We start from the raw sequence: 72,089 nt of genomic DNA, 5'->3' as shown, positions 1-72,089 counted from the left end.
AGACACAAAACGTGTGTGCTCGACTGGCTTGCCTGTAGTCAACATCTGTCTAGTATTTGAAAATGCAAATGGCCCCAAAATATAAACACTAGATAAAATAAGCTAACAGAAACATAATACCTACATAATATATGTCTTGCCATTAAATGACACATATGTGTTAAGACATGGCGTTAAAAACCAAATAAATAAATAAATATTGTCTTGCATCAAGCAAGAATGACAAAAAATCCACTTGCAAAACTGCAACAATTAGTGCCCTCAGTTCCCAAACCAATAAAAGAGTCCTTTTGTAACAAGGGTGTGTAGACTTTTTCTATCCACTGTACATGTTTGAACAGCAGTATGAGAACAATATTGATGCTCTTTCTCTCTCTTACTCTCTGTCTATTTCTCTTTCCCCCTTTCAGCAAACAGAGGGATTCAAGAAGCGCTGGTTTACCTTAGACCACAGGAGGCTAATGTACTTCAAAGATCCTCTGGTAGGAATCCTCTTGATACCTTTCTCAATTCAATGCAGACAGAAATGCAGAATAAGGAATTCTCGAAATGAGCTGTGCAGGAAAGGTTTCTTGACAAGAAGGAAGTGTGTGCTGGTATGCTGTTTCTAAAATCATCAGCTGGTATGCTGTTTCTAAAATCAAGTCATCTTTGATGATAAAATTACACTGCAGCTAGACAGATAAACCAAAGAGAAAATGTTAGAGCAGTTTCTTTACTGTGTGAATTTTCCTACCTGAATTTCTTGTGCCAACATGTCTTACTGGTTCAAGTCAACACTTGAGGCTGTCCTGGAACTTTCCTCAATGCAAATCCATATCAGGTTAACTTTTACTATTTGTTTGAGTACAGTATTACAGGATTGTGTACCTTCTATAATAGTGTCTCTTTGTATAAAAAGCCAAAGCCAAATAAACAGCGTCAATGACAGACAAAGGACCAAACAACAAGCAATGCAACAAACACCCAAAGCCATTATAGTTAGGGCCCTACTAAATTCACAGAAAAAAATGTGCTTAATTTCATGGACCTTGTTTTTCAGAAATCACAGATTTCATGGATTTTTGAAGAAAAGTGCCAGATTTTACAGCAGTCATTAAATTACACTCATAAATTGAATGAAGCTACAATACACAGCACAGCCTACCTTAAGGGTTAAATGTAAACCTAGAACATCCAGCGATGGTGTGAGGCTTTATGTTCAAAAATTCTTGTCTGTGTTTTGACACTGCCCCTCCCCCCCCCCCTAACTAACCGACTAACCGACTAACCGATTGCTAACTAAATTGTGGTAAAATTGCCAGAACCGCCTCATAGTCCAAATTACCCAATAAACATGAGGCACTTGAATGCAATGCGATTAAAAAATCTCAACTCGCTAAACACAAACCTTACATTTTGAGGGAAACTGCTCATATCGCGGTTCGTGATTCGATTTTCACAGCCGTGAATTAGGTAGGGCCTTAAGTGTGTGAGAAGACTTCAGCTCAATATGAAGACAACAAAAGTCATGACAAAAGGAAAGGCCACTATCTTAACCATTGAGGTGGTGGACAGCTTTTGCCCAAAGGATCCAGAAGGTATGACAGACTGGCACTTTGCACTCCTGCTAGAAGGGATGGGAACCTGGCATGTTTGCACCAAAAATGTCCAGAACTTACAACGGACTTAATCACATACTGGACTGAACAATGAATGAACTCCAATTATTTTTTTGCTAGTTATAACTTTCAGTTCAATTTAATTTTGTGTTCGTATGATTTGTGTAAATCCTATTTATTTAAAGTATCCTCCAGGCCACCCAAAGATGATGGGTCCCTGCTAAATCTGGTTCTTCTTAAGGTTTCTTCTTGTAATTTTAGGGGAGTTTCTGCTTGCCACTGTCACCCTCGGCTTGCTCAATAGGGTTTTTTTGGTCTGTTGGTCCTGGATTCTGTAAAGTTGCTTTGAGACAATGTCCATTGTAAAAAGCGCTATATACATACATTTGACCTGACTTGGCAAAACAAAAATGAAATGGAAACTGGAAAAGATCTTTAATAATCATTTGTCTCTCCAAGAAAAGATCAGTCCATACAATGTCCAGACTAAGCTAACAGTTGGAGTTAAGCTAATGCATTGTAAAATATGTAAAACAAGTTCCCACTTTTATTTCTTTGAATGTAAGTATTTTTACTAGTAGCTCTTAAACAGTAAACACTAAGTGTAACACTATATACTATAATTTTATAACATATTTTGTGTTTGTGTGTCTCCAGGATGCATTTGCTAAGGGCGAGGTGTTCCTGGGTCACAAAGATCTGGGTTACAGTGTCAGTCCTGGCTTACCCACTGGCACTCAAAAAAATGGCACTTGGCAACACTGCATCACCATAGGAACACCAGAACGCAGTTTCCTGTTTACCTGTGAAACAGAGGCGGAGCAACAGGATTGGTTAAAGCACTTTAATTATGCCATCAACCTGCAGATGTCACCACAGGAGTACAGCAGTAAATGATTTATCATGCATATCTGATTACTGATTTAAAGTGGGAATTAATATAATTATATTTGTCAATTGTATGTTTTTCATTTTTATAATGAACTTTTATGGAGGGTTCAAGACTTCTATGATATACTGTAAATGCTTTTTACAAGTGTCTGTTTGGACGTCAGCTGTATTTACCATGTCCACTGAAATCCCCGTTTTAATTTCCACCTTATACAGTTATGCATGCGCTTACAAGATAACTAATGTTCCTTCTATTTGATATGTGTTTTGCAGTGGAGGCCCTCTTCAAGCATAAACACTGATGGATTTGTTCATCACTGACCCTGAACTGACCATGCCTCTTCATCCTCTGCAGTTCAAAGCCTTATCAAGTCTTAATGAATGAAACACTACTTCTTTAATGCATATTAATATTTTAAAAAGCGTCTGTCTATAGTCTAAATCAAAATGTTTGTAAACAAAGAGATGGTGTAAATTTTTTTTGTCAGATTCTTTCAACTTGACTGTCAGTAGTCAATGGCTTACTGTTAACTGACAACCTTATATCAAACAAAATATTAAACATTTTACAAAATCAGTTTTTTATTTGTTGAAAAAAAATGGAACACATTTTGTTTAAATGTGTGTGTGTGTTTATTTAAAATATATAAATAGATACTTGGTTATAAGCCTGGTGGTGTTCTAAAGTGGTATCATTAAACAATGTGGCATTGCCTCAGTATAGTTTATGACAGCAGTTTAGTGTGCCTGCATAACTAGGGCTAGTTTGACTATCAAGTAAAAGTACACAAAAGTCTTTTTCTTGCCCAAGTGGGAAAAACTGTCACCAAGAAATTAAGAGTCCATGTCACAAAAGTATTATTATTATCACTAGCATCATCATCATCATGTATACAGCCTTTACAAGTGCACATAAACCTTTGAGATGACTTTTTTGATTCCCCGGCCAGGCAGCCAGGGTCCCTTCAGTGTGGATTTTGCATGTTCTCCCTGTGTCTGATTCCTGCAGGTGCACTGGTCCAAAGACATGCAGCAGGTTAACTGGATTAACAGGTTAACAAAATTGCCCAAAGTGTGCTTGTGTGCCCTGAGATGGACTGACGATCTGCCCACGGTGTTTCCTGCCTTTCGCCTAATGAGTCAGACCCGTCGCGACCCTGACTAGGATAAAGCAGTGGTAAAAAATAATAACAGTGAATACATGATTTTCATTATTTAAATTATAGTTTGCTTATTTGCGCCTTTACACCGATGAGCCAAAACATTAGCACGACTTGTGTAGCAGAGGGGGATTATACCCTCCAAAGGAAACACTGGTTGAGGTGGCGATCAATGGAATGTCGTATTCCGATTAGAGAACACAAGGCAGAGAGGTTCCTTATTACATTTCTCCTTTATTACAGTGTTCAAATGTCTGTGCAAGCTGTGGAAAATAGGCTGGGTTACATGAGCTATTCACAGATGCTGGGGTTGAAAGCTGTGTTAAATATGCTGGGTTGCCAAGCTGTGCTAAACATGCTGGTTTTACAAGCAAGATGGTGAGCTGTGGTCTACAAGGAAACAGCAAGATAAACATTAACAGAAAAAGCATTTCTATCTATCTAATACAGTAGACCCTTAAGTTACAAATGGTTTATTATACGAACATTTTGGGTTACGAACGATCTTTTTCAACTTAATGTATGAACAAATTTCGGATTGCGAACCAAAATTTGCGAAACACGTGACGTCACGAACAAGTTGACTCTCTCTCTCTCTCTCCCTCTCTATATATATATATATATATATATATATATATATAACATTCGGACAATATAAAATTCTATATTAAAATGTTTCCAGAAAAACTGCAGAGAAAGCGCAGTTTTTTGTTGTTGTATAATTACTTCTGCCAGTAGCTGTCACTGTGAATCAGACAGAGAAGGAAGTTATTCTTTCGTGAAATCACACCAACAAAATACAACGCTATTGAAATAAAGAAGGAAATAATAGAAAAATGACAGTTGTTGTTTCTGGTAGATACAATGTTTTATGGTGTATGGCACAGCACACGTACTGTACTGAAATGTGATGTGTGTTTATGTACAGTACAGTGTATTGTTGTTTATTATTGTTTATTACAGGAATGTCTATTCTATAATTTAAAAGCAAATAAACTAGTATTTATAACAAAAAAAAGACTATTTAAGACATTAGAAAGGTTAGGTAAGGGGGTGGTTTGTAGGGTTGCCAACCGCAGGCATATCAGCATTACAACCTGTAAAGTACTCAGATGTTTGAGTAGTGCAGAGGGCGCAGTGGGCGCATATCTTTCCGCCCTAGGTTCGAATCCGGCTTAGGGCGAAACTAAAGTAAAAGCAGGGTCATCGCTAAGGGGGTGCTATGAGGGCTCAATTGTTGCCATCATCGCAACAATCCGCTTGTTAAGTGGTGACGTGTCGACCTTATGATACGTCACATCCGGGTCCAAGTTGGCCGAGTCCCTCGTATTTTCAATATGCCACAGTGCTGTGTGCCGTACTGCTTCAACAGGTCCGAGTCGAAAAAAAACTACCCAACTGTCTTTTTACCGCTTTCCTTGCGATTAGATGTCATGAAGTAATATTTTTGTTCATAATTCAATGTAAAAAGGTAAACTGTCATTGTATATTCATTACACGTGTTTCAAGCTTTTTTTTTTTATTTCATATAATAATGTGAGATTCTGGATTTTTACTATATAAGCTATAAGCTATACTGATTAAAAGTAAAACCAGAGTTAGAAATGTCAGTTTTCATGTAATGAATTAAAAATATGACCGCTTACCTCTTGATGAGGCGACATGAAATGAATTAATGAAATGAACTTTTCATGATATTCAGATTACCTGAAGTGCACTAGTGTACTGCACATCTTGTCTTATTTGTATCTTAATGTATGTTTCTAATATATATATATATATATATACATACAGTATATATATATATATACAGTATATATATATATATATATATATATATATATATATATATATATATATAAAATATATGTATATAATAAGACCTTTTCTCGTCCAGACCGCTATTGAGAAGGACTAGACATTTATGACTCGGGTAATGTTTGTAAATCCAATTTCCAACGACAGCAACACGAGTTCCTTAAGTTTTCCACAAACAGAATTTATTTTAACTTTCTTCTTACATTGACTTATCCGTTAATCCAAGTTTCTTATAAAAACTCACTATGTTCGCAATTGGCGTATAACAAACAAAACTACGATCCTAAATCTGTTGCTCCACGTCCTCTTTCTTTCCGTATATTTGATAAATATTGTCAGTATATAGAGTCAGTACAATTCTGCCCCCCGCAGGCTCCACCGAAGAGGACTAATGAATAACAGCATACACTGATTACCAGGAAAAATCATCAATAGCTGAAATACCAAGTCACCTCAAATAAGTATTCTTTAACCAAACAGAAAATATTTATGACAATAAACATAGATCATTACAATTAGTGCAATATGGATCTTACAATATATATATAAAAAGGTTCACAGGTTTAGGGTGTTTAGCCATAGTTGTTTGCGTTTGCGATTAGGTTCGTTTGGCCCCGGAAATGACGCGTGACGTCACACTTAACAAGCGAATTTCCCCTGAATAATAATCCTGAAGTGTGCATTGGCCCACCACAGTATCCTCACTGCATGTCCATTGGCCAATCACAGAAATGTCCCTCCCCCAGGATCAACCGTAATCACAACCACCAGTACAAAAACTATGAATGAGTGCGAGATGGAGAAATGGTCGAAAAAGCGTAAAGGAGGTGCAGAAAAAGCCCGTGATAAAAAACAGAAAAAGCTGCAAGCAGATGCAGAAAAGTGCAGGAAACTGGACAACCTGTTTGTCAGTGAGGAACTACAGCATATCCAGAGAGCAGAAAAGGAAAAGTTGGTGTTCAGTGACTCTGCTTCGTTAGTAACGCCGTTTAAGAAGAGACTGTGGGCCCATCTCAAATGTCGCCTACGCCCTACTTATGGAACTTCCTAACAGTACAAAACATTTCTTTTAACAGTCACTGAATGATTAATAAGTAGTTATCTAAGCTACTGTTGGATATCAGGGGCTTTAAACCAGCCGTTTTAAGGACGATTTTTCTATGATGTTCTATGATGTCATGTCCAACATAGTGCACTACATAGGGCGGTGGATATAATTTGAGATGGTACCATTAGTCTCTGCTCCTCAGAAAAAGTAAACACTATATTGTCCTCTATAATACAGAAAGGAAAATGCAGTTGTTCAGGACATTGTTTAGAGTGATTATGTGCATAGCTCACATGGCTAATTTCCCTTGTCAACTTATAAAGTATTTATTTCTTTGCTCATCGGAGCAATGCACTAATTTGGAACAAACATGAATCACGTGTGAATAAAAGTGCGAAAAAAGCATATTTACCAGTGTTAAAGGTTTAATGAAAGAAAGGTTTCATTTTATTTCTTGCGGTTTAATGAGACAGGATGGGGAAATCCAATAGAAACATTTAAGAAATTGTAAATTTTATGTGTGTGATAGATGGATAGAACTATTAATCCCAAAGGAAAGTGTTGGAAATATATATATTTGTTTGTTATTTTTTTATTATTTTAATTTTTATTATAGTGAGTTATTAACTTTTGTGGTAAGATAGATGAAAACTATTAATATCAATCATCTAACATTTCATTAGGGGGTGATATGTGTGGCTCGATGTGCTTGTAGTGGGCTGGTCAAGAAAAAAGTCCAGGGCTGAATTTTGTTCCCAGTCCAGCCCTGAAATAGGCTGTCCAACAGATAATAATAACACCAAAATATACCAGAACATAAACAATACACACTCTTATATCCGCGATATTCACTCATATAACAGTCTATATACATTAAGAAAGTGTTGCACAGCATTTTTACTCACTGTATGTTAGATACGCAGAGCAAACATCAGGGTAAACAACAAACTTCTCGGAGCACTTTCATAGCACCTGTTTGCTCTCTTTTTTGCGCTTTAATAAATATGGCAAAGCCAAGTGACGTCACGATTGCGTGTGTTCAGGTAAAACCCATGAACTTTCGTACAACTAGCCGAGTATCTTGTCAATACAACTCCGACTCACAAACACACAACTTTAGATATTTTATTTTCCAGAAAGAATGCTGGTGATGGTGCCGGACCTGCTCCGGGTTCCTGTTACTACCGAACCTTTTAAGAACAGACCTGGTTTACTCTGGTTTGATTGCCCAACGAACGAACCAACGATCGTGAATGTGGCCGTTCAATCATCCGGAAACATTAATCAGAAGAAAGCAAGTGCTTTGTTTGTTTTACCTTACATGGCTGTGTACAGTTATTACATTTACATTTTCAGCATGTAGCAGACGCTTTTATCCAAAGCGACTTACACAATGAGCGGAACACGATGAGCAATTGAGGGTTAAGGGCCTTGCTCAGGAACCCGACATTATTACGCAGCGTGTTGCACTGACATCTGTAGCCGTCAAATTATGTTACCTGTTACCTCATTGGGCACTTTTTGCAATTTCTATTTATGTGCACCGGAATACAAGTTTTTTATTCATAAAGTAAAGTTTTTAGGCTCCAGACCTACGTTACCTTTGTTTTTACTGGATTTTAATTCACTTCTGCAATCTTTAAAACTGACCCAAAAAAAAAAAAAAAAGCATTAGATATGAATATATATTACTTTGAACGTTATTTTGGGGAGGGTTGTGATGAAGGTTGAATGGCTTTTCTTGTTGTTTGTCTTTCTCTCTCTCTCTCTCTCTCTCTCTCTCTCTCTCTCTCTCTGTGTGTGTGTGTGTGTGTGTGTTAAGTTTGTTTAAAAACAGAATGTGATGTTTGTAGTTTATTAGGCTGATACTATATCCTGATCAATATTGTATATATAATGTTTCCTTTTCCTTTGTTATTTTTCTAAAATGCAATAAAAAAAAAAGAAAAGAAAAAAAAAACATAATGTGCACCAGAGGCGTTACTATGGCTAGATGTTAAGGGAAGACGTTTGAATTATTTGGTTGGACCATTAATAATAATAATAATAATAATAATTAATAATAATAATAATAATAATAATAATAATTAATAATAATAATAATAATAAAACAATAATAATAATACAGTTTTCCTAAACACAGTGGTAGCCTAGTGGGTAGAGCTTTGGACTATTAACCAGAAGATTGGCGGTTCAAATCCAGGCTCTGCTATGCAGCCACTGTTGGGTCCTTGAGCAAGGTCCTTAACCCTGTCTGCTCCAGGGCCGCCGTACCAAACAAGCTGGGATATGCGAAGAAATAATTTTATTGTACTGTACATCTGTATATGTGTATATGACAAATAAAGTGTATCTTCTTCAAAATGTAAACAAGGGCTTGGCTTAATTTTGAGAGGGGGGGTATAAATACAATACAGCATTAATTTTTTAGGGGTTCAGAGCCAACCAACTATGCTAGAAGGTTTACCGGGCTAACTAAATAAAACTAATTGTGTGAGACTATAAAACTATAAAAGGAGCTGACTATAAACCAGTGGCCACCAAATTAACTTTAAAGAAACATGCAGCTTGCAAAACATGCAACCTCAACTGTGAAACTATACAGGACGTAGTTTAAGTTTAGTCTTATAATAACTGTCCAGGTGTTTACATGACACACCACACTTCAGATTTACTGTTTTAAACTCTATTTTGTGTGTCATGTGTCATAAATATCATATTATGGCAATCAGAGTTGGCAGGTCCAGTGAACTACTCCAAAATCTAAGTTGTCACAGACATTTAACTCCGTTACATACAGAAGATGAGTGCACGGACGACAAGAGATATCTGGATGCATTTTCATGCAGTAAATCAATTGCAATCAAGATGTCAGTACAAGTGACTCAAGTGAACCGGATCAGATTACTGAGTGACTCAGATTAACCCGAGTCCATAAAATGAACCGAATTTACCACCACTAATAGTATTTGTAAATGTATTGAGCTGTCCTCTAGTGGTGATAGTGTGACCTATAATACTGAGACTGGGCGATAATGATTGGATGACATGAATTTTTATGATAAATTACACCACAGTAGGGTATTACTGGTAAATACATTTGAAATCAGGGGCATTTGGGAGTGTATGGGTTTGAATCTCAGAGCTGCTGACAGCTGACTGGTTCAGCTGGCTTTATTCCTTAATTTCCTCTCGGCATATGGTAACAGTGGTCTCTTGCCACTGTTTTATTACTTATTAAATTACTTAATGTGCAGTCAAATTCCTACACCACTGAATTATTAATCTAAACCAAGACTTTATCATATGCACTTTGCTAGTAAACCTACATACATGTTACATGACATGTGAATATTGCAATTTACACTGATCAGCCATAACATAAAAACCACCTTCTTGTTTCTACACTCACTGATCATTTTATCAGCTCCACTTACCATGTAGAAGCACTTTGTAGTTCTACAATTACTGACTGTAGTCCATGTGTTTCTCTACATACTGTTTTAGCCTGCTTTCACCCTGTTCTTTAATGGTCAGGACTCTCCCAGGACCACTACAGAGCAGGTATTATTTGGGTGATGGATCATTCTCAGCACTGCAGTGACACTGACATGGTGGACTACAGTCAGTAATTGTAGAACTACAAAGTGCTTCTATATGGTAAGTGGAGCTGATAAAATGGACAGTGAGTGTAGAAACAAGGAGGTGGTTTTAATGTTATGGCTGATCGGTGTATATGGATGAAAGGGCCAGGCTCACAATCGCCGTTCTAGTTCATCCCAAAGATATATTAAGAAAATGACTGCATGGTAAATTGTGGGGTTGATTAAGGAGGACCTGAATGTCAAGAGAGGACCTAACCTGGACAATCTACCTTGTAGAGGTACAAAATGCAGTTCTGCCAATAATTGTGACACGAGGTCTTAATAATTAATAATAATTATTACTTTATTTATTTATTGTAATCCTCCACAAATATATATTTTATGACCTTTTTACCAAGGGTTCCAATAATTTGGGGACTTCCGAAATGCGGAACATGTAAACGTGTCCAATATTGCAGTGTGTGTATGTGTGTGTTATAATTATGATGGCCTGACGAAGGTAGTTAATCCTAGGTGTCACATATTGTTCATCATGATTGTATGTGAGTGTGAAGGAAAATGTGTGGCACCGTGTGTGTTTGTTACTGACGTTAGAATTGGCACCCTGGTGTTCAAAGTCGAATCAGTTGGCCCAGCGTGATCGTCTCCTAAATCTAACGTGTCATGTGCGGTTGCACCTATGTGGGAGTCAGAGTTTTAAAAGGCTGGTTGCTGAGAGAAAGAGAGACAAAGAGAAGGAGACGAAGGAACGGGACAGGAGCAAGAAAGTTGATTGTATCTTTTTGACTGGAGGACCCAACATTTGAATTCTGGATGGAAGCATTAGATATTGGCATCACGGATGAAATGAGACGAGAAGTCTCAGTATCAGGGACGCAAACAATCGGGTCTTGGGAAAAGGTTTTTGCACTGCTGGTTGAGACCATGACTTTGTTTAAGACTTGTGAACTGAAATCTCTAAGGACTAGTCAACCAAGTCAGAAATTCTTTGGACATCATATTTATGCATGATTGCTGGATCCTAACTCACAAACTACCTTTCAGACGGTATCTGTTGGGATATGGTATTCACCACTGTTGACTAAAACCTTGAATCATTTGATTTGGCCTTCCAAGTTGACCTTCATTCTGTGGATCATGAGCTTGGTGCCCAACTCCAACATCTCTGCCTTTTCTAGCTCCAACTCCAGCACAAGTGGAACTGGAAGCACTGGAAGTGGAGGTAATTTGGGCACAGTATGGATAACCCCTCTTCTTGGAGCCACACTTCTCACCATGTGCATCCTTGGCATGGCAGGCAACATCTACACTCTGGGTGTGATGCGCTCTGCGGTCCTTCGACGCTCTGGCTCTATGTACGTTTTCATCATCAATCTGGCGGCAGCTGACCTGCTCTACCTGGGCACCATACCATTCGTAGTATGCACCTACTTCGTCCATGACTGGTTTTTCGGCGAGACGGGCTGCCGTGTTTTGCTTAGCCTTGACTTGCTTACCATGCATGCCAGCGTATTTGCTTTAGTAGCCATGAGCCTAGAACGCTACCGAGCTGTGGCCATGCCATTCCACGCACGCAGATCTGCCAAAGACTCTGCAAGACGACACTGGCTGGCAGCTCTGGGCATCTGGGGTGCAGCATTGATACTGACGATGCCGATGATGGTCATGATCCGGTTGCGTGAGGGCCGTCCGGGAGCCTCTGGCCTCGTTAAGCGCATCTGCTTCCCAACATGGACCCCTGAGGCATTCAAAGCCTACCTTACAGTTCTCTTCTTTACCAGCATGTTAGTGCCAGGATTGATAATGGTGGTGCTTTATATAGGACTGGCACAACGGTACTGGACAGCACAATCCAACCTAGCCAGTGGAGGAGCAAGGAGCAGAGTAAGCATTCGTATTTCTAATTCTTCTACCCCGTCTAGACGGAAAAGACTCAAGCACAAGGTGGTATGCATGATCTTCAGTATTGTAGTGGCGTACTGGGTGTGCTTCCTGCCCTTCTGGGGGTGGCAGATGGCTAAGCTGTTTTCACCTGAATCTATGCGCTCGCTGACACCCGCCGCACACACCTATGTCAACTTTTTTGTCACGTGCCTCACTTACGGCAACAGCTGTGTGAACCCTTTGCTTTACACACTACTTACTCGGAACTACAAGGACTACCTGGTGCAAAGGTCTCAGACCTCTGCCTCCAGTCGAATTGACCTGGGCTCAGGGTCAGGGGTAAATGCTGTACAGGATCTGTAAACCAAATCATGTTGGGAAATGCTTGATCTGTAGTAAATTTGTCTTTTGGTGGCACCACTGTAGTGAAACAGTTATTGGGGATGCTGCACAGCTTCACAGTCTGGGAGACTTTATTAGTCGTCCAGTCACTGTCTATGTATCTGTTTTCTTTCAAATATGCTGTTTACTTCTAGTACTTAAACTTTTCAAAGGTAAATCAGCTAATTTACATCATCCAAGGATAAAATAATAATAATATTAATAAACTGGTTAATTTGTTGCCCAGTAAAATGTGCATTCCTGCTACACACCAACACAAGCTATTTTTGAGTTTCATAAGGGCTACTAGCAGTCCAATTTTGGTGCCCTGGTTTACACATCAAATGCAATGGATACCTGAAAGAGTAACATGAATTGCTATGCAAAATTTTTTAATTTTGTGATGATGTGTGTATGAGTTGCTTGCTACAACATAAACTTGCCTTCTGGTTACCATGGAATGCATCTAATTTCATTTGGCATTACATGTCCCTCTGCAGTGCTTTGCTTTCCAATTATGCTAGTTTGTGTCTCCTGTAGTTGTTTTTAATTTTATGTCCAGATATATCAGAGTAAAGGTCTGTGCAATGTGACATTTAAAGATAATAAAGACTGTATTATGTGAACTGTATTATTATTATTATGCGATCAGTTAATTTCTTCCAGTAAACCACTGATGTGGAAACAGCCATATCCAACATTAAGACACATGACTGTGAAATGACTATGTGTGTGTGTGTGTGTGTGTGTGTTATTGCATGTGTAGTCATGGATAGCTCCTGGTTAGACATGCCTAAACTTCTCCCATCATCTCTGGAATGTTTCTCCAGGCTGCTAAATTCCTCACACTTGGTAGTGGGCCTTTTCGAGCAGCAGTGCAAATTATCCCTTCTCAGCAGATAATAATGCTGACAAAACTGATTACCTGAGGAATGACCATGAAACATGCTGCTTAAAATTAGGGACGGTCACCAAGTAAGATATTCTGAAGTAGAATAATTGGAGGAGGAATTAACCCATTGACTTAATTGAGAATGCTCTTTTGTAAATTATTTCTTTCATCGAAGCTGCTTTGTTTATGTACACAACAATTAGACATAGAGGGCCGAGGCTGAAAGTATCTACATCCTTTATATTTTTTTCTCAACAAAAATGTGTTTCGTGCCACCCATATATACCGTAGTATGCATTCTCCAAGAATCCAGGGTACACAATTATTTAGGATCCACTTTTTAGGGAAACACTACCATGTCTGATGGTTTTATAGTGGTCCTTTCTACTAATAGTTGATTAAGAAGGTGACCAAAATGTATCCAGCAACAAATGGGCTATATGCAGCACAGAAGTAGTTTAGTGGTAAAGTACTGGGCTATTGTTTGTGGAATTTAACAGCCCAGTTGTCTTTGTTGGGCTCGTAAGCAAGGCTCTGACTTCCATTTGCTTATATTCTTTTACTACAGTACTTCAGTGTCAGATGAATAATTCTTAGAATTCTTAGCTTTTCAAGAAATCTGACCTGTTAATTGATGGGTCTGAGGTCGATTAGCTTTTGTCTTTCACAGCTACCAGTATCACAAGTCTTTTTTTTCCCCAGTTTTCTCTGGAAATTCAGCAGCTGACCTCTTACAGTTTATAACCTTTAATCTCTTACATTTTTCAACCTGTGTGTCCAAAAATTTGCCAAAGTTATGGGCAGAGGCACAGAGGTCCCTTTTTTGCTCACGCCTCTTCCGACACGTGTAGAGCCCTCCTCTTCTCGCCCCTGCATTCTGCACAGGCATCTCTTCCGCCAATCAGGGTCCTTACACAGCGTATGAAGATTCCCCCCACATATGGTCCGGTCGTCCTGCTCTAGCAGATACGGTGGCCAATGAGTATGACCCAGCCGACCTGTGGCAACACCGATTTTCGAGCCAAGGAGTTTAGAATCTCGGCACTGGAGTGCTAAGGGAATATCCCACTGTGCCACCTGGGCGCCCCTTCATAATATTTTTCAAATCGTTTTTTTTTTTTTTTTTTTTGCATCACTAGAGGAATTTGTTTTAACTTTTCTTATTTCAGGTTTTCCAACAGCATTTTTATTGAATTCAAGTCCGAACTTTAAATAGGATACTGTGCCATATGTGCACTTGATAGCACTGCCTATATTGGCTATAAGTGATTACCATCATGTTATTTATTGTTAAATTCTATTGTTTTATATCCTTTGTCATACTGAGATAAACTAATGCCTGGATGTTTTGGGGAGAAGGACAATTTAACAGAGTACAAGTATAACACATTTTAATTGACATGACAAAAGTAACTGATAATGTAGCAAAAGAGGACAGTTGTACAAAATCATTGTTCTTATGCAAAAGCATGCTATTTGTTATGAGAAATTTAATAATAATCTGAAAAAAGGAACTAAAGTGACTGAAAAAAAACTTTTAAATTGAATAAAAACGCAAATGTAGACATCTCTTTAAATGAGTTTTATTGGCAAATCTCAGCTCTAGACCAGCACTTTCACTCCAGCCTCAGTGTTGTGTAACCATACTGATGCGTATGAGCAAAATCACTTTTCACAATTACTTGATCTTGATGCCCTGAACCTTCACATCACCCTGCACATCAATGTACTTAAAGCTGTCGTCTCCAAAGCGGTTCGGGAAGCTCATCATTGTGCCGTTGGGAAGCTTAATATAAAACTGGTCATTATTGAAGCTGATCACCACCTGTTAGATAGAAGATGGGCAACCAAAAATATTGAGATTACTGCTTCTGACAAAAGAAAACATTATTTTATTTTTCCTAGTGATTTGAGTAATATGTGAAATGTGTGAAACAAAGTTAGGGAACCAGTGTGATGTGGACCATGTGAATTTTCTAGAAAAGTGACCCACCCTGATGGCATAAGTTACCCATGGGCTTTCTCTCTCTTGCCTTTGGTATTGCAATTTTGTCACATTGTAATGTTTTATTTAATGATATTTAATCATTTAAAGGACACGTCACAGTAAACAAAACACACTTTGTAAAATACAATTCTATAAATCAAAGAAATAAAATGCAATGAATTTGACATAACTGGTTATACCTTGACCTTTATTGCTGTGGTGTAATTGCTGTGGTGTAATTGCTGACCACAGCATATGTATTGTATTTAAATGAGAATTTTAAATAGGCCAGTCCAGAACTTAAATTTTATATAACAGGATGGATTGTGCTGGGTGTTGCCCTGCATCTTCAAGAATTAAAAGTGAACCCAGTTTGCAGGATGTTTAACCCAAGGTAGAACAATACTGTGGATAAAAAGCCACAAAGAGCAATGGAAAACTAAAACAGTGGCCAAAATAACAAAAACAAAGTAACAAATGAAAGACACAAAATCATCTGCAGCCCACAACAGAGAAAGTGGATAGCAAAGGGATAGAGCAAAAATAAAAACTGGTTGTCACAATATGGCAAGCTGCTCAGTGCACCTGGGATAACACAGTTCTTGGAAAAGGGGCAAGAAAGAAACCCAGAGCAAGTCAAGGACAGCAATGCATGAGCAGAACCCCACCATGTGGCACATCTGGTGCCTAGCGTGGGTCCAAACGTGGGCCTGCTCTGGAAATGGGCCATCACACCAACTCTGGGGCAGCTTGCTCATCCAGGGTGGTCTACTTGAGGTGCCTGAAAAGTGCTATGACACTGGCATGGGCTGATTTCTCAGAAAGAGATAAAATTGTGCAGAAAACTGGACCAAGTCTGGCATCAAGGTTTCAGAAAAAGCAAGTTGTCAACAGAGGAGCTGGAAAATCTGTGAGCAAGAAACTCTGAGAAATATAAATACTTCCACCTGGACACAGACACAGGTGGCTGAAGTAATTGTGTTTACTGTAATACTATGTGCCAAATGTAATAAAATCATAACCCAAATATATATATATATTTTTTTAGTTTATAACTAATTACAAATGATACAATTCTTTCAGTGAACGTTAATAACCAGTATAAGATAACAAGAATATAAGTGCATGACTTGTTTTATACGCTGTCATAAATCAAATTGCTAATGTAAATTTTAAACCCTGATACAAAGGTCAAACTGTTTAACGTCATTTATAGCTTTATAGATAACAAAGGAGTAGTAACAGTATGGTCATATAGGTGCACACAAAACGTCTCAGTTAAAAATGTATTTCAATTTACACCTAGTTTAGCACAGTAAAATGTGAATAAAGTAAAAACAAAAAATGTAAGAAATAATTAGTGCCTTTGTTACTTAGTCAATCAGTTTACCCTATTAAATTGGGAAGACACTTGGAAAGAAACACACCCTGGATTAATTTCAGTCAGCCCTGGATAATATTAATCTCACTCAACTAGAACCTTACCATCAGGGTTAAAAAGCAATTTGAAGGCCTGAATTAAAGTAAGAAATATTATTTTGAAATACAGCCAATTTGGAACATTGGTAAATCTACCCAGGAGTGGGTCACCAGCTTATTGTTGTTAACAACAATATCAAAATACAAGGCAGCACAGTGGCCAGCACTGTCGCCTCACAGCAAGAAGGTCCTGGGTTTGATCGTGTGGAGTTGTGTGGAGTTTGCATGTTCTCCCCGTGTTTGTGTGGGTTTCCTCCGGGTGCTCCGGTTTCCTCACACAGTCCAAAGACGTGAGGTGAATTGGAGACGCTAAATTGTCCAAGACTGTGTTGGATATAACCTTGTGAACTGATGAATCTTGTGTAATGAGTAACCACCGTCTCTGTCATGAATGTAACCAAAGTGTAAATCATGAAAAACCTTGTAGCCTAGTGGTTAAGGTACTGGACTAGTAAGCAGAAGGTTGCTGGTTCAAACCCCACAACTGCCAGGTTGCCACTGTTGGGCCCTTGAGCAAGACCCTTAACCCTCACTTGCTTAGACTGTATAATGTAAGTCGCTTTGGATAAAAGCGTCTGCTAAATGCTGAAAATGTAAATGTAAAAATCCCAACAAACAAACAAACAATCCCAAAATACAGAAATACATGTTGTTTTTACTATTACAAGTAAATTTACATTGTTACAATCAAACTTAATTATTAAAACAAATAAATCAAAGTACTGTCCATCTGAGAAACCTGACAGATTAACCTTCCTGTCTTGATGCAAGCTCAGTCTAAATAGTCTCCTTTTTGGCAAATACAATGGCAAGCGTGTGTATAATTATGTATGTATGTAAACAAAAAATAGACAGTGTTTCTTACATTGACTGTCAAATGCAGATTTGCATATTTCTTCCTCTACAGTGCATAATGTCATTAAAAGATTTAAGGAATCTGGAGGAATTTCAGTGCATAAAAGTCAAGGGCGCAAGCTTAAGCTGAACACCCGTGATCTTTGATCCCTCAGATGGCACTGTATTAAGAACCGTCATTCATTAATAGATGATATATATAACCACAAGGGATTACTTTTACAATCGCAGGACACCGAAACACCCAAAACACTTTATCACTTGGTATTCCCAAAGCCAAAATGTCTTTTAAGTGTTGTGAGAAGGAATGGCAACATTACAAAGTAGGGATGTAAGGATTCACCACAAGACGATTCAAATTGATTTAACATGTAAAATGAATCGATATTCACTTTAAACAGCAAAGGGCACTGGCGCAATACACCTCGCCTGGTTAACGTCACTGGCGCTATACGCCTGGTTGCCAAATTCGGGGGTTTTCAGCCAAATTGGGATAATTCAAAATTAAATAAATTCAAATTTATTTATAAATATAAATATAAATATATATAAATATAAATATATAATAATAAATATAATAAATATATAAATATAATTAAAAAAGGGCATTCATTATTTAGATAAGTAAAAGATAATCAAGGAAACTTTGTCATAATTTGTCTTCAATTTCAGATTTAAAAATCAAGAAAAATTTTATCATGAACCCAGTATCGTGAATCGCATCGCATCGTAGGTAGAGTGTATCGTTACATCCCTATTACAAAGTGGTAAATGCTTGACTATTCCAACCTTTTGGAATGTGTTGCAGGCCTGAAGTTGATCAGACAAAACATGAAGCGTAATAAAAGTCAAAGTACATGTAAGAAACACTACATTTTGATATTTATGCTATTTAATTCTATTAGTATTTTTCATACTGTCCCAACTTTTTCTGATTTGGAGTTGTACATATGCTGTAGTAATTATGTACAAGTGATGCTAACGATGGTGCAAAAGTGCGTTATCTAATAGACCAGTGGTTGGTTGAACGCATTTGCTGATGAAATCTTTTAAATGTATTGTGTTTATGGATTATTATAAAATTGTTAGAACACATTTATTGATGTGAAACAATCAACATCCTGCTGCTGTTCAAAAGTTAGTTTATAGTAATAAATGATTCAGTAGTAATTTTAGGTGAGTTCTGATTACCTTAAAGGATTCACCCTCGTCAAAAGGGAAGCTGTTCTCAAGCTGCTCTTCACCCCATCCTCCTCTATTAGAGTTACACACAATCACTTTGCTGCCAGCGTCATGAACAAATCTGGGGTTGAAATGGAGCGCTATGTTGTCAGAGTCATGACCAATGTTAACAGAGAACCTAAAAGAGAGAGGTTAGAATAAAGAGGTTATTATTCAGCTGTTTAATACAATAGACATACATACAAACTGTCAGGCAGACAGACAAGCAACATTAGAACTTTGTGGACTTATCTTCTGACCTCTGACTTAACAAATCTGACTCAATATTAGATGTATGTACACACACCTTCTGATTCACTAGTTTTGCTATTTTAATCAAACATATTGCTAACAGGTGCACAGTAAGATCCAATGCCATTTCCAAAAAAGCACTTTTCCACTAGCATAGTGCCAGTGCTGGTGCCAAAATTACAAATGGTTTGGTGCTTTTACACAGCATAATAACATTAAAATGGCAAACTGGACAGAAAAATGGGTCTTTCAGGCCCCATAATTCTGCTGGTCTGGACCCAGTGAACTTTTGACGCAGGCGGTCGATGGTAGGGAAGGGGGGTTCTAGTGTCACCATAGTAAAAATTTTTACCCATCTTTCCACCATTCACAACTAAAAGCAAGAAAACAGCAGCAAAAAAAACAGCAGTTATGAATCATCATTGTTCTCTGGAAAAAACAAACACATTACTTGAGATATGGTCCTCACAAAAAATAGTTAAACTAAGAACCAGTGCCAGTGCCGCCACGTAACCTGATGTGTATGACCACATGTAATATGCATATTATGATCATGCACATAAATAGAAATCATAAACAATAAGTGCCCACTAAGGTAACATAATTTCACAGTCAAACATGTTGGTGCAACATGCTGTGTAATAACTGTATACAGTCATAACAGATAAAGCAAACAAAGCACTTGGCTTTTGTCTTTGACAGAATTTTTGTCTATGGCAATGTCTTTGTGCCGCACACTGATGCTAACATATTGAAAAGATAAGTCTTCTGACTCCAGTTTCTGGATGATGAAATACCCACATTTACAGACATAAGAGTTTTTAAAAGATTCACTAGATTGTAAGAACTGGCACTTGGTTGGTGGAAGAGTGATGCCAGTCACCAGCTCAGATTCTGGCTATTAAAGCAATGTCAGGGCATTTGTAGCCCAGCAGTTAAGGTGCTGGACTAGTAACCAAAAGGTTGCTCGTTCAAGCCCCACCACTGCCAGGTTGCCACTGTTGGGCCCTTAAGCAAGGCCCTTAAACCCACAATTTACTGTCACAGTACTGTAAGTAGCTTTGAATAAAAGCATTTACTAAGTGCTGAAAATGTAAATGTCAGCTCAAGAACTGTTCATCAAAACTTAATGGATTGGGTTTCCATAGCCAAGTAGCCAAGGGAATGGAATGTCCACAAGCTTAAGATCAAGTGTCCACATACTTTTGGTCATACAGCATATACCATTCAGGTATACACATACTTTTTCAAATTAGCTTCATACGAAGGTTAATCAAACATTCCTTATTTGTAAGTACTTACACTTTCGAGCTGGATTTGGTTTTTCCAGAGATGGTCAACTCCTGACCAGCCTTAAAGGACATGTCCTTAACAGTGAACACCTGAAGAAAACACGCTGAGGTTAAGACCAGCCATCTATGTCTTATTCATTGCAAATATATACACATACCTGTATATATTTTTTTTCATTGCATCAAGTTGGTAAACACTACAGCAATTTTTGAACAGGTCTTAGTGTTGTAAATCGAAAACATACATGAAGTTCAAGCTTTCAGGCAAAAGGGGAAAAAATTCACTAATTCTTTCTGAACAGATTAACAGTTCCTGCTAAAAAAGCATATCAATTAAACAAAAACACCACCACCATATTTCGCAGCTTGCCTAACGTGTCTTCACAGATTTATTTCTTATACACAGCTCATATATCAAAGCTGGGCGGCACGGTGGCTAAGTGGGTAGCAATGTTGCCTCACAGCAAGAGCGTCCTGGGTTCGTTCCCCAGGTGGGGCGGTCCGGGTCCTTTCTGTGCGGAGTTTGCATGTTCTCCCCATGTCCGTGTGGGTTTCCTCCGGGTGCTCCGGTTCCCTCCCACAGTCCAAAGACATGCAAGTGTCCCGACTCATGTGTTGACACAGTGTCATGAAGACTTTTTTTGGTTTAACACCTTGGATTGGTTGACACATAACCATTACATTCAGTTGCAGCAACTGGCTTATGCATGCTAGTTTGTTTCCAAGACGGCCTGATCGAGATGAGCAAGTTATCATTTTTTAGCAAATAAAACACCTGATCTATAAATTTCCTGCTTTACTCATGGCCATGTGGGTTTCCTCCATGTTTTCTAGTTTCCTTATGATGGAGTGGGCGATGTATATACAAGGGGTTGGACAATGAAACTGAAACACCTGTCATTTTAGTGTGGGAAGTTTCATGGCTAAATTGGACCAGTCTGGTGGCCAATCTTCATTAATTGCACATTGCACCAGTAAGAGCAGAGTGTGAAGGTTCAATTAGCAGGGTAAGAGCACAGTTTTGCTCAAAATATTGCAATGCACACAACATTATGGGTGACATACCAGAGTTCAAAAGAGGACAAATTGTTGGTGCACGTCTTGCTGGCGCATCTGTGACCAAGACAGCAAGTCTTTGTGATGTATCAAGAGCCACGGTATCCAGGGTAATGTCAGCATACCACCAAGAAGGACAAACCACATCCAACAGGATTAACTGTGGACGCAAGAGGAAGCTGTCTGAAAGGGATGTTCGGGTGCTAACCCGGATTGTATCCAAAAAACATAAAACCTCGGCTGCCCAAATCACGGCAGAATTAAATGTGCACCTCAACTCTCCTGTTTCCACCAGAACTGTCCGTCGGGAGCTCCACAGGGTCAATATACACGGCCGGGCTGCTATAGCCAAACCTTTGGTCACTCGTGCCAATGCCAAACGTCGGTTTCAATGGTGCAAGGAGCGCAAATATTGGGCTGTGGACAATGTGAAACATGTATTGTTCTCTGATGAGTCCACCTTTACTGTTTTCCCCACATCCGGGAGAGTTAAGGTGTGGAGAAGCCCCAAAGAAGCGTACCACCCAGACTGTTGCATGCCCAGAGTGAAGCATGGGGGTGGATCAGTGATGGTTTGGGCTGCCATATCATGGCATTCCCTTGGCCCAATACTTGTGCTAGATGGGCGCGTCACTGCCAAGGACTACCGAACCATTCTGGAGGACCATGTGCATCCAATGGTTCAAACATTGTATCCTGAAGGCGGTGCCGTGTATCAGGATGACAATGCACCAATACACACAGCAAGACTGGTGAAAGATTGGTTTGATGAACATGAAAGTGAAGTTGAACATCTCCCATGGCCTGCACAGTCACCAGATCTAAATATTATTGAGCCACTTTGGGGTGTTTTGGAGAAGCGAGTCAGGAAACGTTTTCCTCCACCAGCATCACGTAGTGACCTGGCCACTATCCTGCAAGAAGAATGGCTTAAAATCCCTCTGACCACTGTGCAGGACTTGTATATGTCATTTCCAAGACGAATTGACGCTGTATTGGCCGCAAAAGGAGGCCCTACACCATACTAATAAATTATTGTGGTCTAAAACCAGGTGTTTCAGTTTCATTGTCCAACCCCTGTATATCAGAGAATGAGAAAAAAAGAACTGTAAATGGGCAGTTTTAAAGCACCCAGTTTGCATGTTCTCCCTCAGTCTGTTTGGGTTTCCTCTAGGCTCTCCAGTTTCATCTCAGACCTCAAAAGACATGCAGTCAGGTTAATTGGAGCTAGTGAAAATTGCCCTATGTGTGTGTGTGTGTGTGTGTGTGTGTGTGTGTTTGCCCTGTGATTGACCTGTCCAGGGTGTTTCCAAACTTAAGGTGGTGGTAAAACAGACAATGCATGAATAAACCAGCCAACACACTGATAATCATCACATGAACAAAAGGGAAGTGATCCTGCACCAGCATATTTTCTTATCATTTCAGGTGTGGAAGGTAAATGTGTACTGTATTAGTGGAAGTTTCAGGACAAGGTTTATTGAGGGTAAACTATGGTGTCAGTGGTGTGAGGAGTGTTATCTGTATTTATTATCTCTATATCTATATGTTATCTACCCTGCCAAGCCCAGTGTTAATAATCAACATATTTTACTGCATCAATTCACTGGCACCTGGAGGAAAAGGTGTAGTTCAAATACTCGACTAATCAAAGCGGTGTCTAACATTAAAATGCATCTATTTTGTGTATAATCACATGAATTAATGCAAAAAACATAAGGAACTACAGTGCAGTACCCTAATAGTGTGATCTTTAAGTATAGTTCAACCTTTAAGGCACTTATGAAAAATTAAATATTTCATTCATTTATTCATTTCATTCAAACCATAGCCCAATCATTGTCCTCTCTTAGACTGCTGTTCTTTAAGTCCTTTAAGTCCTTCCACATGAACTGCATTATGAGTTTCAACTTCAAGCCTTTTTACAATCTCAAATCAACATAACCTGATCATTCGGTTTATTTTGAGCTAAACAATACTATCCAGGTCTAATGACAAATTGCTAAATCGACTCTGATGCTTACTACTCCATCCCATTTCTGTTCCATTACTGTCATGTTAGACATTCATACATTATTAAATATTAGCTGTATATTATAAATGATTAGCTTTGTAAGTCATTTCTAACAAGACATAAAAATAATGTAATAATGAAAGAGTAAAAAGATTTAAACGCAAAGCACTCACCATGTTGTCAGTAATGTGGTGGAGGTTCAAGCAGAAATGTTAGTGAATGTGTAACTATCTTTATAATGGTATGAGGAACCTGGAGGTGTGATCTACTCATCCAGCATCCAATGAAAATGTAAAGAGAAAGAACATTCACACCAATTATAATCTACCAATCACTGTCTTTAAAAAATAGCAGTAATCACTCACTCACTTTGTTAACCGCTTATCCAATCAGGGTCGCGGGGGGTGCTGGAGTCTATCCCAGCTTTTCAATGGGCGCAAGGCACACAGTAACACCCTGGACGGGGCACCAGTCCATCGCAGGGCAGACACATATACACACAACGATTTACCTATAGGTGTCTGTTTTCAGTTAACCTGCATGTTTTTGGACTGTGGGACGAAACCGGAGCTCCCGAAGGAAACCCACACAGACACAGGGAGAACATGCAAAATCCACACAGAAAGGACCAGGACCGCCCCACCTGGAAATCGAACCCAGGACCTTCTTGCTGTGAGGCGTCAGGGCTACCCACCGAGCTACTGTGCCACCCTAGCAGTAATCAATACGTTTTAAATAAATGAAGTCTTGTTTTATTAAGTTATGATTAATATAAATACATCTGACTTGTAATGGTATAGTGCAAAGCATGCAGTTGAGATAATAATATTAATAATAATAGTAATATATTTTAATTTATAAAATACTGTTCACTAAATAAAACAATACTACACTATTATACACTAAATTAAAACATGTTTAATCAGGTTTTTTCATGTACTGACCACACACACACACACACACATAATTAATAAATAGTAGTGGCATCCCACCCATTTTTGTAACATTTATTAAAATTAGATATCACCATTTATTAATGTTACAAAAAATACTGGGTGGAAATGAAGTGTCATTACTTTGCAAATAAATTCAACATAGCACAATGGATGATACAGACAAATGTATATGGTCACTTGACCATAGGCTTGGCGGACATCTCACTCCGAATCCATGGGCCTTATACTGCAGGTATCTGGCCTTGCACCTGTCACTAAGCATAATAGGAACCTTATTATTTAAAAATAAGAGGCGTCCAGGTGGCGCAGTGCGATATTCCACTATCACATCAGTGCCGAGATTCTTAACTCCTCGGTTTAAAACACGGCGTTGCCACCAGTCAGCTTGGTGCCATCTAGCGGGCATCACTGGCAGTGCCTGCAGCAGACACGGTTCTGCTAAAGCGGGATAACCGGACTATGTGGGTGGGGTCTTCAAACGCTGTGTGAGGACCCTAATTGGCAGATAGAGAGGCGCCTGTGCAGAGTGCATAGGTAAAAAGGGTTCCGCTAAGGACTGCGCATGGGTCGGAGGAGGCGTGACCAGCAATATACCCACCTCGACTGCAATCAGGGATCCCCCAGCAGCGGAAGACAAATTGACTATGCTAAATTGGGAGAAAATGCGTAAATAAAATAGAAAAAAAAAATGAGTAGGCAAAGTTTGGCAATAACCCTGGTACTTTTTTGCAGACATCAGAGAAGCACTTTTTTTTACCTTTTGTCAAGCAATGGTTTCCTTCTTTCTACCCGCCTAAAGAGTAAATTGTCACCTAATCTTTTTTATGTCAGTATCATGAACACTGACTTGAGGGTAGAAATGTCTGTGGGTATTTAGACATTTTCTAATGTCTTTGTGACTTTCTGTATAGGTTTGTGTTAAGCCTTTAAAAATAACTGTTTAGCCAGCCCACATTGTTCCAAGTTTTCCTTTCTTTTACCATGTGCCTGTTGCTGACAAACATTCAACAACAGGCACAAGCCAATAGGGAGCAATTACTGTTTTACACCATTGTAGTATATTGTTTAAAGTCTTGAGTAAACTTAATATGTCTTACATACTGTATGTCTATGCATTGTTTTATAACGTGTTCCTAAAACATACAGATGGTGGACTGAATGATTAAAATTGTGAGTGAGTGTTGCTTTGTAATGGATTGGTGCTGTGTTCAGGGTGTGGTCCAGTGTTGCTCCAGTGTTTCCCAGATGAATAAAGAGCAAAGGTGGAGCCAAAAGGTGGAACCAGGGTGACAGTATCTACCAACAGCATTTGACTTGGCACTGTTGGATCCACCTAAATTTTTCTTAAAGTGCACCAACCTCACTTTCTTAACCACTTACTGTATGTTTCTGGAAGGTGAAAGGAAACCGTACCAGTTTTACACTAGTTTTATAGCTCAGAGTCATAAAACATATTGACTCATTCCACACTCCTGTGTATTTAGTAAAGGACAAAGGTTGCATAAGTCATCAAAAACAGATCTGCTGTCTCTGAGGACAACGGTATGTAAAACTGAGTGGCAGGTATGGACACACTAAACACCCTCTACTATAATCAATAATGCACAGAGACTAATGAATCATACTGGAGTGAATCAGATTGAAAAGATGTGCAGTTAAGAGAAACGAGTATTGAGTTAGACATATAACTGCTTCAAATTTTACAGATTACTTCTAATTACTGTATTTAGAAACACACTACAGTACATGCACAAAAGTATGTGAACACTCTTCTTATTGTCAGAATACACACATACATACACAAAATTTAAATACGTCTCAGGAGATCAATAAAATAAAATAAAAGTATATAAATACATAATTCTGCCTGAATACAGTTTTGGGATTTATAGTGAATGTTTAATATTGGTAATAAAATTGGTGACACTTTTACTGAATAAAGACTAAACAAATATTAACAAAATCTCACTGAACTGAAGTGTTCAAGCTGAAGTTTAAAGTTCCACTGTCACACAGTAGCTACAGATTGTAGACAACCATGCCAGATATGAAAATAATCATTTGTCCTAGAGGCTTTTAATCAAATACAATGTGAAGCAAATGTGCTGAATTATTTTTATTTAATAAACAGCACTTCTAGTTCTTCTACTTCACATTACTAAGTATGTTTGTATGTTTATTAGAAATCTAAACAAAATGTATACATTTGTAAACATAATTGGGTACCCTTGAGGAATTATTTTGGTCTTAAAATTAACTCTTAGTACTGATATGGACAACCTTGTTGTTTTACCGAGATGCCCTGGCTGAATCTAAACATGCCATTATTTAAACTAACTCTTTATATTTTTCTATTTTATTAAAGAATAGTAGAAATAATCATATATTTCTCTTCAATAAAGTGTCCAAACTCACTAGAAATGTCACAAAGTCTGAATCTAAAATATCGTCTGACTGTACTAGCAATGATTTGCTGATCTACTTTATTATTAATATTATTTTGGATACATGTGCTAATTACACCCTGATATCAAACCTGCCTGTTGTCTGTAAGATAAAAATAAGCACAGTAACAGTATTTTATGTGTAACTTTTGTGAAATTTTATACAGTTTTAATCAGTACTTAGACTCAGCTAAGTTAATTATCTATTAATGTCCTTTTTGGTCCTGTGTTCTGTTTTTGATACTACAGTGGGGCCAAAAAGTATTTAGTCAGCCACCATTGTGCAAGTTCTCCTACTTAGAAAGATGAGAGAGGTCTGTAATTTTCATCATAGGTACACTTCAACTATGAGAGATAAAATGAGAAAAAAAATCCAGGAAATCACATTGTAGGATTTTTTAAGAATTTATTTGTAAATTATGGTGGAAAATAAGTATTTGGTCAATAACAAAAGTTCAACTCAATACTTTGTAACATAACCTTTGTTGGCAATGACAGAGGTCAAACGTTTCCTGTAAGCCTTCACCAGGTTTGCACACACTGTAGCTGGTATTTTGGCCCATTCCTCCATGCAGATCTCCTCTAGAGCAGTGATGTTTTGGGGCTGTCGCTAGACAACACGGACTTTCAACTCCCTCCACAAATTTTTTTTTAATGGGGTTGAGGTCTGGAGACTGGCTAGGCCACTCCAGGACCTTGAAATGCTTTTTAAGGAGCCACTCCTTCGTTGCCCAAGCGGTGTGTTTGGGATCATTGTCATGCTGGAAGACCCAGCCACGTTCCATCTTCAATGCTCTCACTGATGGAAGGAGGTTTTGGCTTAAAATCTCACGATACATGGCCCCGTTCATTCTTCCCTTAACACGGATCAGTCGTCCTGTCCCCTTTACAGAAAAAAAGACCCAAAGCATGATGTTTCCACCCCCATGCTTCACAGTAGGTATGGTGTTCTTGGGATGCAAAAAGTTCCATTTTGGTTTCATCTGACCACATGATATTCTCCCAATCCTCCTCTGGATCATCCATATGCTCTCTGGCAAACTTCAGATGGACCTGGACATGTACTGGCTTAAGCAGGGGGACACGCCTGGCACTGCAGGATTTGAGTCCCTCTCGGCGTAGTGTGTTACTGATGGTAGCCTTTGTTACTTTGGTCCCAGCTCTCTGCAGGTCATTCATCAGGTCCCTCCGTGTGGAAACTTCACTCCTGTGAATGTACACATTCATCCATTGAATTCCATGCTATTACTGTTACTTTTCCAATTACTCTTCATATCGTTGTCATCTACAGACCACCAGGCTCATTGGGAGACTTCATAGAAGAGCTGGAGTTTCTTCCCTTCAGATGGAACTCCTCTGACTCTTCTTGGTGACTTTAATCTCCCTACACTTCAGTCCTCCTGTCTTCTTCCTCTTCTTTCATCTTTCGATCTCCTCTTTAACCATAGCCCTCCGACACACAAAGGAGGCAATCTTCTGGACCTGGTCTTCAGCCGTCCAGCTTCTGTTCTGGACCTCACCGTCACCCCACTTCACCTCTCCGACCATCACTTTGTGTCCTTCTCTCTCCATCTCCCAACTCTTTCTACCTCCAACCACACTTACACCCTTAAAACACGCCCTAATCTTCACTCTTTATCTTCCTCCTTGCTGCTCTCCAACATCCTAACTTCACTACCTAACCCTGACATGCTTGCTACCCTTCCACTCAACTCCGCAACTAATACTCTACTCTCTTCTCTTTCAACATCCCTCGATCAGCTCAGTCCTCTTACCCTCAAACGAGGAAAACCTTCTCACCATGCTCTTTGGCTTTCAGATGCATTGCGCAGCAGCAGAAGAGAATTAAGGGCAGCTGAGAGAAAGTGGAGGAAATCTAAGCTCAGTGTGGATCTCCACTCCTACCACGATCTGCTGTCCAGGTTCTCATCTGGCGTGACTGCTGCAAAAACATCTTTTTACAAAGCCAAGCTTGAACAATCTGCTGCTGACCCACGTAAGCTTCATGCTATCTTTTCCTCTCTTCTTCTGCCTCTCTCACTGCTACTGACTTTGCAACATTCTTTCAGGACAAGATTGACAAAATCAATCAGTCCTTCTCTCCGACTGACCCACTTTCAACTGACCCTCAACCCACCAACACACTCACCAGCTTCACCCCACTCACCATGGATGAGGTTGCACAGCTCCTCTCATCCAGCAATCCCACCACATGCACACTCGACCCTATACCATCCACCATCCTTAAAGACATCTCACAGGACCTAATCCCCTTCATCACACCCATCATCAACAACTCCCTGACATCAGGTGTTGTCCCTACTGCTTTTAAAAAGGCATTCCCCTTCTTAAAAAACCTACACTAGACACTACAGACATTAACAACTACAGACCTGTCTCACTCCTCTCTTTTCTATCCAAAATTCTTGAACGTGCTGTCTATAACCAACTATCTGCCTTTCTTACTCAGAATGACCTCAACGATCCGTACCAGTCTGGCTTCAAGGCAGCGCATTCTACGGAAACAGCACTTGTAGCTGTTACTGAGAAGCTTCATGCAGCCAAAGCAGCCAAACTGTCATTGGTCCTCATTCTTCTTGACCTCTCTGCAGCCTTCAACACAGTGAATCACGGCATTCTCTTGTCCACTCTCTCCAACCTTGGAGTAACAGGTTCAGCATGGCAATGGATGACCTCCTACCTTGAAGGGCGCTCCTACCAAGTGTCATGGAGGGGATCCATAACTCCCCCATGCACTCTCTCAACCGGTATTCCTCAGGGCTCTGTACTTGGCCCACTTCTTTTCTCTATCTACACCCGCTCTCTGGGTAAGGTCATAGCCTCCCATGGCTTCTCCTACCACTCCTATGCAGATGACACTCAGCTCGTTCTGTCATTTCCTCCTCCAGACAGACAAGTCTCAGCTCGCATCTCAGCATGTCTGCGAGATATCTCACAATGGATGTCAGCTCATCATCTGAAACTTAATCCCAGCAAGACAGAGATGTTGCTCATTCCCGGAGATCAGTCTCCAACCCAGGACCTTCTCATTTCTCTTGATGACTCCCAGATCAGACCATCTGATAATGTAAGAAGCCTTGGTGTTGTCCTGGATAACCAGCTGACCTTCTCTCCTTACATAGCCCACATGACAAGATCGTGCCGGTTCCTCCTGTACAACATCAGGAAGATCCGACCATTTCTCTCCAGGGAAGCTACCCAGATTCTGGTCCAATCACTTGTAATCTCACGGTTGGACTACTGCAACTCCATCCTGGCAGGAGCTCCCATGTCCACCATTAAACCCTGCAGCTCATTCAAAATGCAGCTGCCCGTCTGTTTTTTAACCACACTGCCACATCACCCCACTGCTGCGTTCTCTTCACTGGCTTCCTGTAGCTGCACGCATTCAGTTTAAAACACTGATGCTCGCCTACAAAGCCAAAAATGGACCAGCCCCAAGCTACCTTCGAGGCCTAATCAAACCCCGCTCTGTACCACGCAACCTCCGAGCCACTAGTCTCGCTCGACTTGAGCCTCCACCCAGGACTAAAGGAAGACAAGCATCAAGGCTCTTCTCTGTTCTAGCACCCAAGTGGTGGAATGAACTTCCTCTGTCTGTCCGAACATCTGAGTCTCTTGCTGTCTTTAAAAAAACGATTAAAAACCCACCTTTTTACTAAACACTTAAGCTGACTTGTACCTATTTACTAACATTTTTTTCAATTTCCAAAAAAAAAAAAAAAAAACACTTTGGTTCTAACAGGTTTCAGGAGATTTGTGTTATTTTACTGTTGTTTACTAAAACTTGAGAAATGAAATGTTTACTATGGAAGCACTTCTGTAAGTCACTCTGGATAAGAGCGTCTGCTAAATGCAGAAAATGTAAATGTAAAAATGTAGTTCTGGAATTTTTGCTCACCGTTCTCATGATCATTTTGACCCCACGGGATGAGACCTTGCGTGGGGCCCCAGATCGAGGGAGATTATCAATGGTCTTGTATGTCTTCCATTTTCTTACAATTGCTCCCACAGTTGATTTATTCACACCAACCTGCTTGCCTATTGTAGATTCACTCTTCCCAGCCTGGTGCAGGTCTACAGTTTTCTTCCTGGTGTCCTTCGACAGCTCTTTGGTCTTGGCCATGGTTGAGTTTGGAGTCTGACTGTTTGAGGCTGTGGACAGGTGTCTTTTATACAGATAACGAGGTCAAACAGGTGCCATTAATACAGGTAACGAGTGGAGGACAGAAGAGCTTCTTAAAGAAGAAGTTACAGGTCTGTGAGAACCAGAAATCTTGCTTGTTTGTGGGTGACCAAATACTTATTTTCCACCATAATTTACAAATAAATTCTTTAAAAATCCTACAATGTGATTTCCTGGATTTTTTTTCTCATTTTGTCTCTCATAGTGGAAGTGTACCTATGATGAAAATTACAGACCTCTCTCATCTTTCTAAGTAGGAGAACTTGTACAATTAGTGGCTGACTAAATACTTTTTGGCCCCACTGTATATATCATAATATTTTACTGGATAGGCTAGAAAACGCAGTAGACTTGCTCTCTTGTTTTAAAACCTATCTGACTGACTGCTACAAATTTGTCCATGTAAATAATAAATGCTCTAAAACTACAAAGGTATGGTGTTCCACAGGGGTCGGAATTGGGACCTCTATTATCTACACTGTAAATGCTTCCATTAGGAAAAATATATATAAACATGGCATTTATTTCCATTGCTATGCATAAACTCAGTTACCTTCATTTTTTTTGCGGAAGTTTTGTGTGTGGAATTTCTGCTTATTCTTGTTTTATTCAAAACGTCAGCTGCTGACTCTCCTCAGACAGATCTGGACTACAGGCAGGCCAGTAAATCACACACACTCCGTGTCTACAAAGCCACACTGTTGTGGCACACAGAATAAGTCCTGGCATTGTCTTGGACATCAACTTGATGACAGCAATGATGGCTCAGTTTATTTTTTTGCCCCTAGTAAAATGTTCGCTGTTACTATGCACATGGGTCCTGCTTTCTCTGTCCACCCAGCGTCACTTTGGTACTAACACAGATGCCCTCAAAAGCCATGCTGGCAATCATTAGCTTACCTTGAGTGATGTTTACACATGGGATGAAAGGTTACTTTCAGTAATGTACTATCCAGCCTATGCAAGTTTTACTCTTTCTTCATGAAGCACAGTCTGTGAACAAGAACAGAGTTTGTTAAGGTGAGGGTTTTCAGGCTTCTTAATGACTTGTTAATTATTACTCTGATTCTACCCATCCATTTTGTTGCTGGACGTCTTTATCTTAAATTGTTTCTAATATAGCTTCAGTTTGGTAATTTGGGTTTAGGGTGAAAATAAAGTAAACTTTCTTTTTTACTGGTAATTAATGGTTTGTTCTCCAGGTCGTATTGTGGAAGCCTAATGGTTAGATTGTTTTCTCTTAGCTTCACTTATTTACTTATTTGCTATCAAAACTGAACTTGTTTATCTATTGGTACATAGAATTTAGATGATTTGGTTTTGGTGATGTCCATGTGTTAAATCAGGTTGAGTTCAGTAAACTTTAGATTACAGGGCTGCACGGTGGTTCGGTGTGTAGCACTGTCACCTCACAACAAGAAGGTCCTGGGTCCTTTCTCTGTGGAGTTTGCATGTTCTCCCCGTGTCTGCGTGGGTTTTCTCCGGGTGCTCCGGTTTTCTCCCACAGTCCAAAGACATGCAAGTGAGGTGAATTGGAGATACAAAATTGTCCATGACTGTGTTTGATATAACCTTGTGAACTGATGAATCTTGTGTAATGAGTAACTACCGTCTCTGTCATGAATGTAACCAAAGTGACATGAAAACATGACGGTAAAATTACAACAAACAAAAAAAGTTTAGGTTACACTTTAGTATTTGGACCACATATTAATAATTCATTCATAGCTAATAATTGATTTGAAAAAATCAAATAAGTTCTTTCTGATTGCCTCTATTGTTACACTTTTATCACACTGAATGATTAATCAATGCAACAAAACAGATATTTTTTGTATATTTTGAATAAAAGGCCATTTATTTAAATGGTACATCAATCACGATTGAATCAACTGAATTTGTACATTAATTACAAGCCAGGCCTTCTGTCTCAACATCAGTGGCAGACCTCAGAAATGCTCTTCTGACTAAATGGGTATAAATTCCCACAAATATGCTTTTTTAAAATTTTGTGAAAAGCCTAGGAATTGGATACAAAACAAGCCCATTGATTAGTCTACATACTTTTGGTCATTTAGTGTACATCAGTTGACCATTGTATAAGACGGTGGCTCAGTGGGTAGCACTGTCGCAAGAAGGTCCTGGGTTTGATCCCCCAGATGGAGCGGTCCGGGTCTTTTCTGTGTGTAGTTTGCATGTTCTCTCTTTGTTTTTGTGGGTTTTCTCCGGGTGCTCCGGTTTCCTTCACAGTCCAAAGAAGTGCAAGTGAGGTGAATTGAAGATACAACATTGGCCATGACTGTGTTTGATATTGAACTTGAACTGATGAATCTTGTGTAACCAGTGACTACTTGTCCTGTCACGATGTGTGTGAAATATGATATATAATAATATAAGTATTATAAAATGTACATGGCAGAATTTGCAAGTTGTGCATCTGGCAGTATGGCTTGGACTAAAACTAGGGCTAAAAATAGTAATAGAAGTAATTACATAGATTCTTATGAACAGAATATACAACTATGTAAGTAAAAAAAATATGTCGGAAGAATGAATGGAATGAAAAGGATAATATTGGTGTAGATTTAAATGTGTTAAATTTGTGTGTGAAATATTACGTTTAAATCGTAATAAATAAATAAAACCTTTGTATAAGCTATTTGATTCTGTGCATATTTATTCTGTATAATGAATACATTTATTAAAAGATCCAGTCAAAAGTTTAATCCTAATTCTGAATCAATGCACCTAACCAAACAAAACATGTTGGGGTGTAATCGTTATAACTAATGTGACATTATATCCATATTTACATTTGCCATGAGAATTATGTTTATCATTTTAACAATTGTACACTCAGATTTTCTTTTTCTCAGTTTAATAACACACAAATTGGGAGAAATTAAAAAAATTTTAATTGCTTGACCATGCTGGCTGAAAAGTGACCATGTTCACAGAAATATACAATGATTTTTCAGCATTCGTGAAAATGTGTTCATTTTATAAATGAATGTGTACAATTGTTTTTAAGATTTAGAGTACTTAACATGGATTAGGCAAAAACATTAATTAACTCTTTTAATATTCATATAATTAGGAATAATTGGATGAATACAGCCATGGCTGATTTGGCAGTGGGCTCTGCACAAGAAGTTATAGAGAGAGTATCCAATCAGCTAGCCTGCAGCACTACATCACTTAAAGTAGCTGAATTCTTTGACAAGCATGATGAGCTGCAGCATTTGCGGCAAGAATTCCTGATCCCTAAAGTAGCTGATCTTCCTCCATGTGAGTGTACCAGTACCTATCTATCTGTCTGTCTGTCTGTCTGTCTGTCTGTCTGTCTGTCTGTCTGTCTGTCTGTCTGTCTGTCTGTCTGTCCGTTCGCCCATCCATCCAGTATAAACATACATTCATTCATCATTTTATAAGCTACACCTACCATGTAAATGCACTATGTGGGTATATTTGTACTTTCTGTTGTCCATTTGTTGCTTTGTAGACTTTGTCACCCCTCTTTATGCCATATAGAAATGAAAGGACCCCCAATGACTAAACATTATTTGGGTGGTGGATTAATCTTATAATCTTATAATATAAGTATTATAAAATGTACATGGCAGAATTTGCAAGTTGTGCATCTGGCAGTATGGCTTGGACTAAAACTAGGGCTAAAAATAGTAATAGAAGTAATTACATAGATTCTTATGAACAGTATATACAACTATATAAGTAAAAAAAATATGTCAGGGAAGAATGAATAGAATGAAAAGGATAATATTGGTGTAGATTTAAATGTGTTTTTAAATGTTGTTTACATTTGAGTCTGATTAATCGTCCCTGCCGCTGTGTGGCATTAAAACAGTTTGACTGCTTGGGGGTCAAAAGACTTTAGTGTATAAGTAATGGAAATTTGAGTGGTTTAAAATACTACCCTTCTTTTCAACAGCTGACCTGACACTTGTGGATGGCTCTGAAGATTGTATTTACTTTGTTGGCAACTCTCTTGGACTACAGCCCAAAAATGTTAAAAAGTACCTAGATGAGGAGTTGGAAAAATGGGCCAAAACGTAAGCATCCTTTCCTGACTCGTCCTGACACCTTTTTTTTGCGAGGTTTTATTTTTTATTATAGGTTTTAGAGGTTTTATTTATTTTTTTATTTGTTTGAGTGTAAATGCTAAGGCTGATGCCATCAATAAAACTATTTGTTTATTTATTTATTTATTACAGTACTGATGTGTAAAAATTACAAACCTGGATCCATGATTTAAAATGATGTCAACACCCTCCAACACCAGGACTCTTAAACTTATAAGCTTATGACTTAAGCTTGGACTTAATATGTAATGACTTTTGTCTCAGCCTACACTTGAAAGCTTTGAGTTAAGCTCAATTTGAAGTTGAGAGCTATTGAGATATAACAGCTGCACTTGCAGCAACCTGTTTTGGATTTAAAAGCTGCTGACTTAGTTTGGATTGGTGAGCTGTTGGGTTGAGACCTAACTTGGACTTAAGTGCCTTTAAGTTATGACTTAAAAGCTGCAGACTTCAAGTGTAATCCCAAATTGAGAGCTGTTGAGTTGTGATTGAATCTTGACGTCAAAGCTTCAGCTGTTAAATTAATCTTAGATTTAAGAGCTGTTGAGACTGAGCTTAAGACCTTATTAAGTGTTAAGAGTTGCTGAGATGAAACTGCAGAGTTTAAACACTATTAAATACTATCAAAATTTTAAATACTTTTAATCTTGAGTCTGTGTGGCCCATTGAAAATAAATACAGTAAGAGATATACTATACTTGGTTGGTTCTTTACTCATTGCCCACTGGTGACCATCTAATTTATCAATATAGTACTTAACAAATTCTAAACCCAAAATGTATTTGTTTACAGTGGAGCCCATGGTCATTTGATGGGGTTGCGACCCTGGGCTTGGGCTGAGAACAATCTTGAGGATGTCATGGCAAAGGTCGTAGGTAATAAGCTTAATAGCTTTGTAAAGCCATTTATCATCTATTTTTTTAGTTGTTCAAGAGTACAACATAAATAATTTGAATTATTAGACACTAACAGTCCATGTTTATTAATGGATTCCTGCATTATATGTTAAGATGTATATGAGACACACGTGTGTGTGTGTGTGCGTGTGTGTGTAATAGGTGCTAAACCAGAGGAAGTTGCCTTGATGAATGGTTTGACTGTCAACTTGCATCTTTTAATGGTAAACATGATTATTTAAGTGTATAGGCCTCCTGAAAAATAAGTAAATAAAAATTAATTAATTAATTAATTACAGTGGTACCTTGAAACTCAATGTCAGTTGGTTCCGGGACTGGCGTTGATTTTAAAAGGCGTTGAGTTTCAGGTATTTTTTCCCATAAGGATGTATGGTAACCCTGTTAATGCGTTCCATGGTCCCGTGGAACTGCATATATTTTAGGTTTATGTAAAATAATGAGGTTGTTTTTGACACTTATACACTGAAAATAACACAAATATAATATTAACAACACTGAAATAAAAAGCTGATTCTTACAATTTCTCAGAACCCCAAGGTGAAACACAAGTTTAAAAGTGAAACAGTGAGGAAAATCCAGATAAACACAGATTCATGTGGAGTCGTCTCATATGTACACTTTGATGATGTTTATACCGCTCAAGCCGACTGTTCATTGTTAATCTGAAATTAAATGAATACATTTTTAAAAAACAAACGGAACACGTTGAGTTTAAGGGAAACATTGAGTTTAAGGGTACCACTGTAATTAATTGAAAAAAAAAAGTACACAAATCAGATGTTGTACAATTACTTATTTATATAGTCATCTATTTAATGTATTTCTCTGGGTGAAGTGGGGTGTGTTGCAACATTCTATCACAAAAAAACATCAATACCACAAAGTCTAATACAAGATTTTTATCTTATTTCCTTACAGCTTGCGTTTTACAAGCCCACTGCAAAACGCCACAAAATCATTCTGGAAGACAAGGCCTTTCCATCTGACCATGTAGGTAAAACTGCCATGTTTATGTTACCTTGTAATAGTGTCTAGTTACACATTATTCCACTTTAACCTTTAATCATATAGTGACTGTATGTGCATAGTTAAGGATTTCTGACACTGCAGTTTTAGTATGTGGCATGATTTAAAATATAATAGTACATTTTATCTAATGAAGTTCATATAAATTAGGGCTGTCACACAATTACATTTATTAATCGGAATTAATCGCGATTAAAGAACCAAATGAATAGTGATTAATTGACTGCAAAAATAACCAAGCAAAATTCTAACAGTTATGCACATTTTTATTGCAAGAACATGTTTACCAGTAAAAAAAAATAAAAATTTATGATAAAACTATTAAATCTAAATTATTTTTAGAGAGCCAGCCAACAGCTACCCATCTTTCAGCCAGTTATTTAAAATGACAAGTCTGTTCACATTATCTGGCAAAAGTGAGGATCTTTTCCTGTTCATAACCCTGCCACTGAAAACAGGCGCTCAGGGTTCATAATATGAACCATTTCTAGATGCAACATGTATAACGTCATGTAAACCCACATCATTAACTATGTTAAAGCATCTGCAGTCCATTGCGATCCATTTAACACCAGTGTTTGTAATGTTCCCGTGACGTGTACAGTTCATGGGCTTTCCATCCAAATGAAATAAAGTTGTCTTGAGTTCATTTAGCCTGTAACGCGTATTTGTGCGCACAGATGCCTGACGAGACAAACTCTGACCAAAGATGATATTAATAACGAAGCATCAATTAATAACTGTAATTTTGTCTAGTGATGATTTCTCACGCTTTTTGAAAAGAAAATTTTTTGCAATATGTAGCAGCAGCAGCTCGAGTAATTTTTAACTCACAACTGCAAACTGGAAAAAGACCAGTGTTATCGCTATACAGTATAAATACAATGTTACTGTGTTAAAGCAGCGCAAACAACCACACCCTGTACCCACTGAAAATTGCAGTGGATATCAACAGTCTATAAATTGTTCTCAACTTCATTTCTTAATTATTTCAATCTCTACGTAGCAAAATAACTCAAAGGGTCAAACCCACTTGTAATCATGATGAGGTAATGAACTAGCTTCTGTGTGTGCTTTATAGTATGCTGTTGAATCTCTGATAAGTCTCAAAGGCTTCGATCCCACTGAAAGCATGCTCCTTCTTAAACCCAGAGCGGTGAGTTCACAATATTCTTAACTACATTTAATTCAATCTATCTGCTTTATGTAAGGGTGGTTGTGTCCCTGTAAATGGATTGATTTAATTTAGCAAACCTACTGTTTTGAACAGATTAGTCCTTATTTTTTCCTTTTATGTAGCTAATATTTGTCTCTGACCTGTCAGTTTGAATGTCATGGCATGTATTGGTATTATAATGAAAATATAGAATTGTACCAACAGTAAAAAAAAAAATAATAAAATGTTTTATTAAGAATTGTATTTAACCCTTGTGTGGTGTTTGAGTCTGTGGGACCCGTTTTCAGTGTTTACCAAAAGAAAAATAATGCTATTTTTTATTATTTTATCCTCAGACTCCTTGCCTTTGGCTCATTTTGTGTGAAGAACATATAAAATAACACGTTTTTAACACGAGTTCACACTGTACACCCTCCCCTACAAATTTATATTACACATGTGGTGTTTGGGTCCACTGGACCCGCAGGTATAAAAGTGTGTCCCTTTACTCTGTCCTACTACATTTTGTCCTGCTGTGAGTGTGGGTGTTTCTGTGTGTGAGAGAGAGAGACAGACAGGCAGAGAGGCAGACAGTAAGAAAGACAGACAGAGAGAAACAGACAGAGACACACATAGAGAGAAAGACAGACAGACAGAGAGAGAGAAACAGATGAACAGACAGAGAGAAACAGAAAGACAAACAGAGAGACAAAGAGAGAAAGGGACAAATAGGCAGAGACAGACAGACAAATATATAAAAACAGACAGACAGGCAGAGACAGACAGAGGAAGACAGACACATAGACGGAACAAAACAGACAGACAGGAAGGCAGGCAGTCAGAGAGAAAGACAGACATACAGCAACATGAAGGCAACACACACAGCAAAGCTGAGCTTTATGTGCACAAGGGTTAAATAATATTACTAGTTATAAAATCATAACTATCATATTTTATTAACAAAATTAAATTAAATTAACTATTGTGTAAAAAATTGCCACCTGGTGTATAAAACACTGTTAAAATCCTTATGTGTATACATGTGTTTCACAGTCACATAACAGTACAAATGACAGTAAGAGGGTTGACATCTGAATGTAACTAAATAAATATTTGTTTGGATTTGTACTTTTTATTCATTTATGTATTAATAAATTAATTTATTTTGTCTGAAGGTCAAGTATTAATACTTGATACATGTTTTTATGTCCTCATTAGGGTGAGGAAACTTTGAGGACAGAGGACATCATTTCCACAATTGAAAAAGAGGGAGAATCAGTCGCTGTGGTTCTGCTGGGTGGAGTACAATATTACACGGGTCAGCTGTTCAACATGGAGGTCATCACCAAAGCGGGACAGGCTCAGGTTAGATGCACAACATGAACCCACTGTCTACAATTCAGATATTTTGTAACATACAGTGTATAACAAAAGTGAGTACACCCCTCACATTTCTGCAGATATTTAAGTATATCTTTTCATGGGACAACACTGACAAAATGACACTTTGACACAATGAAAAGTAGTCTGTGTGCAGCTTATATAACAGTGTAAATTTATTCTTCCCTCAAAATAACTCAATATACAGCCATTAATGTCTAAACCACCAGCAACAAAAGTGAGTACACCCCTTAGTGAAAGTTCCTGAAGTGTCAATATTTTGTGTGGCCACCATTATTTCCCAGAACTGCCTTAACTCTCCTGGGCATGGAGTTTACCAGAGCTTCACAGGTTGCCACTGGAATGCTTTTCCACTCCTCCATGACGACATCACGGAGCTGGCGGATATTCGAGACTTTGCGCTCCTCCACCTTCCGCTTGAGGATGCCCCAAAGATGTTCTGTTGGGTTTAGGTCTGGAGACATGCTTGGCCAGTCCATCACCTTTACCCTCAGCCTCTTCAATAAAGCAGTGTTCGTCTTAGAGGTGTGTTTGGGGTCATTATCATGCTGGAACACTGCCCTGCGACCCAGTTTCCGGAGGGAGGGGATCATGCTCTGCTTCAGTATTTCACAGTACATATTGGAGTTCATGTGTCCCTCAATGAAATGTAACTCCCCAACACCTGCTGCACTCATGCAGCCCCAGACCATGGCATTCCCACCACCATGCTTGACTGTAGGCATGACACACTTATCTTTGTACTCCTCACCTGATTGCCGCCACACATGCTTGAGACCATCTGAACCAAACAAATTAATCTTGGTCTCATCAGACCATAGGACATGGTTCCTGTAATCCATGTCCTTTGTTGACATGTCTTCAGCAAACTATTTGCGGGCTTTCTTGTGTAGAGACTTCAGAAGAGGCTTCCTTCTGGGGTGACAGCCATGCAGACCAATTTGATGTAGTGTGCGGCGTATGGTCTGAGCACTGACAGGCTGACCCCCCACCTTTTCAATCTCTGCAGCAATGCTGACAGCACTCCTGCGCCTATCTTTCAAAGACAGCAGTTGGATGTGACGCTGTGCACTCAGCTTCTTTGGACGACCAACGCGAGGTCTGTTCTGAGTGGACCCTGCTCTTTTAAAACGCTGGGTGATCTTGGCCACTGTGCTGCAGCTCAGTTTCAGGGTGTTGGCAATCTTCTTGTAGCCTTGGCAATCTTCATGTAGCGCAACAATTCGTCTTTTAAGATCCTCAGAGAGTTCTTTGCCATGAGGTGCCATGTTGGAACTTTCAGTGACCAGTATGAGAGAGTGTGAGAGCTGTACTACTAAATTGAACACACCTGCTCCCTATGCACACCTGAGACCTAGTAACACTAACAAATCACATGACATTTTGGAGGGAAAATGACAAGCAGTGCTCAATTTGGACATTTAGGGGTGTAGTCTCTTAGGGGTGTACTCACTTTTGTTGCCGGTGGTTTAGACATTAATGGCTGTATATTGAGTTATTTTGAGGGAAGAATAAATTTACACTGTTATATAAGCTGCACACAGACTACTTTTCATTGTGTCAAAGTGTAATTTTGTCAGTGTTGTCCCATGAAAAGCTATACTTAAATATCTGCAGAAATGTGAGGGGTGTACTCACTTTTGTGATACACTGTATATGTTTGACTATATTAAACTGCATATATTCAAAGGTTACATAACTAAGAACAAATGTTAAACAACAACAACAACAACAACAACAAAAAAAACTATTTGTTGTCTATTCTGTATTCTGTACTTACTTTGCTTCCCTGTTTCCACTGTATGGCATGCATATATGTGTTTAGGGCTGCTTTGTGGGGTTTGACTGTGCACACGCCGTGGGTAATGCAGAACTACAACTGCATGACTGGGGGGTCGACTTTGCCTGCTGGTGCACCTACAAAGTGAGTTCACTAAATGTTTCTGTGCATTGTAAATCATATGATTACATTTATTATAGTTAATTAACGATTGCTGTTTAATCTCTGCTAGGTTTAGTAAATATTTAACATGATTTTTAGCTACATGCATGTTGTTTTTTTTCTGTTCTGTGTTCAGTATTTGAATTCTGGAGCTGGTGGGTTAGCAGGAGCGTTTGTACACGAGAAACACACTGATAAAATTAAACCTGCGTGAGTATTAAATTTTATATCTTCTCTGCACTTGTACCTATTTTAAAAGGTTTTTGAATGGAAGACAGTAAGTAATATTAATCATTTTATCTCACCTTTTAGGCTGCTGGGTTGGTGGGGGCACAAACTAGACACCAGATTCCAGATGACAAATGGTATTGCAATTTCTTCCAGGGTTACTGTTGTTTAAAATATATAATAATAATAATAATAATAATAATAATAATAATAATATATAAATAATATATAAATAATATATAAATAATATAATGCTACTGAGGCCTTAATTTCCTTCGGGATTAATAAGGTGTCTGTCTGTCTATCTATCTATCTATCTATCTATCTATCTATCTATCTATCTATCTATCTATCTATGTTTAGTTCCTGTAGGCCTTTAATACTTAAGATATAACCTTTTTATTAATGTATTTATGTTTTTATTTATTTACTGACTGACTGATTTTTACTTGTTCAACATCATTCTTTTGAACACTAGGGGCCGCTGAATAGGCACCTGAAACATTGGGCAATTAAAAGCTTCATTGCCTGAATGCAATAAATTACCTTCATAGCCTCAAAGCTTTTATGTCTAGATAGATAGAGGTAGGGACAGTAAGTTAGACAGATGTAAAAGTCATTAAAAAACACGGCAAGGGCCATTATCCACAAATAAAGAAAGGTTGGAACAGTTGTAAACCTTCCCAAGAGTGGCTGGCCTATTAAATGTCACCAAAAATATAACAATAACTCATCCACAAAGTCATGATAAAACCAAAATGCAGGCCTTACTTGCCTCAATTAAGGTCAATGTGCATGATTTTACATTAAGAAAGACGTTTCATTTGTTTAATAGGATTTTAACATCATGTTTTACACTCTTTGGTTACATTCATGACAGAAACGGTATTACTCATTACGCAAGATTCATCAGTTCACAAGGTTATATCAAACACAGTCATGGACAATTTGGTATCTCCAATTCACCTCACTTGCATGTCTTTGGACTGTGGGAGGAAACCGGAGCACCCGGAGGAATCCCAGGCAGACACGGGGAGAACATGCAAATTCCACACAGAAAGGACCCGACCCACCCCACCTGGGGATCGAACCCAGGACCTTCTTGCTGTGAGGTGACAGTGCTACCCACTTAGCCCACTACCTATGGCATCCATGGATGAGTTACATGGTGCAAATCACTGCTGTCCAAAAAATAACACAAAGGCTTTTGTCACATTTGAGTAAAACATCTAGACGAGCCCTGAGATGATATTCTGTTGACTAATGATTTAAAGATTAATTCTGCAATAAAGCTATAACTGCGTTCCACCTAAAAGAAACATCATACCAACAAATCTTTGTTTTTCACAGTATTCAAAATTAACAGCTTTAACATTTAGTCTGTATACTTCATATAGTATGATCCACCCTGTTTTTGCAGTGATGAGTCTGCAGCCTGGTGTCAATGGATTCAGACTCTCCAATCAACCCATTTTATTGGTTTGCCCTTTACAGGCCAGTTTAGAGGTGAGAAAATACATGTAATACTTTTTTTTAAATATTTAATTGTGTACTCATAGTATGTGTTTATTTAACATGAATGTGATGGATCTATTCATCAATAGCAGTGGGTCATTTAAAAGTGGAAGTGTTGCCTGAACAGTGTGCACTTGAATATTATTACTATAAAATGCACGTGTGTCCCACAAGACCAGCCAAAAGATGATTCTTAAAAAAAAAAGAACAGAATGGCTGTGCAAGCGACAGTTTTGATGAAAAAGGGGAAATCATCAAAATTTATGACTAATAAAGAGAACCTGACATATGTGTTATCTCATTATGCTAATTCTGAAGAAGATAAGGTCAATCTAAGGAAGTAAATCACAAACTATTTCTATTTTTCTATAAATGTATACTAAAATGACAGCTTTTGCTAATATTTTTAGTGTGTGATTGAGCTAATCACAAAAAAAAAACTTTAAACTTGACATATTATTTCTATTTTAAACTTTTTATTATTTATTTAATAATTGATTGATTTGCCGCTCAGGTGGCGCAGCGGTAAAAACACATGCTGGAACACCAGGAAAAGAGTGCTGTCAGGGTGTGTCTTTCTGTAAACAGTGCTGATTGGCATTGCACTCGTCAAAGTGTAGGTGCCAAAATGCATATGGCTGCTGCCCACGTATCGGAGGGGGCTTGAGTTAGCTTCGTTCTCCTCAATCAGAGCGGGGATCGGCATTGGTGGAGAGAAAGCGTGATGCAACTGGGCAATTGGATGGACTAAAAAGGGAGAAAAACAGGAGAAAATGCATAAACAAAAAATATAAAAATAAATAAATAAATAAAATAATTGTTTTTGTGCCACAGATTTGACTTTTTGGTTAAGCCCAAACATTCTAAAAATATCCAAAGCTTAATATGACCCTATTTTTGGCTATTTCAAGGCCAGTTTTTATTTATTTTGCGTCATTGTCCTGCAGCAACACCCAAATTGTGTGTAAGATATGAGAAGAAGAACTCTTCTTCTGTATTTTGTGTACTTTTTAAAATGCACCAAGTTCATTGGCAGCAAAACATACACAAAACATATTTGGGTTTATGTTTAAAAAATGAGAAATACATCATCTATATGTAAATAAAAAATACTCATTATAAGTATAAACATTCATAAATAAATATTCATCTAAAGTGAATGATAGTTTAGTTAAAGAAATTATAAACATTTAGGGTCTAGGCTGAATTTCTATTAATACTACTACAGTGAAAACTATTACAGTTTCAATAATAAATGAAAAACAAACGTTTTTCCTTTATTAGATTTTCAATAAAACCACAATGAGGGATCTGAGGAAGAAGTCCGTACTGTTAACTGGATATCTGGAATATCTCCTGAAACATTACTACAGTGAGAACAAGTCTGAACCGCAGAAGCCTCACGTCAGTATCATAACACCTAGTAACCCAACAGAGAGGGGCTGCCAGCTCTCACTGTCCTTCTCTGTACCCATCCTAGCTGTGTTTAAAGAGCTTGAGAAAAGAGGAGTCGCAGTAAGTGGCTTTTATTTTCAATGTCACTTCTATTTTCAGTGAAAAATGTGGTACTTCATAACCTAAAGAAGATATACTTTATTTGTCATATATACATATACAGGTGTACAGTACAATGAAATTATTTCTTCGCATATCCCAGTTTGTTTGGGAACTGGGGTCAGAGCGCAGGGTCAGCCATCGTACAGCGCCCCTGGAGCAGACAGGGTTAAGGGCCTTGCTCAAGGACCCAACAGTGGCTGCATAGCAGAGCCTGGATTTGAACCGCCAATCTTCCGGTTGATAGCCCAAAGCTCTACCCACTAGGCTACCACTGTCCCTAAAACTGTCCCTAAAACTGTCCCTAAAGCATTAATACCTATAAAGCCAGACAGGCCTGGTAACACTTCAGAATCTGCAATCCAAATACACACCTCACATATAAATGTTGACATAACCTAAATGACTGTAAAGTAAATTTAATACAAATAACTAAATAAAACTATAAACTGTGGAGCAGCTCAGGTCTTGTATCAAGCAATAATAAGCAACATTTTACTTTTAAAACTGCAACACATCAGTTAAGTGTCCTCAGTTCCTAACCGATTAAACTTGAATTAAACTGTAATTAAAAATTAATGAATACAATTAAGTTGGTCATTGAAAACTTTAGAAATCTTTGTTCTTTTGTCAGTAAAATAAAAGTTCAACAGGGAGGGTTGCATCAGAAAGACCATCCGGTGTAAAAACTGTCTGGTATGAAGACCAGATCCTCTGTGGCAACCCCAAAATACAAGAGCAGCCGAAAGAGAAAATGAAACTTAACAATAATCAAGTCCTTCTTTCTTAAGAGTTACACTTTACTGCCATCTGGTGGCTGTATACTTGCTGTATCTGACACTGGTGAGATTTTGCTAGATAGATAAATCACGTAAAAATAGATAAATAGAAAATAAAATAAAATAAAAAGTAATAAAATAAAAAAATAAAAACAATAATTAATTAAAAACAATAACTGAATAAATATATAAATAAATAATAATTACAGATGTTAAATAAAATATAATAAAGAAACAGTAAAAATGCAATGTGCATAAACAATTACTCACTCACTTTCTAAACTGCTTATCTAATTAGGGTTGGGGGGAATACCTATTTAGTAAGAATTATAGTGATTATAAGGCAGTTTCTAATTTTCTTTAACAGCACTTACTGTTAATAGTGAGTCAAGTAAAAATCACACTTATATATTAAAGTGTTCATGCTAATACATATTTATTACCTGGTTTTACTGGATTTCTTAATCTGATACCTTACTTTGATTGTAATGACCAGATTTTGTAAATTTCCTTTATCTTAACTCTCCACATACTTTTTGTCTTGCAGTGTGACATGAGGGAACCAAACGTACTCCGTGTAGCTCCAGTTCCTCTCTACAACTCCTTCACTGATGTATATCGCTTTATTGCTGTACTTGGAGCAGCACTTAATGCCAGCAATGAAGTCAAGCAAGACATCAAAGCAACCCAATGACACAAAAGCTGTGTGTTTGTACAAAATAGCTTCTAATAATAGTTATAACTACTTGAAGACCATGAAAATACTTATGGTAACTGTTATACACATGGTTTAGGAAAACCCAAGTAACCCTAATCTGTTGTTGCTTTGTATTGAGACAAATGTTGGTCATGTGAGCTGTCAAAAAGTGTTTGTCCCTTTCAAAGTTCTTCCATTTTTACATATGTTACATATTCAGTGTTTCACACCACCAAGTTGCCACTGTTGGGTCCCTGAGCAAGACCCTTAACCCTCAATTGCTCATTGTGTTCCGCTCAATGTGTAAGTCGCTTTGGATAAAAGCGTCTGCTTAATGCTGAAAATGTAAATGTAAATGTAAAATGTAAATCAAACCACCATTTTTAATGATAATTTCATCAACAAAAAATGTAATATTAAAGAAATAATGCTATACTGACCCTATATTAAAACGTAATTGCCTCGTTAGCTACTAATTTAGCCAGTTAACCTAATCCAATTGACGACTCGACTAGCCACATCCAGACATGATTACTGTCAAAGTGTAGGTGACAAAATGCATACGTCTGCTGCCCACATGTCGGAGGGGGTGTGGGCTACTTTCGTTCTCCTTGGATTGGCATTGGTGGAGAGGAAGCATGATGCAATCGGGCAATTGGGTATGCTAAAAGGCAGAAAAAGGGGAGAAAATTATAAAAAAAAAAAATCTAAAAAAAATCGAAGCATCACTTAAATATTAACTATCTGGCAATGCGCAAAAGGCTAAAATGTCTCAAAAATGTGGCAGCACATGATGTAAATATAGATGTCATTAAAATCTAGTAGTCTGGAAAGGGTTACAAAGCCATTGCTTAGACTCTGGGACTCCAGCGAACCACAGTGAGAGCTGTTATCCACAGATTCTTTCACAGGTATGGCTTAACAAATTTTCCACAAGAATGCATAGACTCATCCAGGAGGTCACACAAGAACCCAGATGAACATCTAAAGAACTGCAGACCTCACTTACCTTAGTTAAGCTTAATGTTTATATTTACAAACTACAATGAAGTTGAGTAAAAACATCACTGTTATTGTTCTGTCTACTTTTATGGGTTAAATAAAGACCCAGGATAATGAACAACTCACAAATTCTTTCTTTTAATTGCTTTTTATAAAACATCCTAACATTTGTGGAAGTGGAAAATGCAGTGTTTCTTACATTGACTTTGGTTTTTATTTGATTTCAGACAGGATGAACACAATATATTTAATGTTTTGTCTGGTCAACCTCATTTAATTTGTGAATTTACATCCACTCCTGCATTTCAGACCTGCAACACATTAAATATATAAAATAAATAAATAAATAGTGCAATAGTAATAATTAATAATAATGTTTCAACATCAGCAATACTACTACTACTACTACTAATAATAATAATAATAATACTAGTAATAATAATAATAATAATGATAATACTATTAATAAAAGTAGTAGTAATAATAATAATAATAATAATAATAATAATAGTAATGATAATACTACTACTACTACTACTAATAATAATACTAGTAATAATAATAATAATAGTAATAATAATAATAATAATAATAATAATAATGATAGTACTGGTAATAATAATAATAATAATAACAATAATAATAGTAATAATAATTATAGTAATAATAATAATAATAGTAATAATAATAATAATAATAATAATAATAACAATAATAGTGATAATAATAATAATAATAATAATAATAATAATAATAAATGTTTTTTTTATGTTATTTTAGCCAGCCTGCATGCAATATGTTTAAGGTTTTTGTTTTAATTGTTTTATTTAATTTTACTTTATTTATTTTTATGTTTTGCATTAGTAGTTTTAGTCCTCATTATAATTAACCTCATTTCCAGATGGGTCACATGATACATGATTTACCTTCCCCTCTACTCCATTGCTTATCCCTCCTGTCATTTCTGGACAGACTCCGACACCGCCCAGCATGGGGCACAGCGTAGCATTGTGGGTAGCTCCGATGACTGATTCGTTGCTGTTGGTAATGTACACCTCACTGCCCCGAGTTCCTCTCTCCCAATTAACACGGGTGCTGTGACCCACCATGCACTGCTCTTAATGCATCCCTGTATTTATGCACTATTACCTTGACTGATGCTGTCTCTACAATTAAATCTAATTGGCATATTGATATGCAGTAGCTAAATGGATTAACCTTTTTTTTATTAATGAGGACCTTGGTGCTCAGCTGGGGGAAAAATTTACATTTATAGAGCTGAGGGGGGCAGACAAATAAATAAATAATTTACTTAGTCAGAAATTAAATCTGAGCTTAATTACTATTAGTTCTAATGAATTATAGGAACACACAGACATTCTTTGGACAAAACGTGTTTATCTTTACATTTAAATAACATAAAATTGTACTTAATATTCATTCATTTCATTTCATGTTTTACCACCACTTCATCCTGGTTAGGGTCACAGTGGGTCTGTTTTCTTTGGAATCACTGGGTACAATGCACTAACCTATCCATTGCGGAGCCTCGGCCACCCTTTAACAACAAAGCCAGTCATTTCTGTATGTAGATGTCCAGCTAGGTGATAGCACAGCTGGGGATTTGATCCCTGCCGTAGTGGGCTAACATTTGATAAAATTTGATGTTTGGGGAAAGTTATCCACAAAACCTGGCTTTAAAAAGAGCTTTAAGTCACGACCACCATTATTATCAGATTCAGAAATCCAACCCAATTTTCAAAATGTTAATTAAAACCCAACTAGACTTCTTGCAGTCTGCAGTTTAAACCTTATACAAAGTATGCATATGTTTCCAGCTACATTTTATCACTTACACATGTTATCACAACACTTAAAAGACAATTGGCACCAAAAAATGTAAAAAAGAAGAAGAATAAATAAATAAACAAATAAATACCATTCAAAGTGCACCAATTAGTCATAGTTCTTAGAGTAGTGTGATACTGTAATGTGCAACACAACTGCTTTGAATGCCATTGTAACTTGTACCTTTACAAGCCTTAGATTGACTTAAACAATAAAAAATAAAAAAAACATGAAGTCTTGGTTTCCGCCCACCGGACAGATTTTCCAGACTCAGTTTTGGCTAAAGAAATGATAAACACATTTTCTTGCAACAGTCAGTTATACATTTCAAAACAGAGCACAAACTATTTTATTTATTTAGTCATTTTTTTATTTGTTGGGAAAGTTGTTACATTTACATTTTAAATTTTTTTATCAGGATGATTCAGTTCGCTATACACTTTGGCCAATGTATATTAAATATACATTTAGCTCTGGTTTTCTTCCACAGTCAAAAGACATGTAAGTTAGGTGAACTGGGGATTTTAAAAATGCAATTAAGGTAAATGTCTATATATAAAGATCTTGTGTTAAATATGACAGACGGAGGACAGATGTATTTGCCAGTTTGTTTTGTATGAAAGAGTAGGAGTGCTGCTGCATATCTACCTCACACTTATTAAATGCTTCATGAATAAAAGAGAGAAGAAGAAACAGCTAATGTGAAAATGAACTGTATGATCAAATAAAAGTGGCAAACAAATGAAAATTGACAAGTCCTGCAACAAAACAAAAAAAAGATGAATGTCCTCCACTCTGTCTTTCTCAAATCAGATACTTTAACCTTGTTAGCGTATGTGCTGATTTTCTTATCAAAGTTAAGAATAATGAACAAATGAAATGTGTTGATTGTTGTAGGCACAAAGCATTTTTAATGTTCCATATGTTGCATCCTGGCTAATTTAGTCTGGAATTAAGAATTCAGGCTGGGGTATCCACATATACAGTTAAGGATACACCTGTAAGGAACATGTACATACTACTTAATTTTACTATCAAATGTTTTTTTATGCTTGACTTAAGCTGGTGATATTTTTGTACCTGCTGTATATAAACAGGGCTATTTGCACACACCTTCCACATAAAATACTGTTGTCCTTTAGCCAAGGTCAGAAAGAAAAGCCAAACTGGTACTCAGGTGGCATAGCGGTAAAACACGCTAACACATTATTGCTGCCATCACAGACGTGTAAATGACCTTTGCCAAGGGCACTGACACAGCCCCATACCATGACAGACCCTGGCTTTTGGACTTGTTGCTGAGAACAGTCTGGATGTTTTTTTTTTTGTGTTTTTTTTGTCTCTGGTTCAGAGCACACAGCGTCCATTTTTTTCCAAAAAAGACCTGGAATGCTGATTCATCTGACCACAATACACGTTTCCATTGTGTGATGGTCCATCCTAGATGCCTCCGAGCCCAGAGAACTCAACGCTGCTTCTGGACATGGCCAAAGTAATCCTTTGCCTATGTGATTATATCAGCTATATATGTTGTTGAGTGGTGGTTCCTGATGCAGTGCCGCCTGAGGGATCGAAGATCACAGGCGTTCAGCTTAAGCTTGCGCCCTTTGGCCTTTACGCACTGAAATTACTCCTGATTCCTTGAAATGTTTAATGATATTATGCACTGTAGAGGGAGAAATATGCAAATTCCGTCCAATCTTTCTTTGAGGTACATTATTTTTACAGATTTCAACAATTTTCTCACGCATTTGTTGACAAACTGGAGATCCTCTGATCATCTTTGCTCATCAAAGACTCAGCCTTTCCTGGATGCTGCTTTTGTACCAAACCATGATTACAATCACCTGTTGACATCACTTGTTTGGAATCACATCATTATTTAGTTTTTTTTTTTTTTCACCTCATTACTGAATTGCCCCTGTCTCAACTTTTTTTGGAATGTGTTGCAGGCCTGAAATGCAGGAATGGAGGTATATTAACAAATGAAATGAAGTTGAGCAGACAAAAGTAAATGGAAGGAACACTGCATTTTTATTTTATTTGCATTTTCCATACTGTCCCAACTTTTTCTGATTTAGGGTTGTAGTTTGTTCTATGCTGAAACAAAAAAGAGCATTCCCTATACTGTTGTGCAGTTAAAAGCAAGCAATTCTCTGGAAAGTGTGTTGTACTGCTAGTGTTTATCTATAGGTATTGTATTTCTTTATGTAGTTTTAGGCGTTAGTAATAGGATTGGCTTAAATACTGTAGATACGTTGACTGAAAAATATAAAAATTATTAGAAAAGATTGAGTCGACAGTGAGGCAAAAAAAGAAATAAATAAAGAGACATTAATAGAAAACAGACGTCAGAGATGGGCATTCAAGATATTTGCACAGAGTGAGAGAGAGGGGTATCAGTATAAAAGGACAAGAGAAAAGCTCGTTCATCAGTGATAATGAGTTAAAGAAGCTTGTTGACCTGAATGAGAAAAAGAACGCAGAGTTCAAGTGCTGTGTAGGAGTGCAGCTACAACAAGCTCCTTATAAAAGCTCCCAACACACGGTTCAATAATCCTACACAATTTGGTACAGAAAGGACACAAAGCCTTAGTTAAATGCAGCCTAACAATGTTTTGATTGTTTTTCTTTGCTGACACTGTATGGCTTAACACAATGGTCCCCAACCACCGGGCTGTGGACCGGTACCGGTCCGTGGGACATTTATTGCCAGGCCGCACAGAAAGAATAAATAATTAGAGATCACTACGAGAGCAGTTAAATTTCCAATACTCTTCAGGTGTTATTGTCTCCAATTACCACTAGGTGGGAGCAGTGTCTCATTGCAGCAAAAAAGCTTAGGATTAACACTGATTTTCCATTCTATAGTTACTCTATTTTAAATCCTCCCTCCCCCATCAGTTCGTAAAAATATATCTTATATTAAACCGGTCCGTGGTGAAAAAAAAGATTGGGGACCGCTGGCTTAACATACGCAGATGAGCCAAAACATTAGCACCACCAACCAAAAATATCCATGACCATGTCTTTTCAACAGTTTTGCATGTGAAGTTCAGGGATGCCAGATGTAAAACGATTCATCTTTCAATGTACTGAAGTTTCTGCTGGCAATTTTCTGGTACCAGATACCACAAGACTCATTCGGACAGCATAGCAGTTTATGACATAATAGTAGGCAGGTGGTTCTAATGTTTTGGCTCATCGGTGTACACCGCAATGATTCTGTTCAACCTGAAAGACCAAATAAGTTTTTAAACTTTGGTAGTAGTTTTATGTTTAGTTAAAGCTAATGTCTATAATGTTTTGTGTTTTCTTTAAAGCTGATAGTGTACATGCTGTTAATTATTGAAATTATTAATTTTGATTCAGTCACTTCAGTCTTTGTTTATTTGCATATTATTTGTTTCTGTTATTTTGTCCACCACCTGTATATGTTTTAATGGTCATGGCACATAAGTGGACCACTGATGTTTACCCAGCACTGACCGATGTTTGACTACATTTATTTGAGTCTGTTTACTCATGAACCTTCCAGGGACTGCAGCCTCTGACTGATATGAAGCAACAGCAGTCATTCTTAGTGCTCCTGCTGGGTAAAAGGTGTGTGTGTGTGTGTTTGGGTGACAAAATCTTTTAATTTGAGAGTGTAACCATTTGTTACTTTATTTATTTATTATTATTTATTATTTATTTACTTTTTAAGTCTGTAGTGTGTGCGTGCGCGTGTGTGTGTGTGTTTGTGTTAGACAGTTGACAGCCGGTGCAGACTCAGGTCCGTCTGTCCTGAAGTGACTGTCATACCAGATTGGTTTCCTTTCTGTTGATGTGTGTATAACTGTGTGTGTGTGTAGAGAGAGAGAGAAAGAGAGGGTGAGGTTGAGGGTAGGGGGTACATTCCTGTAATCCAGCCGGTCACGGAAAGTGTTATATTGTCATCCTGCAACACGGATCAAAAAGCAGACATGCTAGAAATAAACCGGACTCTGATCTAGGGTTCACACCGGAGACAGGCCGACTTGACAAAGCGATATATGTATGAACACACACACACACACACACACACACATACATCCTAACACACTAGAATTGTTACAGTGTGACTGTACACAGTCACAGATGTGATGGTTACCTTACCGTCTCACCTTTAAAGTACTGTTACCCTTATTTATATAATAAGAGTGAATGACTGAGGTGACAAATACACTGAAGCTTGGATTTGAATATTTTAGATATTATTAGAATGTAATTGCTCAACCTGACATGTTTGTTTAATAGGATTTTAATGTCATGTTTTACACTTTGGTTACATTCATGACAGGACAGGTAGTTCCAGGTTACACATGATTTACTAGTTCAAGTTCGATATCAAACACCATCACAGGCAATTTTGTATTTCCAGTTCACCGAACTTGCATGTCTTTGGACTGTGGGTGGAAACCGGAGCTCCCAAAGAAAACCCATGCAGACACGGAGAGAACCCAGACTGCTTCACCTGGGAATTAAACCCTGGACCTTTTTGCTGTAAGGCGACAAGGCTACCCATCAAGCCACCGAGCCTATACACTATAAACTATAAAGTTTGACTGATCTCCCACCTTTACAAAGGTGTAGGTGTTAGCACAAGCAGAAATACAGTAAGCACTGAAACAACTAAACATGCTCATATTCTGTACAAGAACTAGCAATTACAAAAAAGAACAATAATTTGATACACACTGCAATGTATAATGGGTGTGTTCGAAAACCTAGTGAGCTCTCTACATAAACAGCATTTTACGCCATCCTACGCGCGCTCCTGAGAATGAGGCTGTTCGAAATCCTAGATGCCTCACTACTAAGGCATCTAAAAATGTCAATGTTATTTTGACTTAAGGACGAGCGAGCATCGGAAGCGTCCTTAGTGATCAAGGCAATCCCAGCATTCAGTGCGGCAGCTCTTTTCTCACAGAAAAAAAAAAAAAACATGGCGGACGGTGCGGAGAAACAAACTGAGTTATTTTCAAACGTAAACAAATTATTATTCATTTTTAACTTGTATAATCTTGCACAAGTGTCATTTATTTGCAAATTCGGGTTTGTCAGCGAAGGGAGATGTTAGTTGACATGCTAGCGCGCTGTGCCACCCCATCCCATTGGTTTGAATGGCATGATGCCAGCTGTGTTAGCTTAGTAAGCGAAACACGATGGAATCGCTGTCTAAGTAGCGCATTCGAATAACCTGCTTTATAAGTCAATGACTTATTAGAATCATCTCTACTGAGGCAGTTGCCTATGTAGGCAGTAAGGAAGCAAGGCAGCTCACTAGGTTTTCGAACACACCCAATATTTCATCTCAACACCTCTCTGTAAAGTCTGTTTTATTTATATTTTAAAATGACACAGGTTTTTTTATTAATTATTTTCATTTTTATTCATTAACTTCATGTATAACATCAGACTAATGTCACTGTACCACACACATGCACACACTTACTTGAAATCGTTTACAAATAAAGGACAGTAGAGGGCATGCCTGCACTACAAAAGAAAAAAAAATCAGACCCCTTGAATGTTTCCACGATCCATATACGATACACTACACCATACATTTTAACAGCATTTAGCAGCATTTATAACATTCTTTTTCAGTAATCACTTCACTCATAGAATAATGTATCTTCAGCCTCAGAAACAGTAGGCACAGACCACTTGGTTATGGTTCTGGCAAAAGCAAAATAAATGATTTTTTACAATTATACAAGGAAATGTTAGTGTATTATTTATTTATATTTTATTTCACTACACAAATTTGCATTGTACATATATTCTGTGTTCTTTTTAATGTTAACTTTCTATTTAGTGGCCCAGCCATTTTTGAGAATTTCTAGAAAAACTAAGGTTTATCAGATTCACATTTTTTTCACTCTTTAGCATCTACAGACTTAAAAGTGTGCTCATGAATTAAAAAAAATGGCTGAAGGAGAAATTTCAGAATGTATCCCTGTCTATGAGCAATAAAACAACATTGTTATATTTATTTATTCATTCAAATTACTGTTTGCTATGTATATTTTTTCCAGACTGATTTATACACAGCATATTTTATTTATTCATTAATTTTTTAATTTATTTTTACAGAACAGATTTCATTTATTTATTTATTTATTTCTACACAACATATTTCATTTATTTATTTATTTATTTCTATACAACATATTTCGTTTATTTATTTATTTATTTTTTTATTTCTACACAACATATTTTATTTATTTATTTATTTTAAATTTATTTTTACACAACATATTTCATTTATTTATTTTTAAATTTATTTTTACACAACATATTTCATTTATTTATTTTTACACAACATATTTCATTTATTTATTTATTTTTACATTTATTTTTACACAACATATTTCATTTATTTATTTATTTTTACATTTATTTTTACACAACATATTTCATTCATTTGTTTATTTATTTCTACACAACATATTTCATTTATTTATTAATTTAATAATTATTATTTCAGGTGTGTTTTGGCAGTTTGGTTTTGAATGAAGTCTATCTGGGCTTTAAAATTCAGTGCTTTTAAGCAAGTGTAAAAGTAGTTTTAAGCTTTGGTTTGATGTGTTAAAAAGAACAATAAATAATTGTAAAATGTATCCTTTATCTTGCAATCCTTTTATGTATACTTGATTTAGATGTTGAGCTGTTATTGTGTAATTTAGAAGGATTGGCTGTATGAAAATACACCTGTTGCAGTGATGCCCTTTACGACGTGAGCTCAGAAACAATACTCACATGTTTAGACAAGGTAAAGAAAAAGATGCATACAGTGCTCCATAAACGTATCATGAATTAAAATTAGATTTTATTTAAACAACAGTTATTAAAATAAAAAGGGGCGGCACGGTGCCTCACAGCAAGAAGGTCCTGCAGTTGATCCTCAGGTGGGACAGTCCGGGTCCTTTCTGTATGTTCTCCCCGTGTCCGCATGGGTTTCCTCCGGGTGCTCTGCTTTGCTCCCACAGTCCAAAGACATGCAAGTGAGGTGAACTGGAGATACAAAATTGTCCAGGACTGTGTTCAATATAACCTTGTGAACTGATGAATCTTGTGTAATGAGTAACCACCGTTCCTGTCATAAATGTAACCAAAGTGTAAAACATGACGTTAAAATCCTAATAAATAAACAAACAAACAATTAAAATAAAATAAAGTAAAGCAATAATTAGTAACTGTGCAGTAAAATTTCAGAAACTAAATGTGTTTGTCTGATATATTTTGCATGTTTGTGGCAGGGATTGTAAGGGTAGTATTGTTTGCTTTGTAGATGCTAAGTATTATCCTAGATGGCATGAATGTCATGTAAAGTCTAATAAAGCTGCAACTGTAAAGACAAGCATAAACACATAAATTAAACAAATAGTGTTTCAACAAACTGTGAAAAATGTACAAAAGTGACTTTATTATGCACTTTATTAGATAAACCTATTTGTGTATATTCACTGTTTATTTTAAAAGCTACACCTACCATACAGATGATCTTAGTGATTGACTGTAGCCCTTCTACTGCTTTAAACACTATCTATTGATAAAAGACTAGAGTAAGATTAAAACAGGTTGTGCATGAAAAGCTCTAGTATCCAATTGTATACCTACAATAGTGCTAACAGAGTATGTGTTCCTTATAAACTATTATGACTAACAAGTACACACTAAAATACTTAAAAAGCTTAAAATATGTAAAAGCTTCTATACTTTTTAGAATAACTGCAACTTCTGTGCCAAAGTGTTCCCAACACAGCTCCTTACATACTAAAACCAGTGTGACTGTTCTTGTTCTTGGTGGTCTGTGGTGCTGTGGTCTAACACAGTCAAATCTCAGGGTTGCCAGGACGGGCCTCTAACAGACACGTAGTCTGTGCATGAGAGAGGGTGGTGGACGGGGTTCCTCACTGCTGCTGCAAATGCAACCCCTGCTGGCAGGAGTAGTGGGTGATTTACGAAGCGTGACACTCCATCTGCCATATATTTTGGTTTCATTGATATACCTAATTTGCAAGTTTCAGACAAAGCTGAGGATCTACAGAATGCACCGTCTATTAACCAGCAGTGAATTAGATTAAGGCCTGCTTGTGAAGTACAAGCATTCTAGTTTTGAAAAATAGACCTGGCTTTGAAGACAGCTTCATTTTGATAACAGCTGTTGTGGATTGCTGTTGTGAAACTAATATACTGTATATATATCAGCCATAACATTAAAACCACCTCCACTTACCATATACAGTAGAAGCACTTTGTAGTTCTACAATTACTGACTGTAGTCCATCTGTTTCTCTGCATGCTTTATTAGCCCCCTTTCATGCGGTTCTTCAATGGTCAGGGCCCCCACAGGACCACCACAGAGCAGGTATTATTTAGGTGGTGGGTCATTCTCAGCACTGCAGTGACAATGACACGGTGGTGGTGTGTTAGTGTGTGTTGTGCTCTTATAAGTGGATCAGACACAGCAGCGCTGCTGGAGTTTTTAAATACCGTGTCCACTCACTGTCCACTCTATTAGACACTCCTACCTAGTTGGTCCACCTTGTAGATGTAAAGTCAGAGATGATCGCTCATCTATTGCTGCTGTTTCAGTTGGTTATCTTCTAGACCTTCATCAGTGGTCACAGGACGCTGCCCACGGGTGCCTGTTCGCTGGATATATTTTTGTTGGTGGACTATTCTCAGTCCAGCAGTGATAGTGAGGTGTTTAAAAAGTCCAGCAGCGCTGCTGTGTCTGATCCACAGTGAGTGTAGAAACAAGGTGGAGGTTTTAATGGTATGGCTGATTGGTGTATATCTATACCAATATACGTATATGTATATACGTATGTGTTCCTTTAGGGTGGCACGGTGGCTCGTGGGAAGCACTGTTACCTCACAGAAAGAAGGTCCTGAGTTTTATTCCCAGGAGGAGCGATGTGGGTCCTTTCTGTGTGGTTTGCAAGTTCTCCATGCGTCAATGTGGGTTTCTTTTGGGTGCTCCGGTTTCCTCCCACAGTCCACACGCAGTCAGGTTATTTTGAAGTACTAAATTACACTTAGGTATGACTGTGTGATGGACTGGCAACCTGTCTGAGGTGTTATCTGCCTTTTGCCCAGTTAATTGTACCCATCGCAGCCCTGAGTGGGATAAAGCGGTGGTAAAACAGACAATGAATGAATGAATTTTGCTTTAGTTTACTATTTCATCACCACTTCTCCGTGTCTATTTTTTATGTTTGTTTTTTATGGTTGGTGGCTGGCCACCCTTGGTTACGATCAACAATCAACCCAAACTTTCTCTTCCAACAGTCCAACTGGTTATTTCTGCATCCACCCAGATATATTTATTTTCTGTAAGTGTGTGTGGACTTGTGTAAGTTTTAAACCAAGAAAACTCACATTTCCTCGCCGGCATGTTCTCCTCTGACCTATTTTGTGGAAGTATCTGTTAACAGCAGCATTAAGTGTTGGTAATAGCAGGTGACAGAGCAGTACGAGTGTTATCCTGGAGTGCTTTCCCCCTCCTCATCCGCACTCTCCGCTTTAAAAGAGCTTTCACAAAAATATTGTACTTTTTTGGCATAGGCTCCTTAAGGGAAGGCGAAATTGTCAGAGTGCATTTTTCCCTCCTCCTAAGCACTTCCCCACAAGAGACGCCCACCCACACACAAACGCACATTCACATGGAGGTAGAGCGGGCTAGCGGCCAGCAAAATTCCACCTAAAGCTCTACTGGAAATTACTAAATTTTTCTTCCACATGATTCTGTCACCTTGTTTTAAACAGTTCTGTAAAACATACCGACATCCTTTAAAAGAAGCAAGGGGGAGGAGGAGCAGGGGGAGGAAAAAAAAGGAAGAAAAAGGAAGAGGAAAGGTCCGGAGGCGATGGTTGGTGTCAAGAAGGGTGAAAACCCCCTTGGGCTTTTACCCACCAAAAGTCTGGGCAATACATGAGCTTTTACGATCCTACAGCAGCTGAAAATACACAACAGACATGATTTTTAAGCAATTGTTATTCTGTCTACCAGTAGTAAATGGACACCATCTGTAAAATCATCCAAACCAATTGCTTACAGGAGTTTTAAACCATCTACACAGCCATGCAATCTCCAAAAACATTAAATAATTATATAGTTTGTAAAAACTATCTATAATTTGTAATTTGTAATTTTTGCCCTCTTTGTTGCTTTCTAAACTATACTGTATGTAAGTTTGTGTTATTGTAAAGTGGGTTATGGAAAAATTACAACCCCAAATCAGAAAACGTTGGGACAGCATGGAAAATGCAAATAATAATAATAAAATAACACAGAGTTTCTTACATTTACTTTGACTTTTATTTGATTGCAGACAGGATGAACCTGAGATATTTCATGTTTTATCTGGTCAACTTCATTTCATTTATTAATAAACATCCATTCCTGCATTTCAGACCTGCAACACATTCCAAAAAAGTTGGGACAGTAAAGCATTTACCACTTTGTAATGTTGCTATTCCTTTTCACCACACTTAAAAGACGTTTTGGCACCAAAGATACCAAGTGATTTAGTGTTTCAGCTTTTATTTTGTCCCGTTCTTCCTGCAAACACGTCTTAAGATGTGCAACAGTACGGGGTCGTTGTTGTCGCATTTTTCGTTTCAAAATTCTTCACACATTCTCCATTGGGGACAAAAAAGACCTGGAATGCTGATTCATCTGACCACAATACACGTTTCCACTGTGTGATGGTCCATCCTAGATGCCTCCGAGCCCAGAGAAGTTGACGCCGCTTCTGCACATGGTTAACATAAGGCTTCTGTTTTGCATGTAACTCTGTATTGTAGTGCTTGACAAAGATTTGCCAAAGTAATCCCTTGCCTGTGTGGTTATATCAGCTATTGTTGAGTGGCGGTTCTTGATGCAGTGCCGTCTGAGGAATTGAAGATCACGGGCGTTCAGCTTAAGCTTGCGCCCTTGGCTTTTACGCACTTAAATATTATGCATTGCAGAGTGAGAAATATGCAAATCCCCCCTTTCTTTGAGGTACATTGTTTTTAAACATTTCAATCATTTTTCACACATTTGTTGATAAACTGGAGATCCTCTGATCATCTTTGCTCATTAAAGACTCAGCCTTTCCTGGATGCTGCTTTGTACCAAACCATGATTACAATCACCCGTTAACATCACCTGTTTAAAATCACATTATTATTTAGTTTTTTCACCTCATTACTAGCCCTAAATTGCCCCCATGCTAACTTTTTTTGGAATGTGTTGCAGGCCTGAAATGCAGGAATGGAGGTAAACAAATTAAATAAAGTTGAACAGACAAAACATGAAATATCTCAGGTTCATCCTGTCTGCAATCAAATAAAAGTCAAAGTAAATGTTTGCATTTTTATTTTATTTAAATTTTTTTATTCTGTCCCAACTTTTTCTCATTTGGGGTTGTAGATATTATGTTTCATATCACCTGAATATTAGTATTTTGCTGCTTGTGCACTAAATACTAAGTTGTTAAATCCTTATGTGGCTGCTTGAGATGTGGCTGGAAGTCTAAAATACAGAGATAAACAACATGTCTGTCATTAAGGTGTAGTTAAGCTGTAAGCAAATAAGAAACAACAGTAAGCACAGAATGGAGGTTCCAAAGTCCAACACCCAGTGTAATGTGACGAGAGCAGTATAAATGGAGGGCCTCTGTTCCTTGTTCGTCTTCAGATACACTGCTGTAAGAATAAATTCTTATAAATTCTTCAATCCAGTCAACTGTAATCTTTGTTTTCATTCATCATTTTACCTTATTTTTTCACGACAAGTGGCAGCATTAAACAGTAATAACTGCTCATCTCCAGTATGAAAGGTCACAACGGTCACTGCAAAAATGTCCCTATACAGAAATTTAAACCAGTGTTCATTTATGGATTAACCAGATTTAATGTGTTACAGTAAAATGGCCTTTATGGAAGAGTTGTAAAATCTGCTAAATGTTATTTTACAACTCCCCAATGAACAGGCAATGAATTATGGTCTGAATTCTAAAGTGTGTGTTGTAACAACCTACACTAAAAGATCAGGTAATATTGTTCTTATTGTTAAAGATGATAGATGTATTTACTTATCACCATGAGAAAATTTACTTTTCTCAGCATTTAGTGGATGTTTTAAATCAAAGTGACCAAACAGAGTTTGAGCAATTAAGGGTTTTGCTCAGGTGTTCAACAGTGGCAATGTGTTAATTACTAGTCCAGCAACTTAATCGCTGAGCTTCCACTACAGTAGCACACACAATTAACAATATATACTGACAGTAAAGTGAGTGGTAGTGGCATAGCGGTATTATGAGCTTTTTTATCAGCAAAGACTGTTCTGTTCAGGATTTATGTGGAAATGAAAAATGCACTTGAATCAAAACTGCTGTTTTGTGCCAAAAACAAAACAAAACTTAAGCATAACTAACCAGAAGCAACATGTACGAGTCTTAAACTAAAAAAAAGAAATAGACTGTATATACAGATTTTTCTTTTGTTAGTCCTTAATAAAATTGTCAGATAAAATAAATGAATAAATAAATGCATAAATAAATAAATAAACAAAATTGTCAGATAAAATAAATAAATAAATGCATAAATAAATAAATAAACAAAATTGTCAGATAAAATAAGTAAATAAATAAAAAACAATAAAAATGTCATACAAATTTCAGGTCATGAATATCATTTATGTAAAAATAAATAAATAAATAAATAAAATTTTTATACAAATTTCAGGTCATGAATATAACTTATGTAATAAATAAATAAATAAATAAAGCCCCAATAGCATGACATTAATAAATGCATAAATAAACAAAACTGTCAGATAAAATAAATAAATAAATGCATAAATAAATAAATAAACAAAATTGTCAGATAAAATAAGTAAATAAATAAAAAACAATAAAAATGTCATACAAATTTCAGGTCATGAATATCATTTATGTAAAAATAAATAAATAAATAAATAAAATTTTTATACAAATTTCAGGTCATGAATATAACTTATGTAATAAATAAATAAATAAATAAAGCATGGCAATAGCATGACAGACCCTGGCTTTTGGACTTTTCGTCTTTGGTCCGAAGCACAGGCATCCACTTTTTCCAAAAAAGACCTGAAACAGTGATTCATCTAATGACAATACATGTTTCCACTGTGTGATGGTCCATCCTAGATGCCTCTGAGCCCAGAGAAGTTGACAGCACTTCTCCACAACGCCACAACGAAATCACATTATTATTTAGTTTTTTCACCTCATTACTGTCCCTAAATTGCCCCTGTTCCAACTGTTTTTGGAATGTGTTACAGGCCTGAAATGCAGGAATGGAGGTACCTTAACAGATGAAATAAAGTTGACCAGACAAAACATGAAATATCTTGGGTTCAAACTGTCTGCAATCAAATAAAAGTCAAAGTAAATGTACGGAACACTGCATTTTAATTTTATTTGCATTTTCCATACTGTCCCAACTTTTTCTGATATGGGGTTGTATATCATTTACGTAAAAATAAATAAATTAATTAATAAATAAATACAAATTTTTATACAAATTCCAGGCCATGACGATGATGTTACATTTATGTAACAAAAAAAAACAATATATATAAAATAAATATAAACAATAAATACATAAATCATGCTGATAAAATTACATGTATTTAGTTTTCTGCCATGTAAATAAACTTGACCAGCCTTGCTGAGGGCCTCTGTATTTGTGTTGTGCATTTTAATAAATCCAAAGTGGAAGCAAATTTAAAACACTTCAATGATAATCAAATAAGAAAAAAATAGCTAATTGTGATTTGGCACCACTTAATTGTGAACATAATAAGCCCATTAACAAACCATCTATGTAATAGACATGACCCCAATTTCTGATAGTGTATCTACACAACAGGAAAAGCCCCGACCCCGGAGAGATTAAGTTCCATCTCCACTGGGTGCCATTCATTTGTGGGTCAGTGGCTCTCCAGCATACGCCAAGGAAGATAGCGTTAGAGTCAGTGAGCTAAACAATGCTATTCCAAATAGGACAGTGACACTGTAACTGTCAGTTCATTTTCTCCAAATTAGTAAGCAAGCAAACATCAAAAACAAGAAATAAACAATGATTACAAAAGCTTTTTAATTGATTATTAGATCTTAGAAGCATCAAAAAATTTTTTCTGTCCTTGTATTATTAAACCTGGAAGCAGCATTTGTTGCTATTTCACCTTACAATGGACAAATGGTTCATTACTAGGTCTTTGCTCTTCATGTTTTTATTTATTTATTAATTTTCAACCAATAAATCCTGGTCAGGGAGCTACACACTCACCTGTGCATTCACATACCTGAGACAATCCAAAGTAATGGATCCATTTTAAGCATGTGTTTGCCAAAAAAAGAACACAAAACAGTGACATAATTGTCAAATACACATAGCAGTCACTTTATTAGGAACACCTTTATGCCTGCTCTTTCATGTAAATATCCAATTAGCCAGTAACTTTGCAGCAGCACAATGAATAAAACCACAGAGCTATAGGTTAAGAGGTCCCTCTTCATATCACAGTTTAGTCATTAAAATCACATTTCCCACCATTCTGTTTGATGTCAATATTACCTGATGCTCTTGACCTACATCTGTATTGTTTTAACACTGCATTGCTGCCACATGACTGACTAATTGAAGAATTAGATGATATAAGTTGTACAAGTGTAGGTTTTATTAAAATAAATAAATAAAAATAAATAAATAAATAAAATTAAAACGAAAAACATATGAATTCCAGATCATGAATATAATTTATATAAAACAAATTAATAAAAATAAATAAATAAAATAAATATATAACAATATATAATAATAAAATAAAAAATAACAATAAAGTAAAATTACAACAAATAAATAAATAAATAAATTATTAAAATGAAAATATTAAAAGAAAAACATACAAATTTCAGGTCATGAATATCATTTATTTAAAACAGATAGATAAAAATAAATAAATAAAAACAAAAAATAACAATAAATTAAATTGCAACAGATAAAGTAATAAAATGAAAATAATAAAAGAAAAACACAAATTTCAGGTCATGAATATCATTTATGAAAACAAATAAATTAAAAAAATAACAATAAATAAATAACAATAAATAAATAAAATTAAAATGAAAAAATATGAATTCCAGAATATGAATATCATTTATTTAAAACAAATAGATACAAATAAATAAATAAATAAAAAATAAGAAGAAAATAAAATTACAACAGATAAATAAATAAATTAATTAATAAAATGAAAATAATTAAAGAAAAACATACACATTTCAGGTCATGAATATCATTTATTTAAAACAATTTAAAAAAAAACAATAAAATAACATTACAATAAATAAATAAATAAATATTTCATACAAATTCCAGGTCATGAAGATCATTAAATAAATAAATAAATGGAATATTACTAACTTATTTACATATTACTTACCATGTAAATAAACTTGACAAGATCAGACTGAATGCAACCACAGAGCCATGGATCAAGATGATATGTTATTGATCACATTACAGCTTTTAAATCACAGTCATTTAAATCATATTTTCCACCATTTGATGTCCAGGTTACCTGATGCTCCTGAAATGTATCTGTAAGATTTTACACTGCACTGCTTCCATATTACTGTACAATTGAAGAATTACATGATATAAGTATAAGTGTAGGTCTAATTAATATAGATAAAATATTGATTTTATTAAGTATAGTTTGTCAACTCTAGTTTGTCAAGCATCTACACTCATGCAGAAACACGACTTAACTGGGCAAGTTTGTTAAACAAGATGATTATAGGAATAATCTCTGACCTGTCGTGTCACTGGGGTGATAAACATCCGCTTGGCCCTTTTAAACCCTTTTACACCTTCAGCTTTTCCACAAAACTCTCACATTTTCACTTCACATCATCAGCACTTTTGTTTCTCCCACACACACAGAGACCCATTTTAGCCATGCTTCATCCTCATGTATCATCCTGCCAGCTTTTATGACATATCCAACACCATTTCGCAGCTGCTTATTGGTTAATAATGCTCTCGTCTGATAATATCAAAGAAAAATGATGAAAACTATAATTGATGTAGAATAAGTAATTGACAATTTACAATATTATTTCTTTCTATACCATCCAAATTTCAGACTTACTAAAGACATTGTAATTATTGGCAACTATTTATGTGAACTAGAGATTTTATTCAACATACTAAACATTCATTCATTCACTCATTGTCTGTTTTACCACTGCTTTATCCTGGTCAGGGTCGCAGTAGGTACAATTCACTGGGTGAAAGACAGAAACCACTCTGGACAGGTTGACACACACACACACACACACACACACACACACACACACACATACCTACCTAGGGTGGGGGGTTTTAATATCTCCAATTAATTTGACATGGCATGTCTTTGGAATGTGGGAGGAAACCTGAGAACCCGTAGGAAACCCATACAGACATGAGGAGAACATGCAAACTCCACATAGAAAGGACCCAGACTGCTCTTCCTGGGACTTGAACTGAGGATCTTCTTGCTGTGAGGCGACAGTGCTACCTACCGAGCCACCATGCCACCCCTATGCTAAACAGTGGTACTAAATACACTAATTCTGTTTTTTATTTGTGGTGTTTTTAAAAGCTTTTATTAATTAATTAATTAATTAATTTATTTATTTTACATCTTCCTCATTTGCATGGGGTGTATTTTTAAAATCTTTCCTATTTTTTTTTCTCTTTTTCTCCGAATTTTCCCCGAATTTTCTCCCCTAATCTAGTCGTATCCAATTACCCTCATTGCGTTACGCTTTACCTCCATCCATACAACCCTCCACTGCTGACTGAGGAGCTTCGCAACTGACACATGCCCCCTTCGACTTGTGATCAGTACGGACCGCCTCTTTTCACCTGCAGCCACACCCTGATCCTCATTTTCCCCTTGACTCTGTGCAGGCACCATCAATCAACCAGCAGAGGTTGTAATTGCACCAGTTATGAGGAACCCTGGTTCGACTTATTCACCTTGTGGCTGCCCAGCCCAGCCGGATGGCAGAGCTGTTATTCAATACGATGTATTCGAAATCCCAGCTCTGGTGTGTTAGCGTGTGTTTTACGGCTGCGCCACCTGAGCGGCCCAAAATCTTTCCTATTTTGATAAATAACTATGAGAATTTTTCCTGTATGTTGCTTCATATTTATATCTCAGGATGTATCGATTGTGTGATTTACAGTCTCTAAACACTTACACAAACTTTCATTAATAAGAATTTTGGTGATGACATGGTTTAAAAGCAATTTTAATTCCCCTTTTTTATGATATTTATTAGAGCAGATGACTTTTTATTATCTATGTAGCTGCTTATCTGCTACTGATGCTGTTTTCTAATGATACAAAATATAAAGGGATGTAAATGTAATACTATTGGATGTAGGGCTGGGCGGTATATCGCGAATATCGATATATTTGTTATTACTTTTTACACGATGTTAAAAATGGCCATATTTGATATATCGCGTATGTCTAGGATACACAGGTTAGCTTTTGAGAACATTTAATACAGAGTACAAGCGCTGCGCATAACGCTTTCTCTAGTGCACGCACACACATGCAAACTGAATCACTGAGTAAAGAGTCAGAAACGACTCTTTTCAAACGAATTATTCATCGGAATCGAATCAGGGAGATGTGCTCTTATCTATGGTAAAGATTTATTTGTCTTGCTAACACAAATGAACTGATTCATTCGTGGTTTATGGCTTGAAAAACAGCTGTATAAACCGATCAGAGCTTCCAAATTCAGATTTTTGACTGAATTTCAATCTCTCTCTTGATTGGCTGTAAAGGCATAAGTGACAGTATAGTGAACAAATTACCAGGAAATGGATTTATATATTCTGGAAATATTCTGGAAACATATAAGGTGGCCTTCAAGAAGAAAAACAAGTTGATTATATCCCTAATGGAACAGCACGCAGGTACGCAGCGGTTATGATTTTATGCTGCTGTGTGGTTGATCTGGGTCGCGGTGCTGTTGTTTAACGTGCACTTTCACTTTGCAATGATAGCAAAGCATTATCATGTATTGAATTTGTTCGGGATTTTTTTGATGCTCATTTATTTCAAGTAAAATTCAAGGCATGTAATAATACAAAATATAAACACTGTAATTCTGTCAGAATTGATCAGAACTACAGTGTTTTGTGTTTTTAAGATAACTTGTAAACCAAATAAGCTAAAATACGAGCGGTGGTCTGCCACTGTACTATATCATATCGTATATCGCCACTTCTCAAAAGCATATCAAGATATGAGTTCTTTCAAACTGTAGCTTTTACATTGCATTTAAATTTTTGGCATTTTATCCAAAGCGACTTACAGAAATGCGACAGTATACTGTCTAAGCAATTGTGGGTTAAAGGCCTTGCTTATGGGCCCAACAGCGGCGACCTGGTAAAGGTGGGGCTTAAACCAGCAACATTTTGATTACTATTCTGCTAGGCTACAACTGCTACATTGTGTTCTATTATTTATTTTGTTGGTTTTTGCTAGAAAACCTTTTATGTAGGGTGCCATAAAAGCAGTAACTGGTCGTTCTGTCAGGGCTGGGTGCTAGCACTTTGGTGAGGATAGATAAGAAGGTTAAGCTGGTCTAATCTGTAATGATTGAGTGGCAGCCTGGGTATCTGAAGTGCATTTACTTTTCTTTATCATAACCCACTGTTGGCAGGAAGAGGTCACAACTGTCAGGCGAAAAGAGAGCGCACTGTGTTTCGTTCCCTGTTTAATTTGGAATTAAAAATACATGTGCTTCTTTTCCTTTCATCTTTGCAAAGAAGAATAAACAAGTCTTTTTAAAGTTGGTATGGAAAATATGGATAGCATGAAGGAATGAACATTATTCAGGTTACAGAGCTCTGACTGCGCACGTTTATGTGCACGCAAAGTGCTGTGGGCCTGCTGCTCCGCTACATCAAGTCAAACTGCTAATGTTTAGCACCAGGACGGTGCGCTGGAATGATATTTAGATTAATGCATTAGTGTATTAACGCTCGAAAAGAGCACATTATCCTCTCCGATAAGTGTTTGCCGGCATTTTCCTTACGTCTGGTTCATCTTGATTTGCTCTCGTCTTTCCTCATGCTGTGAGAAGCCGTTGTTTCCATCATTTCGCAGATCCATCCGCACGCCCTAATGCTATTAGGTTTGCTACATTATTTATTTATTTATTTGTATTTTCTCAATGTTTTTCTATCTAAATGGGCTGCTGGGAGCAATAACTTTTGTTATATTCCGTCTCCCTTGCTCAAGATTTCCTATTCTTCCCGCATTTGTTTACTCAAACTGGATCTTTTCCAGTGGTTCGGTGTTAACATCTACATCTACGCCTCGGTTTGGTCTCCGAACGCTGCGGGTTTGTCCTTGTTCGAAAGCCCAGGGTTCACGCGGAGGCCACGGCACCTCCAGTTAAAATAATAAATGCACCCCCGTGTCCCAGAGGCGCCGGTGTATCATCATCTGCATATCCAAAGCCCATCTGCATCACAATCACAGATTAATATTCATTTTCTGACTCAATTTGCATGGCTTGTGTTAATGCAGCCAAGCTGAGCTGTTTGGCTGGCTCCATTTGCACTGGATTCTGAGCGTTTACAGTAGCAGCGACCGGATTTATGATATGATAATGATTTAATGCATATAAATGTAAATGGAGGTGGAATGATGAGGGTGCTGGAGGGCAGGGATGTATAAAGCTTTAAACTACTATGGAAACTGGAGGTCGTATTTACTACAACTAGATAGACATGGTAAATGGTTGAGGCATGCAAATCTAGCAACATTACCAATGATTTATTTATAGTGAATGTAATCTCAATTTGTGTTTTTGCCAATCAGGAACTACTTACATCATGATATCACATCTACAGCAGGAAACCTGGTTCTGATAACCTTTATTTAGCTATACCCTCGTAAACATCGTATTAAACCCATTTTTCCTTGAACTTTTCATAAAATAATAATGTTAGACAAATGTGACATCTGTTGGGGCACCTGGACGAGTGGTGGATAATTCATAAAGGGCATAGCATGACATGCATGGCATTGTTCTCTGTGAGAATCTGCAGCTGACAGGTGAAAAGAGCGGCTGGTGACTGCATGATTGTTGAAGGATACACATGCTAGACTGCCAGACCCTTGGTCAGCATGGGGTAGATGTACACGACAAGGGAATTGCGAAAGCCGATTGAGACAATAAATATGGGAGAAAGAGGAGAAATGCCAATAAATCAATCAATAAATCAATCAAGAAAGTATTTATAAATAAATAAATATCAAACGATTACATGACTTTTTCTCCCCAGAATTTGAAATAATAAAATGTGGTAAAGCTACCCCGTGAAATAAACAATTCTGCTTTCTTTTATTTATTTATTTTTAAAGGTTTATGCAGATTTTAGTCTGGTTTTATTGCATTAGATATTTTTTGTTAAAGTTAGTTGATCATTGCTGCACTTATTGTGAACAGATTGACAAAGTTGACAAGTTTTAATGCTTATCAAAAAATAAAAATTATTATGCCATAATATGGCCCTTTTACTCTTTAAAAAAGATTAAATTAACAACAAACAAACAAATTAATAAATAAGTAAATTAATAAATAAATACCAGACACTTGCAGAAAGTTCAATGTAAAAATTTCCCAAAATTTGAAACAATAAAATGTGGTCAGGGTACTAAAAAAAGAATTCTGCTTTCCTTCCTTCATTTATTGATTTATTTTTATTTATTCATGTATTTATTTTTAAAGGTTTAAATATTTATGCAAATATAAGTCTGGTTTTATTGCATTAGACCCTCTTTATGTTGCAATTAGTTGCGGTTGATCGTTGCATTTTTTGCTAAACAAACAGATAAAGGTTGACAAGTTTGAATGCTTATTAAAACTATTAACATTGTCATCAGTGGTAAAAATATGCCACATCACTTTTTACCCTTTAAAAAGGATTATAATAACAATAAATAAATAAATAAATACATAAAATCTTTTTCCCTTCAAAATTTACAATAATAAAATGGGGTCCAGGTACCCAGTGAATTAAATAATTCTGCTTTCCAACATTTATTTAATTATTTATTTATTTATTTATTTATTTATTTTTAAAGGTTTAAATATTTATGCAAATATTAGTTTTATTTTTTTTTGCATTAGTTGCTGTTAATTGCTGCATGTATTGTAAAACAAACAGATTAAGGTTGACAAGTTTAAATACTTATTAAAAAAAAATATTATCATTGATGGTGTAAATATGCCACACCCTTTTTACCCTTAAAAGTATAAAACAAATAAATAAATAAATAAATAAGTAACAGACGCTTGCAGAAATACTTTTCCCCAAAATTTTAAACCATAAACTGTGGTCAGGGTTTCCTTGTTTCTTTATTTTAGTTTAAATATTTATGAAAATATTAGTCTTTAATATTAGTCATAAAGGTTTTACCTTTATGTTGAAGTTAGTTGTTGTTGATTGCTGCATTTACTATGAAAAAAAATATATAAAAGTTTAAATGCTTATTTAAAAAAAAATATATAAAAAAAGGCTTTGTTTTAAACCATTATAATTGGTAGATCAAATATACCTCACCCCTTTTACTCTTAATAATAGTAATTAATTAGTCTAAATAAATAAATAAGTCTAAATAAATAAATAAATTATTTTCGGAATTTCCTGTATTTCACACTGGAAAGCACATCTGTGTATTTGACCATGTTGGTTCCAGTGTACAAAAGATCAGATTTTTATTAATCTCTTCCATTCTACCATTGTATCCTTTACGTTGACTTTGAGCAGGTGAATCTGATCTACTTAGCAGAAACATGTGTAAGTTAAAAAATGTAGCAGTTTACCATTACTAAAGCTTGCTAAACAAGCTGTCAGAAGCAATTCTAGTAGTGTAAGCACATCTTAAACTGGCAAACCAAACTTTTTTATTCTTTTTGCAACATAATATGATTACTTGGCTGGGTACGAGTGAAGACTACAGTATGATGGAAGACGGGAAGCAGAACATTTATCAGCTGCATTACGCTGATCTCTGTCAGAGTAGATCTGGTTTAGTCATTTCCTCGGTGAGGTGAACAGCCCATGATAGGTCATTTATTGTGTGTGACCTCAACGAGAACCCCAAGAATTATTACTTATGATCCATTTACCATTTCGACATGCCTGACATGTTTGCTGCCGACTGTGTGACTCTATGAACCCAAGAGTCAGTGTTATTAACTCCTCTATAACACAGTCGAGACAGTGAGTAAAGAGATTAAATTTCTTTGATATATTTTTTATTTTCCTTAATTAAATAATACATTTACTAATTTTCATTTTCATCAATGCTTTATCCTGGTCAAGGTCACAACATTCCCAGTTCCAACTTGAAACACTGTGCACACGGCAGTAATAACTTGAACAGGGTGCCAATTCGTATGAGGGCTTTGGCCACATGGCCACACCCACCCCAACATAGCCAGTCATGTCTTCGTAGGTGTTTGTCCAGCCAATTGCACTGGTGAGATTTGAACCTAAATCTCAGCGGTGGTGGTGACATTTACTTACACACAAATAAATGTTATTTACCCGATAAGTTACCCGATTGCATTACGCTTCCTCTCTACTGATGCTGATCTCCACTGCTGATTGAGAAGAGCGAGACTGACACACGCCCCCTCCGACACGTGTGCAGTAGCCGACTGCATCTTTTCACCTGCACAAGGCAAGTTCATATACAGATCAGACCCTGTGCAGGCGCCA

General features: G+C 37.1%; 4 protein-coding genes across 5 annotated transcripts in view; 3 read left to right on the top strand and 1 right to left on the bottom strand.

The window, feature by feature from the left end:
- The window catches only part of zgc:92360 (uncharacterized protein LOC436988 homolog), a 24,292-nt gene extending 21,254 nt beyond the window's left edge, over nucleotides 1–3,038 (top strand). The window contains exons 9-11 of the mRNA XM_062996906.1: nucleotides 411–482; nucleotides 2,259–2,490; nucleotides 2,766–3,038. Coding sequence (XP_062852976.1) covers nucleotides 411–482; nucleotides 2,259–2,490; nucleotides 2,766–2,794 — 333 coding nt within the window. The 3' untranslated portion in view covers nucleotides 2,795–3,038. The remainder of the gene's footprint in view (nucleotides 1–410; nucleotides 483–2,258; nucleotides 2,491–2,765) is intronic.
- An 8,222-nt stretch (nucleotides 3,039–11,260) lies between these two features.
- On the top strand, nucleotides 11,261–12,370 carry uts2r4 (urotensin-2 receptor 4). The gene has a single exon (XM_062998113.1). The coding sequence runs from the start codon at nucleotides 11,261–11,263 to the stop codon at nucleotides 12,368–12,370; it is 1,110 nt and encodes a 369-aa protein (XP_062854183.1).
- A 2,481-nt stretch (nucleotides 12,371–14,851) lies between these two features.
- On the bottom strand, nucleotides 14,852–31,626 carry lgals2b (lectin, galactoside-binding, soluble, 2b). 2 transcript variants are annotated; one of them, XM_062996903.1, is made up of 4 exons: nucleotides 31,597–31,626; nucleotides 20,377–20,456; nucleotides 18,793–18,961; nucleotides 14,852–15,105 (listed from the first exon to the last, which is right to left on the bottom strand). In XM_062996903.1, the coding sequence occupies exons 1-4, from the start codon at nucleotides 31,600–31,602 to the stop codon at nucleotides 14,959–14,961; spliced, it is 402 nt and encodes a 133-aa protein (XP_062852973.1). In that variant the 5' UTR covers nucleotides 31,603–31,626; the 3' UTR covers nucleotides 14,852–14,958. The 2 variants fall into 2 exon arrangements, with proteins under 2 accessions (XP_062852973.1, XP_062852975.1); XM_062996905.1 differs by lacking the exon at nucleotides 31,597–31,626 and adding an exon at nucleotides 23,610–23,691.
- Nucleotides 31,627–32,030: 404 nt separating this feature from the next.
- Nucleotides 32,031–47,481, top strand: kynu (kynureninase). Its single transcript, XM_062996902.1, has 14 exons — nucleotides 32,031–32,063; nucleotides 34,141–34,331; nucleotides 34,993–35,113; nucleotides 35,936–36,018; nucleotides 36,202–36,263; nucleotides 36,979–37,050; nucleotides 38,168–38,242; nucleotides 39,461–39,607; nucleotides 41,469–41,567; nucleotides 41,722–41,795; nucleotides 41,898–41,950; nucleotides 43,234–43,319; nucleotides 44,613–44,843; nucleotides 46,209–47,481. Exons 2-14 carry the CDS (start codon nucleotides 34,151–34,153, stop codon nucleotides 46,353–46,355), a joined length of 1,431 nt encoding a protein of 476 aa, XP_062852972.1. The 5' UTR covers nucleotides 32,031–32,063; nucleotides 34,141–34,150; the 3' UTR covers nucleotides 46,356–47,481.
- The last annotated feature ends 24,608 nt before the right edge of the window (nucleotides 47,482–72,089 follow it).

This window comes from Trichomycterus rosablanca, chromosome 6 (assembly GCF_030014385.1).
Source record: "Trichomycterus rosablanca isolate fTriRos1 chromosome 6, fTriRos1.hap1, whole genome shotgun sequence".
Classification (NCBI taxonomy): Eukaryota; Metazoa; Chordata; class Actinopteri; order Siluriformes; family Trichomycteridae; genus Trichomycterus; species Trichomycterus rosablanca.
The sequence above is the reverse complement of the archived record's forward strand: the minus strand, read 5'-3'. Positions and strand labels throughout refer to the sequence as shown.

Bases quoted from the DNA above. Each gene is read 5' to 3' on its own strand.
- lgals2b (XM_062996903.1), bottom strand. The intron at 18,962-20,376 runs GTAAGTACTTAC...TCTCTCTTTTAG, and splicing joins ACCAAATCCAGCTCGAAAGT to GTTCTCTGTTAACATTGGTC. The intron at 15,106-18,792 runs GTAATCAGAACT...TCTATCTAACAG, and splicing joins ACGAGGGTGAATCCTTTAAG to GTGGTGATCAGCTTCAATAA.
- kynu (XM_062996902.1), top strand. From the start codon at position 34,151: ATGAATACAGCCATGGCTGATTTGGCAGTGGGCTCTGCACAAGAAGTT. The intron at 35,114-35,935 runs GTAAGCATCCTT...ATTTGTTTACAG, and splicing joins TTGGAAAAATGGGCCAAAAC to TGGAGCCCATGGTCATTTGA. The intron at 41,951-43,233 runs GTATTGCAATTT...CTGTTTTTGCAG, and splicing joins CAGATTCCAGATGACAAATG to TGATGAGTCTGCAGCCTGGT.
- uts2r4 (XM_062998113.1), top strand. From the start codon at position 11,261: ATGAGCTTGGTGCCCAACTCCAACATCTCTGCCTTTTCTAGCTCCAAC.